General features: G+C 39.5%; 1 protein-coding gene across 3 annotated transcripts; it reads left to right on the top strand.

Annotated features, from left to right (window-relative positions):
* Positions 1-4,281: 4,281 nt before the first annotated feature.
* On the top strand, positions 4,282-60,714 carry AASS (aminoadipate-semialdehyde synthase). Of its 3 annotated transcripts, none has more exons than XM_029924319.1 (24): positions 4,282-4,354; positions 11,979-12,203; positions 15,585-15,761; positions 18,326-18,410; positions 21,419-21,486; positions 21,591-21,737; positions 22,653-22,731; positions 22,859-22,986; positions 24,371-24,519; positions 25,890-26,012; positions 26,392-26,503; positions 39,205-39,264; positions 39,439-39,506; positions 42,114-42,235; positions 42,420-42,546; positions 46,293-46,403; positions 46,496-46,604; positions 48,159-48,299; positions 52,031-52,198; positions 55,515-55,610; positions 57,647-57,762; positions 58,421-58,509; positions 59,033-59,209; positions 60,337-60,714. In XM_029924319.1, the coding sequence occupies exons 2-24, from the start codon at positions 11,994-11,996 to the stop codon at positions 60,453-60,455; spliced, it is 2,781 nt and encodes a 926-aa protein (XP_029780179.1). In that variant the 5' UTR covers positions 4,282-4,354; positions 11,979-11,993; the 3' UTR covers positions 60,456-60,714. The 3 variants fall into 3 exon arrangements, with proteins under 3 accessions (XP_029780179.1, XP_029780194.1, XP_029780186.1); XM_029924326.1 differs by having other exon boundaries at positions 4,337-4,354; positions 11,983-12,203; XM_029924334.1 differs by lacking the exons at positions 26,392-26,503; positions 39,439-39,506.
* Positions 60,715-63,087: the final 2,373 nt, after the last annotated feature.

Below are 63,087 nucleotides of genomic sequence, written 5' to 3' on the forward strand. Positions count from 1 at the left end.
TACTCCAAAATTTGCATTCTCCAAATTTGCTTATTATTATTACAGCACATAGTTCTCAACCAATTTATAAAATACAATGATATGTAACTGAAAATTTGTAGGTCCTAGTAGACTTCTAAACTGTTACTAAGCAGACAATGATGGGCAGCAAACCCAGTACCCAGGGAGGTACACTGATGCACATAATTCTCAAGGGATGCCCACACCCTTGAGGACTTGGTGGAACGTTAGAAACCAACAAAGTCTGACTCTGGAAATGCCAAGGAACTTGGAAGTGTCTTGCATTTTATTTTCTTCAGGGATCCTCTTTAAGGGCTGCTAATGGGAAAGGAGGCAAAGGAGGAATTAGTTTTCTCTGCTTTCTGATGAAAGGGTGGGAGGGGAACGGTCCTTCAGGACACCACTAACTCCACCTGAAACCTGTTTGCAGGAATGATTGATCTGTGGGCGGTTTCTGCTCTTGCTTTACCTGAGCCAAGTTTTAAGTTGCTTGAAGATAAAGAAGGTATGTTTCATTCCTAAGATAACTGCGGAGGCAACAGTAGTAATTGTCATTTAGAGACTTTCCCTTCCTAACTGATTTTTTATTTTGTACATTTGACTTTGTACTTTCTGCCTACAAGAAAATTGTCTTTATAATAGAATAATTTATTAGGGTGGACAGCTTATGAGTGATACAGTAAAAATTGCTGTTCATGTAAGGAACATAAAATCTTGAGAAATAAATAGAAGAAACTTAATAGTATGCTGGATTCCTTGCACCTCCTCCCTCCAAATGTCCACCTCTTTTCTCTTTATGGCAAAGTTCACTTAAGTTTGAGGGTGAATTCTGAACACAACAAGAAAGGAGGGAGGGGAAAATGAGATAGAATAAAATAGTAAGCACCAATAATAGCTCACATATATTGAGAACACACATCATTTAATCTTGTGAACTCTCTGATATTTCCCATTTTCCTGATGGGGAAAATGAAGAAACAAAATGGCTTCTTACTGGAAAAGGAGGGGTTATGTCTAGGTCCAGCTTACTGCAATGTTCCGATACCTGACTACTACCCTCATTGTCTCTCAGGAAGGACAAAACCAGAGTAAGGAGCAATTAGGGAAGGGAGGAAGTCAAGGAAGTGGGGAGAAACAGAGGCAGCTTGAGTGGCCCAAAATCAGCTTTCTAATTTGAGTGTTACCCGAGCACCCCACAAGGGTGGAAGGGGTCTCTCATATTGAAGATGTCTGAGGAATTGACTGTGGGGGATGACTTGTGGTGTATCCAAGATTTGTTCTAATCTCATCTGTTGCCCCTTTTCATTGTGAAGAAATTTCTGAGAACTGTCACACTTATCCAACAAATATCACCATCATGAAAAACATTTTAATTTTCCATTTTAAGGACTTGTATTTTTCAGGTGCATATTTAGCAAAATTCCTGCATACCATAAGCATTTGAACAGTAGTTTAGAATTCACAGAAGAGGGATTTGGGGCCAGGTTAATATTTCTTCAAGGTGAGGGCAGGTCAGAAGTGCATGAGATTTCAAATTAAAGCAAGAGAGAGGCTCACTGAGCATCATGGTCCAGGGCCCATTCCCAAACTTGTCCATTCAGGGAAACATAGTTTCGCCATGAGTGTTCAACCATTTGTAGAGTAACTCACAGTAACCAGTCATATGAGTCATTAATTTCAGCAAGCATTTGCTAGACACCTTTTGTGCTGAATATTATTCTTTTAATCTTCTAGAATTTCTGCCCCCTTTGGTACCTGCTCTGTCCCTGACAGACTAACATTTACGGGCTGCACCAACCATCTGCCTTTTTTTGTGTTCTGGAGAATGAAGGGGGCTTATTTATTACCTAGGCCGGAGGTCTATAAACTATGGTCCGCAGTCCATATCTGGCCTGTAATTTGTTCTTATAAGTAAACTTTTATTGGCACCCAGCCACACCCGTCTGTTTAAGTATTGTCTTTGGCTTCTTTTACCCTCTAAATGACAGATTGGGTAATCGTGGCAGAGATCTTATGGCTTGCAAAGCCTAAAGATTTTATTTTCTGGCCCTTTATAGAAAGAAGTTTGTTGACTCCTGCCTTAGGAGGAGTGGAGTTATTGGTTCCTTAGGTAACTTCCTACCTGCTAATAAAAGGCCACCACTGTCAAGTGGCACCTCTATAGCTTCAGCTACACCACAGCTAGGGCTCTCTCTGAGTTCTGGCAATAATCTCTTACCAAGGCCGCATTAAGTGGTTCTCGCTGTTGCTAGGCCAGCGTGTGGCAGCATCTTTTTTTTTCTTTTTTGTCTTCCCTTACTGCTGCACACACTTACTCCTTTCATGTCTCCTAATTTACCCAGTTGGATTGTGCCATCTCTTTCCTTCTGAGACTCTGAACTGTCATATGCATAGTATTGTGGTAAAAGCAATGGAGTAAAAATGAGCAAGGATATACACACACAAACATATACTTGCTTTTATTAAAGTTTTTATGAGCCGACGATGATGACAAGTGAGGGATGGAGATAAGATAGACAGAAGTGGCTATTGTATAAGGAAGACTGTGGTAAGCACAACAAGAGAGGCAGGCACAGAATAGAGAAGGGAGAGATCATATATGCTTGGTATTCAGGGACAGTTTCATTGATGAAGTAGCATTTGAGCTGAACCCTAAAGGATCTATTAGTTTCAGAGAGGTGAGTGATTTTGTAAATAAGAATTAGAGATAAGTGGACAGCGTGAGGCATTGTGGGGAGATAAAGAATAATTGTCAGTTTCTTTAGGCACCTGGAAGAGCACTTTGGTCATCATCTTATTTTATCGTCATAATGACCCCCATGAAGTAGTTCCTATTGTTAGTCTATCAACAGACAAGGGAACCTAGGCTTTTTGTTCAAAACAAAGTAACTTGCCCGTGATTTACAGCATAAGGTGGGAAAGTAAGGATTCTGATCCAGGCTCTTAATCCTTAAGGATATAGCAAAGCACAGATTGCATCTCAGTGTCTGTTAAATGCTGGTTCTTCTATGGAAATAAAGCTGAGATGGCTGATTTTGGCCATATCTTAAGAAACTCATATGTTGTGTGAAGAACTTTGCACAATGGTCTACAAATAGTGGATAGTCCCAGGGGCTTTTGCTCAGGCTAATGCAATGATTAGAGTTGTGTCCTTCAGGGAATATAATCTAGGTAGTACATAAAAGGGTTTGGGTAAGAGAGATAGTAGAGGGATTTTAAAGGACAGAGTCAACATCAGGGGTAAAGTTGACAGACTGGAGGAAGAATCAAAGCAGATTTGGTGTTTCAGGCCTGGGTCAATGGTGATTAGGAAGCTGGTGATATGAAGAATGGAACTGGGAGACATAGCATGAAGGGAAGGCTTTAGAGGAGTGATAAGGAATGTGATTTGGGGTATGTGAAGTTAAAGATACAGGGGACAGTCTCAGTCTGCAGAAAAGATTTTAACTTTCTCTGCACTTGAGTACAAGTGGAGTTAATAAGAATGTTCTAAGCTCTAGATTGTTGACATGAGAGTTTCATGGTTAAATGCATCTGTGGTAGGTATAGAAAAAGTCTAAGTGTTGGAGAAAGTTGTAAAAACAGGAGGGACAATTACTCTTTGGCCATTGGCCCCCAAGGAGGAATACAGATTATTATCTGGCATTTCTTCAGCGTCTAGTGCTGAGGCGAGTCGTTATGAAATGCATTTCCTCCTGTCCTTCTAGGGCCACTCAAGACTTTTTATATTAGAATAGTAGATTTCATCATATATACATAGATTTTTAATATTCGGTGGATGTGGATACACTACACTTAATTTCGTAGTTTCAGTTTGTTGGACTCTTCAACTGTTCTAAGAACTGTCATCTGGCTTCATAGGCTTATTATGAAGCTGCGAAAATGCTTTGAGAAGTATATACCGCTAAACAAACATAACACACGCGAGCTTGCAACTTTTTTCCGGCAGGCACACACTTCCGTTTCGTGTATCATGCCCGGGCTGTTTTCGTCCTTCAGTGTCTCCGCCTGTCCTTTGTTACGGACAGTTACAAAGTCCTGGGAGGACGTGATGCCCCCAGCTAAGGACGCGCGCAGGTCAGAGATCTAGAAGGCAGAAGGATTTTCGGGGAGGAGCAGGGGCAGGGCATGACCTAGCACCTGGCAGCACCGCCGATTGGCGGAGCAGAAGGTTGTTCCCTCAGAGCGGCCTCTGATTGGCTGAGGGACGAAGAGGCGTGACGTCCTCAGAAGTTGAGCAAACACCTCCTCCTCCCGGCTCCCACCCAATTTCTGCTGGGAGTTCGGAGCCTACCCAGTCCGGAGCTCGGAGCTCGGAGGCGGCGGGACCGGTCGGCCCACCACAGAGGACAAGGTGAGGAGAACCGCCCGGAAGGGGCTGAGCCGATGGGCGGTGGGCTCAGCCAGAGAGATGCCCTCGGAGGTCGCCGGCGAGGTTCCGATTGTCTACCGAGAGGGGTCAGCGAGCTCTGCCCGCCCCCCCCCTCCCTGCGCCACCGGCGACCTGGCGACTCCGCGGAACTCCGCAGTTGCCCGGACCGGCGAGGGAGAGGGTGGTGAGCGTTTGGGCCTCCCCTCCGAGCGTTTCCCTTGGAGCGAGGGAGGGCTGTGGGCGCCGTTCTGGAATTTCTGAATAGGAAAGGGAAGGGGTGACAATTAGAATTTCTTCTTTTTTTCTTTGTCTTTTCTGTTTTTCCTTTTCTTTCTTTCTTTCTTTCTTTCTTTCTTTCTTTCTTTCTTTCTTTCTTTCTTTCTTTCTTTCTTTTCTTTACTTTTTTGGAGGGAAAAGGGGGGGCGATTGCTGGGCGGTAAAGGATAGGTATTAAAGCTGTAGAACGAACACCCAGTTAGTTCTCCGACTCTACGCTTATTTACCAGGTTGACTGGTGCTAGGTGTGGCTGATGGAGGTTGTGGGGGGCAAGCCTCGCCCTTACCTACAGCTTTCTTTGTGCGCCGTTGCCGGTTGACCTTTCCATCTCTGGCCTGCTTAGCCAAACTTTGATTATAAACTTCTCACCCTGACCATCTTGGGCTGGTCATTCTCTTTGAGATAGGGACTCCCCCCCCCCCCCCCCCCCCCCCAGTAAATTGCTGTCCCCAGTCGACTCTCTCATGACCTAGAAGATATGAGAAAGTTAAACTCGGGAGACCTTGCGGGGTTCTGAGGCCAGGGTGAGCACTTATGCGAAGAAGGGTCGCAAGAAGACGACCATTTGTTACCTACTCTGCTTGACTGAGTTGGGCTAAATGCCCTGATCACTTCCAGAAAAGATGTGCTTTTCAGACACTGATTTTAGGGGAGTGGGGTAAGGTGTGGGAGAGGAAGGAAAGGGGAGAGCGAGTGTTCAGTAACCTGAACATAGGTGAATATTTTTTGATATTATGGGCCGTCAGTTATCAGAATGTGGGTAAAGTGTAGCTGTGATTGTGCCGATGTAGCTAATCATGGGACCGAAGTATTGGCCCAGGGGGTAGCGATCACATACTTCAGAGCAAAAAAAAAAAAAAAAAAAGAAAAGAAAAAGAAAAAAGAAAGAAAAGAAAAAGGAAAAAGAAAAAGAAAAAAGTCATCAATAGCACTTTGCAAGGATGCCTATATGTCTCTCTGTGTATTTCATCACTTGCACTGCCCTCTCCCTTTTTCTCCATAACAATTAGTGAATCTCGGGGTACATGACCTTCTACAAGTGTACACTTGAGGCAATTCTGTGAAGTGAGTTAGGAGGACAGAGATTTAGGGTAACCTTCCCTAGTGATGTTCCCGCTCTCCAGACAATCGTATTTATTGTCAGTCCCACTTCTTATTGGTGACAGCATCATCAGAACCTGATTTATTTGCAATGGAGTCACCCCTCCCACCCCCAATTAAGACTTTATTTAAGCCTGAACAGATGTTGGCTCAGGATTTTGGAAGTGATCTTTGGTATGTATGCAGTGCCCGTTTAACAAAAGTTTTCATTTTTCCAAACATTATCTTATTAATTATCTCATAGAAACAACATTGCAAACAGTGGCAAGTTTCCTTGGTGAGGTCACAAAAAAGTTATATGTAATTCATGGGATCACAGGAATGGTATATATTGCATGGGAAATAACATTATTACCCTTTTCATCTAATCTAAGATGCCATAGACTGTAGAATGAATTCCTCTTTTGGGGATGCTAAAATGTGAAAAAATATGAAAAATTTAATGAAGTAAAGTACAGTATTAAAATGTTATTTGTTTTGAACACCTATGCCTGAAGGGTGAAGAGACGGCTTACTGGGCTCCATTTTGTTTTCCTTGAAAAATGTAAAGAAGGGGTCAATGTGGAGTCCTCTTGAAGGCCTTATTACAGTGTGACAAAGATGAAGGAAAGGTAGTGTTTTCTGTGGGTGGTGTGGTTGTGCTCACCTGTGAGGAGGAAGCAGGCTTGGAACCTTTTTCTTTTCTTGACATTTATTGAGCGTTAACAGCATGTAAGACAGTACTCAGTATTTACATGTAGGAGCTCAGATAAACTTCACGACAGCCCCAAGAGGTAGATACTAATATGAATCCATTTTGCAGATGAGGCACAAATAGGTCAAGTTATGTGCCAAGGTCACAGAGTAAGCATTTACACTTTAGCAAAGAGACACAAGGATAAACATTTTGGATAAGAGTCCAATTGAAAATTAACTTTGCATTCCATCTCAATGATACTAAGTTTGTGGGATAAAGATCAGATGATCTTTAGATCTTTAGATGATTTTGAGAAGCTGCTTCATTCAAAACATGAATATTCTTAGACCAGATTAAAGAATATTAGACTCTCCATGCCCCAGATCTACTGTTTTTTGTTTGCTTGTTTGTTTGTTAACATTTGGTTAACAGTTTTATAAAAAGTTTTGTGTGGAAGCATGAAAAGAGTGTACCTATGCAAGAGGAAGTGAAAGTACGGAGGATAGTGTTGCTGCATGCCCAAGCCTAGTTCTAGCAAGTCTTGGGGTTGGGAGGTATTTGGATTAGTTTTAGGCCATTACCAGATGTTTATTAATTTGGGACTCTTCTGGGCCTCTCCAGGATTAGTATGGTCTGGATACCACATATCCAGCATGGGCTGAGACTCTTGGCCATGGAGCTGTGGCTCTCTGTCCTGGTAGCCAGCTTTTCCTCAGATGCAGTCTTCTATGGATACATCGCACAAAATCTCTTTTGGTTCCTTCATGTGATTTATGATGATAATCTACCCAGTGATCATGGTTTATTTCATAGTAACTAAAAGAAAATGGTGAGATATGTATGAAATGCCAGGCTTGCCCTGTCTATCTATCCATCCATCCTATCATATAATGACCATTTTCCTTTTTACTTCTCTTGAAAAGGATAGAAAATACTAAGAAGATTTAAGTGTGTCCTTTCTCTGCCCCATTCTAATGTGTACATTGCAAAGACGGATAATTTAGAAGTTAAAAGAGGTTCTTAAGACTTCCCCCCATTGGAAGATGGGAAGAGAAGTAAGGGGGTATCAGGGAGGATGTTCTGTCGCTAAGTCCAGCTGCTCGACTTCCTCCTTTCGCAGTACATGTCTGTGTCATTCACTGTAATACTTCCATAACTTTTCAGAGTCATTTCACATTCCTGATGCATCCTAGGTAAGTAAACATGTGTACCTTAGAGCTGATCTTGTTTTATAAAAACATAGAGAAGACTCTTTTAAATTTCATGTTTACGCTATGTGGAATATTGGTCTTTGCTGTGTTGAAGGAAAGACTGTTTAGAAATTGTCAGGGGAAAGGTCTTATTTCCCTCCACCAACTATGTGACACTTCTCTTTCTACCCCTCATTCCTTTCTTCCTGTTTTTCCTCCTTATTCTCTCTGACTCTTCCTTTGCCTTCTCCTTTCATTTTCTTGCTTTCCCACACTCTCCTTGCTCATGCTACAGGCTCTCATTAGCACCTGACCCTGTCAGATTAACTCACTAGAGCCAGTAGGTAAGCCAGTGGGCTTCCTGCTTTGTTTCATTGAAAGATTGCCAGAAATATACCTCACGTTTACTTCCTGGTATTGTTGGAAAAGCCCACAAAATTTAGGACAAGGATTTCCAAAACAGCCCGTCTGGGCATTTCCCTGAAAGACCAGATACGGCAGTGCCCTCCTTGAGAGCAATTAAGAAAGCCTCACTGCTACAGATCGCTGGATGAGCTTGTGATGAAATGAATAGTGGGCCTGGAAACTTCCACATTGAGACCCAATTTCAATGTTCAAGCAGTTACTAACATGGTAATACCTTCTATAGTTGAATCTTTTTTCCTAAGCACCCAGAAACATAGAATTTACCTTGGGAGTGACTCAGGAGGGGTTTTGGGTGGCATAGGGGAGAGGGATCCACAGATGCACCCCATCCCAGAGGGGAGAATTGATCATTTACTCTAGTAAAGTCGATGCCATATGGATCTGAGTTATTTCTGAAATGAGCTGGAAGCAGTAGCATGCATCAGACCTACATGGTGTGGATCTGCAGGCTTTGGCAAAGAGAAAATCCCGAGTATTAAACATTAACCCAGTACTCCTGCTTCTGCTTAAAAGCAATGACTCTAGTCAGACTCCAGTTCTGGTTTTTCATCTGTAAAATGGAGATAATGACAGTTATCTACTCATTAAGATTTTTGCAAGGAGGAAATGAAATAATGTCAATAAAGTGCTCAGCATACTGCTTGGTATATAATGCTTAATCATTGGTAACTGTTGTTGCATTTATTTACAAGCAAAGCTACACGAATTACAAGTTGAGAATTCCCGACAAGAAGTGAAAGTGAAAGCAGCTTCCCAAATAAACTTCAGAGTGTAGCTCCCTGCTCCTTTCCTTTTCTAGTTTGCATGGAAAGTCTGCCTTTGCCGATAATATGAGTGTGTGTGTCTGTGTCTCCTCCTTCACTGTGTCCCCCAGCCCAGACAAGGGAGGTGGGGACGAAGAGGTGCGATGGTCCCTGAGTGAGGGAAGGCTGTGATTATAAATCAAGTTTGGGATGAGGAGAGAGGCTAACTTGCCTGAATGTGTTCCTTCATACTGGCTGCAAGAATTGCTACTAACAATAGTGGATGCAGGGTCACTTGGTCACCTACGGTATGTGAAATAGAGCCCCTGCTCGGAAGATGGGACTTTTTCTGAGCTCATCTGTGTGTTCAACAAACCTCACTTGTCTTTGGAATTGGTTTTATTTTAGAACATAGAGATTTCAGTTCTATCGATGGGATGTTGCAGTTTCCCTATTGGTTTGGGGGAGACGAAGTGCTGTGGGCTTTGGCTTGGGTTTGGACCTAGTGTAATCTCTTTTTAAAAACAAAACTATGAATAAACCAAAAAGTAGCTAGAGTATGTGGCAGGCTTGCTCATCAGTATTTTGGCCCAAGCAAAAGTCAGCTTGAGCTCTGGCATCAAGGAGTCGCTTGCTGTATGCATCGTTTTTCTTCCTGCCCCTCTTCCTTCTAAAGCTTCTCAGCTGACCTCCTTGCTGTTTGCTTTGTTCTTTTAGTCCGTTGCGTTGTGAGTTGACCTACAATTTTTCTCTCTCACATGGCAAGTAGTTGCCCCCAGGAAATGCACTTGTGTGCCCCACTGTTCTGACAAAATGTCCCATCTGTAAAGTGAGTCTGATTTAGAGATTGCAGTCTGATGTGATAGAAATGTGTTCCATAAGAATTTTGGTCTATGTGAGCAGTGATTGGTGAGAAATTTCTAGAAGGTGTGACATCATTTAGTCCCCACATTTTCCTGCCTTCCTTAAACATAAAAAACATTGAAATGATCCAGCAAATTATCCTTGACATGACATTTGACTGCCAAGCGTATGTAACCATTTGAAGAGGAACAATAGTTTGATATTTATGCTTTTATATAAAACTCTCTAATACATAGTAAGCCTCCTGTAAACATTTCTTGATTGAATAAATGAGTGGAATTACGCAATCTGGAATAGCAGTTAGAAAGCTGGTCAAGATAGGTCGGGGTTTAATATAAAAGCGGGAGGAAGTGGTATGGGGAGGAAACCCTGAAAAGGAGAAGAGTATGTTTATAGCAACAAAAGGGTCAGGGAAGGTTAAGACGGTGCTTCTTAAACTTTTAACAGCTGTGGTAAAGAAATATATTAGTTTTGTTTTCTTAAATTTCCAATCTGCCAGGACCAATACTTTCATAAAATTCAGTAACAATGAATTACTGCAAAAATGATTGTGTGGTATAAAGATTTACAAGTGTCTACTTTCTATTTCTGTACATAGCTCATACAGGACCTGTAAAAAGCAGTTCACTGACCTACAGGCTTCAAACACACTTTGAGTAGCTCTAGCGTAGGGAATGGTGAGAGATAAAACTCAAAAGAGGTTGGAACTGGATTGTCAAAAATCTTGTACTTGATTATAGGTTTCCAACCTTTATGCCATCAAAAGGGACACAAATTATCTTCTTGTATTTGCATTGTAGGTTAGCATGCTTAAGACTTTTGTGCTGAATATATGGCTGATGAAACATATACAGTAAAACCTTGGTTGGCACACACAATTTGTTTCAGAAACATGCTTGTAATCCAAAGCACTTGTATGTCAAAGCAAATTTCCCCATAAAAAATAATGGAGCCTCAGATGATTCGTTCCACAACACAAAAATACTCATAAAAATGGTTACAGTACTGTAATATAATATAAAATAATAAGGAAAATACAAAATATAAAGAAAAATAAACAAATTAACTTGTACTTACCTCTGAAAACCTTCCTTGCTGGTGTGAGGGAAACGAGAGAGGAGGGTTATTGTGTAGGACTTTCACTACAGGAATCAGCTACCTATTGGCCCAATGGAATCTTTTCCCTTTTCATGCAAATTGAACAAGGAACCTATCCAATGACACTTGCTTTTGTCTCCTTTTGAGGATTTCCTGGAAATGGGACACTGTATTGTTAAACAGGTTTATCGCTGGCCCTGCTACAGCCTTCTGGGGGTGGTGCTCTCCTACAAAGTTTTGAACTGTTTCCCACATCTTACACACCTCCCTAATCTTATTTGAAGTGAGGGATTTCTCTGCCTTTTTCTCTTCCTCCCCTGCAGACGAGATGCAGATGTAGACTTCTTATAAAATCTTGCAGTTTCAGCCGCTTGCATACCTCGTTCACACGTCTCAATGATTTCCTTCCAAACTTCCACAGTAATGGTTTCCTTCTTACTGTCTTTCTTTTCAACCTTTTTCTGCATGGGGGCCATTGTATAAGTTCACACGGATGTTGACTATAGTACAGGATTAATAAACTCTTGCCATATACTGTATTTAATGCAACTGGCAATAAAGCAACAGAGGAAAGGATCTCTGTTTGCAGGCAGCCTGACCTAGAATGAAGTGAAGTATTCCCAAGCTTACTTTTAGGTTCTTTGAAGTGACAAAAAAAATACATTAGTGCCAGGTGTGGACACGTTCCAATGTTCTGAAAAATCAGATTTCTGCCAAACACTGTAGCCTGAGACTGAGCATCTGAGCATGGAAGACAATTACCCATAAACCCACAGTGGGGCCGGGGGGGGGGGGGGGGGGGGGAACCATTGGCTTAGTTGTGATCACGTGACGTTTAGCATCACATACTACTCCTATTGCAAGACATCGCTCATTTATCAAGTTAAAATATGTTAGAAATGTTTGCTCATCTTGTCGAACACTCGCAGAACAAGTTACTCGCAATCCAAGGCCTTACTGTATATAAAAAACTGTTTGGCTTAACAGATCTTGGTTAGTGTCTTATAATTTGTTCAGTACTTTTTTATTTTGGAAGTAAACTCACTTGTGGAAATTTGGGTTTGTTGGGTAAAGGAGCACTTTTTATCACCTAGGGTTTCCCTCCTCTTTTCTCTACCCTGTATTGGTTACATCTGAGCTGGCTGGATTTTACAGCAGATTTCTCAGGAGACCAGAACTGATCTGTGAGCCCTCCTGCCTTTTGTCTTGTTGTCTTATGATGTCTCTGCAGTCAGCAGGTTTCAAGATGCTACAAGTACAAAGGACCAAACTGGGTCCGCTGGGGCTCAGCTTGTCCCGGGGGCTTCACCACAAAGCCGTGATGGCGCTGAGGCGGGAGGATGTCAACGCCTGGGAGCGCAGGGCCCCCCTGGCTCCCCGGCACATCAAAGGGATCACCAACCTGGGGTACAAAGTCTTAATACAGCCTTCCAATCGGCGGGCCATTCATGACAAGGTAAACATTTCTGGTTTTTTAAATATGTGGGGATAAAATGACTTGTATATGACAATGAAAGAGCATCGGGGTAAAAATAAAATGTTTGTTAGTGTCACGTAAATGCCACATGACAGTATTTCTTTCCTTTGATTATAATGAGATTTCTAGTTAGAATTTTCACTTGAGTCCGGTATTCAGTCAGTCAGTATTATTTTCCCCATTCCATGCTTTCTCCAGCTGAGGGGTGGAGGGCTTGCCTTTAGGAAGAGGTGGTGTCCTACCGTCATTGTCTCCAGGCGTGACCCTAGTTTTGGGACTGGGGAAACAAAGGCCAATAAAATACTGCATTTCCTAGGAATAAATCACTTTCCTACATAACCATCATACCTAAGAAATTAATAATCCCATAATCATTTCACATAGCCCATCTCAAATTCCCCATTGTCTCAAAGGTCTTTGTGATTTTTTAAATTTTAATTGAGGCTTAATTAAAGTTTGTTGCATTCATTGTTATGTCTCTTTAGTTCTTTTAATCTAGAACAGCACATCTTTTGATTTGTGGCATGCATTCTTTTTGAAGAATCCACACTAGTTGACTTGTAGAATAATCTGCTTCTGGGTGTGATTAGTCTGGTTTTTGTCCTTGTGATTAGCTTCAGGTTAAACACTTTTGATATAAATATTATATAAGTGATCTATGTTCTTCCTATTGTATCACATCAGAGACACAAAATATCAGAATGTCCCAAGGTTAGAAATTCGTGGTCACTTGGCGGAGGTGGTTACCACCAGATCTCTCCATTGTATAAGTACCTTTTTCCCTTTGTAATTACTGAGTCATCTGTGGGATGATATTAAAAAAATACTTTTAATATAGTTTATTTATTTTTGAGACAGAGAGAGACAGAGCATGAGTGGGGGAGGGGCAGAGAGAGAGGGAGACCCAGAATCTAAACAGGCTCCAGATGCGGGGCTCAGATCCACGAACTGCGAGATCATGACTTGAGCTAAAGCCAGACACTTAACTGACTGAGCCACCCAGGCGCCCCTGTGGAATGATATTTTGAGACCTGGGAAATCTCCTGTTTGTGTCTCAACCACCTTTTGCTAAAGATGTTAGCATCCATTGATAATCTTTGCCTGAATTATTTTTTTCCCTTGGAAGCTTGCATAATGATGATTTTCTAATTTCATCACTCTTCTAAGTTTATTTGCTGATATTCTTCTGTAGAAAAGAGATTTCCTTTAGTTTCTCTTTTCTCTTTTGCTCTTTTGCGTATCATTATGGATGCATGAGCCTTTTCCATTTATGATAATCTATTAACCATCTTTTTAAATGTCCTAATTACTCCACATTTGAGATAGAGGGTCTTTTAAGGGTGCTTCTACAGCCTTTGGACATGAATCCATTTATTTTTGAACTTTCTTGGTTCCTGCAACAACAAATGGTTTTACCCTTACCTTGTGCTTTATTATTTTTTTAATCCACATCTGGGATTAGCCGTTTCATCAGGAAATCCTGATTTCTTTTAGTATATGGAAACCAAGACCTGATATCTGGTGTTAGGTGTGCTTATTTTTATAGGGATATTGTTGCCCTTAGCCCTTTTAGTGGACAAAGCTAAAAAATACAGATTATACACACACATACACACACACATATATATAGATATACTATATATATACATATAATAGATACATATATATTATACATATACATATATATTATTTAATCATGAGTTAATACTGATATTTCCAATTGAAAGTTTTAACATTGCATGTGTTTCTTACTTTTAAAATTTTATATTTGTATCTGTTTTCTCCAGCAGCAAAATTTTAATTCTTTGTAATATTAATGCATGTTTTTTTGTCTATCCTATATTATACATAAAATAGTTTTGGAATCACAGTACTAATATTACAACTAACAATAAACCTATTACTGCTATGGGAGTAGATCTTAAAAGTTGTCATCACAAGAAAAAATTCTGTAACTATGCATAGTGATGGATGTTAACTAGACTTACTGTGATCATTTTGCATACATGCAAATATCGATTATTATGTTATTCACCTGAACCTAATATAATGTTGTATGTCAATTATACATCAATAAAAAAATAAACCCTTTAAGTGGAGTTTAATATCTTTTGACTTAAAAATTATTTTTTTGGTTTTAGAATACATCTCACAACACTCAGAGTGCAGTATTAAAGTTATTTGAATTATTCAGTGCGTAGTTACACTGTCAATGTGATATACAGTTGGATTTTTTATGTTTTTTCTATACATTTTAATGGTTGTCTTAATATCCTTTTGATTTAATTATATTTTTAAAATAAGTAAAGCATTTTATTTCATAAAGATCATATTCACCATGATAATACTTAGTTTACTTTTCCAAATTGATTTACCTACTATGCCCTTAACAGCTCCTTATATTCCTGCCTCCATATTGGTATATATTTCTTCATTACCTCTGACTGATATTACCACCTTGCATCTCCCTCCTTAATCTCTCCAAATCGTATCTTGTCTTTAAGATAACTTTAAATTTTCATATTTCCTTGATATTATCTCAATCTCCATTAAACTACTGTATCACTTAGATTCTGCTCTGCATAATTCTTTTCATTTTGGTCTCATTTACTGTGCTTCTGACTTCTTTTTACTTTATTTTGTTAGTTCCTTTATAGGGGGAATGTTGTCTGCCTTTTTTTGTGTGTCTTATCATCTCCTTCCTCTCTAGCACAGTCCACTGGACAGAGTACGACAGTAATAAATACTAACTGAACCAAAAGAAAAAAAGAAGAAAGAAACTTAAATATTTCAGATATATGTCTTTCTTTTAAAAATATCAGAGTAAGGGGCACCTGGGTGGCTCAGTTGGTTAAACGTTCAACCCTTCATTTTGGCTTAGGTCATGATCTTAGTCATGACATCCACACTCAGTATGGAGCCCACTTGAAATTCTCTGTCTCCCTCTGTTCCACCAACACTGCTCACACTGTCTCTTAAAAAAAAAAAAAAGAAAACAGAAAACCTGAGTAATAAATTACTGTTTTACATTTGGTGTTTCAGTGCATTGTTGATACAAACTGTACATTTGACAAGTATCTTTAAATCATGTGTACTAGTGGTTATGATTATATCAACTGTTCTTAAATAAGAGCAGGTGGTAAATTTTCTGATTTTTTTTTTGCTACAAAAGTCAAACCTTAAATTGATCTGTAGTGAGAAAGTAAAAATATCAGAAGCAGTTGTTCTGTTACTTGCTCTAATCCATACAGAGTCTATGCCTTCAAAAGATTGCACCTTTAATTGCTATACTTATTTATTAAAGAAAACTTGAATTCAAAAAATCAGGGAAATAACTTTTAACCAAAACTGCATTCCTAGGAATATGTTAAAGCTGGTGGCATTCTTCAGGAGGATATTTCTGAAGCCTGTCTAATCTTGGGAGTTAAAAGACCCCCGGAGGAAAAACTAATGTCTAAGAAGACTTACGCATTCTTCTCCCACACAATAAAGGCTCAGGAGGCCAATATGGGCTTGTTGGATGAGATTCTAAGAAAGGTAATTCGTGACCAGTAATCATAAATGTTAGCATAGAAACAATATTTCTTTTTACTTTTAAATGTCAAGTGGCGTTTTCGTTTTCTTTTGGCATCTAGGAAATACATCATGTTATTCACCTCCAGAGGGAAAGGTGATCTATGAGTCAGTGCCTGAATGGTTCTGCTGCTTTTAGGGCTCCTCTGTGGTGCAAGTTTGGAGTTTGTAATAAGAGAAACCAAACAAATTTCATTCTTTCTGTATTCTCAAATGGAAAGAATGATAGAAGTGTTCCCCCCAAACCATTAGCAATCTATAAGACCAATTGGTCAGATATTACCAAGTAGAATTTTGTTGCTTAAAAAGAGTCTCAGGAATCATACATATCCATCTCCCTCGTTTTTCAGATGGAGCCCAGAGGGGCAAAGTGCCTCAACTTGGGTTGCACAGCTCTGTAGTGCCAGACCTGGACTGGGGATTATTTTTATGTTTATTAACATTCATAAAGGAAAAAAATCATTTTTAAGATACAAATACTATGGAAAACTATCAGCTGTTTAAAATACAGAGTATTCTTTCAACAAATATTGGTGTCTGTAATGTGTCTGACACTGTTCACTGCAATGGCAATAAAGTAACTCTGTCTGCACAGAACTTACATTCTAATGCAAGGAAACACTTGATAAATCTATAAATAAGACATCCCATCTATCAACTGAAGATATGTGTTTTGGAGATAAATATGATACAGAAGGAGAAAAGGGGCTCTGGGCCCCACGGGTTGTGACAATAGTGTAAATAGGATGATCAGGGAATACCTCACTGATTTGGTCTTGAGCAAAAATTTGAAGGAGGTGAAGGATCAAGTCATATCCATTGGAGAAGTCTCACAAGCAGAAAGCAGAGTAGTGCTAGGTCCTGAGGGTCTGGCTGAGTTGGAGGTTAGACTAAATGATGTTCTAAAGTCTTTATTCAGCCTGCTGTGTGGATAATGTTGGAGGTGGGAGGAGAAAACCGATAAGCTTGCTAGCCTAGACTAATATGGATGCCAGTTTACAAATACAGTGGCTCATTCGAGGGTGCTGGCAGTGGAGGTGGTGATACACAGACCAAGATTTGGTTTATTTTAGGGATCAGGTCCTGCAGAGGTTACTGATGAAATGAATGTGGAATATGAGAGAAAGCAGAATTGGAGAGGAGCCCAAGGTTTTAGCCTGAGAATTTGAAGGAATTGCCACAGACTGAGATGCTGTTAGTGCAAGAGGGAGCCGGCTTAGGTGGGAGGATCAGGAGTCGACGTTAGGGCCTGTTGAGTTCAGTTTGTCCATTAGACATTTAAGGAGGTTTTAGATTTTAGACATTAGATTTTAAGAAGATACTGAGCCCTGACAGGCATTCTGTTGTCAGAGACTTGATGGCATCTAAGACCATGAGACTGGATGAGGGTAGGTAGTGAGTGTGGATAGAGAAGGCCAAGGTCCAAGTCCTGGGGTAAGGATGTTAGAGCATTAGCAACTAGACTGGAATCTGAGAATAGGCAGAGGACAGAAGACTTCACAAACAGTAACAGCAATGGAGGAAATGTGTTTTGTAAAGCCCTATAGCATACATTCCGACTAACCTCAAATCTGCTACACCTTGGCTAGTTAATTTCCAGTGGTTCTGAAGAACAAATTCAAAACATAATGAATGGAAATAATACTTTAAGAGGAAGGTTTCACGTAAGTAGATAAACTTAAAAAGTACTTTAGAAACATTCTGTTGCTATATGAACTTTTGTTTGGGCATGGCTTCTTTGGGGCAGCATTTTGTAACCAGTTACTTGGAGATGGATGAATAGTAAACATTCTGAAATTCAGGCACATGGTAAAAATCATATGATATTTAAGGAAATATAATGACTGTTTAAAACATTCTGTACTTACAGTGTGTCAGTAGCTTTTAAGCATGAATTAATAGGACATTTCTGAGAGGGAAGATTCCCAAAGATAGAGGAAGAATGTGGTTTTAGCGAAGCTGAGAAAGTGAAAAGCAGGCAGCATGTACTCCTACTCTGTGAATGAAGCTTTTTTGTAAAAGGATGTGTGTGTGGATTTGAGAGGAGGTGTTGTTATTTTTAAGGTAGGAAGAGGCAGTGTACAAAGGGATGATGCAGGAAAGAGAAAGTTCAAGAGTGTTCTGGGAGGACATGGGGAAAAGGTGGGATCCAGCTCATGGAAATTAGCCATAGGAAAGACTTGTTTTCTTTGAGACTAGAAGAAAGGATGTGGGGAGCAGTGGGGCTATAGATGGTGCTGGCCTCAAAGTTAGAGGAATTAATGCCTTTCCTACTTCATTAGCTACCGTCAAGAGCATTGAGCACCCTGCTAGGACCATTCTTTCATCTCAAGTCATAAACCTATTCTTGGTTTGTGACTCCACATTTTCTAAATATTTCATGGTGCACCTAATGGTAACTTATAAAGTCAAGTCAAGATGTATGTACTAAGAGAAGTAATATGAAAATTTACTTGCTCATATATGTGCTTTACCCATTGATGTTAAGCTTGATGGGTCTGAGTGAAAACCTTTTATTCTTTCCTCAGGAAATCCGACTTATTGATTATGAGAAAATGGTGGATCATAGAGGAGTACGGGTAGTGGCCTTTGGGCAGTGGGCAGGCGTAGCAGGTAGGTATGCCAGGCTTTTACATCACCCGCTTTCTGAATTTGCCAGGGGGGTAACTGTGTTTTCCTTTTATCTGTGGCAAGGGCTTGGAAGTGTTCATTTCTACCAATAAAAATAAACATGGGTGTGCCTAAGGGTGACAAATATTAGGGAAATAAGATAAGAAGGTAAATCATTAAATACCTTTATTGTAAAAGTTAGAAAAGAAAATCAGGGAAAAGGAGAACAACAATGAATAGGGTCTGACTTTTTAGGTACTTCTCTCTGGAAAACTAGCAGAGGTCAGTTTGGTGATGAGAAATTGTGGAGAAGAAGAAAGGGGGAAAGAGAGAACAGATACAGGGATAGGAACCAAGAAAGGAGTAATTTACAAAGTATTAGAGCTGGAGTTCAGGGGAAACTACACTTAATTTTTGTCCCATTAGTACTTTGAACCTTCTTTAGTTGAGAAAACATCACCTTATGTTATAACTCTGCATCAGATTAGACTACTTGAAGGTCTGTGATTAAGACAAGCAGGCAGAAAAATTGTGGGGATATAGGACAGTAAGACACCATCAGCCACCCTGACCTAATTGACAGTTATTGAGTACTCATCCAGATGGCCCATATGCTGGGTCACAAAACAATCCTTAATAGACATAAAATGTTTGAAATCATAGAGTATGTGCTCTGACTATAATAAAGCTGATTTTGAAATAATAATACAAGGATATCTAGAAAATTTCCAGATATTTAGAAGGTAGAAAATATATTTTTGAATAATTCATGAGTCAAGGAGGAATCACAGGAAAAATTAGAATATATTTCAAACTGAATGAAAATTTAAAACAGCATACTAAAATTTATGAGGCACAAATGAAGTGGTGCTTAGAAGGAAATGCTTTATTAGAAAAGAAGAAAGTCAAAATTAATGATCTAAACTTCCATCTTAAATTTTTAAAAATTTTTTTATTTTTGAGAGACAGAGAGAGCCAGTGTGAGCAGGGGAGGGTCAGAGAGAGAGAGGGAGACACAGAATCCGAAGCAGGCTCCAGGCTCTGAGCTAGCTGTCAGCACAGAGCCCGACGCGGGGCTCGAACCCACGAACCGTGAGATCATGACCCGAGCCGAAGCCGGATGCTTAACTGACTGAGCCACCCAGGTGCCCCTAAATTTCCATCTTACAAAACAAGAAAATGATGAAGTAATTAAAGCCAAAGAAAAAACATGGAAAGGAATAATAAAGATAAGAGGGGGAAATCAGTGAAATCTAAAGCAAGTTATTTTTAAACAAATCAATAAAATTGATAGGCCTCCAGTTAGGCTGATTAAAAAAATAGAGAGAGAGAGGGAAAGAGAGAAGCCACAATTTACCAATATTAGGAATGCAAGAGGCGTCATCACTATACATCCTATAGACATTAAAGGGATAAGAAAATATTATGGATAGGCCAATAAATTTAACAATGTTAACCAAATAAACAAATGCCAACACGAAAATTACCAATACCAACAAAAGAAGAAATAAAAAACTTGAATATCAATATACAAAAGAAATTCTAATCATAGTCATTTATCAAGAGAAATGAACTATTTTTTGTAAATACTTATTTCTAGTAACTTCATTCCTAATGTCCTTGAAAGAATCCAAATGTTGATCAACAGAGGAATAGGTAAATAAATTGTCATATATCGATAAAATAGAAAACTCTTTCATCAATAGAAACAAGTAAACTAATACACTCAATTATGTATGTATCTCAAAAACATTATGTTGAGTCAAAGCAGACACACAAAAAAGAGTATATACTTATAATTTCATTTATATGAAACTGTAGAAGTAACTACTCTACATGGAGAAATAAGATCAGTATTTTCCTGGGCCAAAGGGTTGGGGAGGGTTGAATGAGGTGATGGAAATATTCTATATCTTGATTATGTTGGTGATAATATGAGTGTATACATAAGTTCACAGTTATCAAATGATACACTTTAAATTGGTGTTTTTTTATTGAATATAAATTACTCTTTTAAAAGTTGACTTGAGAAAAAAAGATCAAAGAACATTTGGGAAGGGATAAAGAGAGGGAAAGTTATGTTCCTAAAAAGAAGAAGGGAAGAATGGATGATGAGGTCTTTGCTATGGTATGCTGAGTTTTCATTGATTGAGTTCAAATAGGAAAACCTCAGAGGTAGTTGATTAGTTCTTGAATTGAAATATCTGTGTTAGAGATATAGACTTGGGGTCAGCAGCATACAGAGTACTTGAAATTTAGGACTGGATGAGATTAGCTAAGGAAAAAAAATGTAGAGATTGAAGAGAATAGGGCCCTGGACAGTATCCTGAGGCTGATTAAGGTATAAGGAAAGGGCAGGGGACACTAATTTAAAAGAAATGGGCACAGGAGGAGGCACCTACAGAAATATGGGAGGAAATTTGCAAGTCAGAGATGCTGAAGGAAAGGAGGGTTCCAATAAAGAGGGATTCTCTATGTTGCCAAATATCTCTGACAAGTAAGTCAAGATCTGACAATTGTCCACTGGGTTTAGCTATTTAGGTCACTAAAATTGCTAACAGCAGTCATAGGTAGAGTCAGTCGTGACCTTGTTTTTGCTCATTAGTTTTGGTTCAAGAGGAATCTAAGTATCTTTAAATGTTGATAAGAGTGAACTAATGGGGGGGATAGTGAATGAAATAATAATTCAAGAGAGGATTCCTTAGAGAAGGAATGGGAAGAGATGGGATCTGGAGCAAAGGTGGAGACATTAATCTTAGAGAAGAAGAGGGATGCTCTTTCCATTTTGGCAGATTGAAAGTGGAAGTGATAGGTAGAGATGCAGCTGAGTTAGTACTTTTGATGGCCACAAGTTCAGGGGATGGATAAGGTGACCATTGCGGCCCCCTCCAAATCTGAGATGCTGTGGTCTGTGCTTCCTCAGAGCACCGAGCAGTTTGGAGAATGGTTAGAGAAAATAGCTTTGACTCCTCCTGACTAATGGTTTTTCTGTTGGTCTGATTCTGCAATAGGGATGATCAACATTTTACATGGAATGGGGTTAAGGCTCCTTGCTTTGGGACATCACACACCTTTTATGGTGAGATGTGTATTTTGTTTATTTTTTCAAAAATATGTATCACACTTTAAGAACAGGAAAAGGTCTGAGGATGTAGACTAACCTGAATTCGTGTTTGATTTCAGCACATTGGCATGGCTCATAACTACAGGAACAGCAGTCAGGCTGTGCAAGCCGTCCGCGATGCTGGCTATGAAATATCTCTGGGTTTGATGCCAAAATCGATAGGGCCCTTGACATTTGTGTTCACAGGGACTGGTAATGTATCTAAGGTAACTTCTTAGATACTTCTAAGAATGTCTGCTTTCTGTAAAGCAGTCAAAATTCTGAAACTAACCCAAAGGATGTGAGCATTCTGTGGGTACTGCTTTTGGAATGAGTGGGCATTCTGTGTTTGGTACTTTTCTTACCTATGTTCTTTTACCACAGTAAAGAGCAGTAATGATCCAAACCTATTTTCTTTGCTTTTAGTTGACTCCAAGCTGTCAGGGACTTTGAACGCTTTTTCTTTTTAAAGGGATAAATCAGTGTTAACGGTATAAAGGTCTGCTCTTAGGGACAGCTGTTTTACCTTCTTTGGTTGTCCAAAGGTTTGGAAGTGACCACAGGTGTAAACTTTTTTAAATGACTTGGAGTTTTGCCAGTAAGATTTTAGGAAGCCTAATTCAGGATTGGAATAAATACTTTCTTCCTTTGGGGGTGGTGTTGAGAAGACATTTGTGATCCCCTAGAGAAACTTGTAATTTGTAAAAGAGATCTTTCAATGAAAATATTTTACAAACAGGACGTCATTATTTGTATTATACTGTGAGATAGTCATCTAACTTTTTTTTTCATAGGAAATAGAATATCCTCACTTAAAATAATTCTGCAGTGGAGCAAACATAAATAGAAATATGTTGTTGTGCTTTCATTTCTAAACACCCTTGTGTCTATTCTGAGTAACTTAAATAAAAAGAAAAGTGAAAGTAAAGCCTCTTCCAATTCATGCTGCTCCTGCTGGAATGAAAGCCAGTTTGTAGGCTCTGTGCAGGAAGCCTCCCTGTCTTCTGGGTTGCAGTCCTCGCTGCAGGGCAGGGCAAGTGGAGCGATATAATTGTGGGGAGAGCGGATTGGAATCCTCGTGGGAACCCATGTTGGCTTTTTTCCTATTGATTTTCAGACTTGTGTTCATGCATTATTTACAGGGAGCCCAAGAAATCTTCAATGAGTTACCCTGTGAATACGTGGAGCCACATGAATTAAAAGAAGTTTCCCAAAATGGAGGTAAGGGGGAGGAGGATGACTGCATGTATCTTTTACTGTTTTTAACAGTTTCTGTGTTGTAGTATTTTATCACCATAAACCTTTATCATTTGTCACCTACTTTACTAATTTCTTTCTCTTCTGCAAGACCTGAGAAAAGTCTATGGGACGGTGTTAAGTCGCCATCATCATCTTGTCAGGAAAACAGATGGTGTGTACGATCCTGTAGAGTATGACAAATATCCTGAGCGCTACATAAGTCGTTTTAATACTGATGTGAGTATCACATTCAGCTTCTGAGTTGGTTGCTCATAATACACTATTGTTAGGCTGTTTTCAAGGAGAGGAAATATGAGTCTATATATTGTTCCTCAGTTCCCCATATTGACATCTGAATCCTTTGCGTTGGCCTTAGGAGCTGTTGGCTTCCATTGATGTTTGGAGTGGCCTTTGCTTAGTGGTTTTGCTGGATATGTCCTTTGCTTTGCTGTCTCTGTTTCTACTTCGGTCTGCACGTGCCCAATAACTCTAAAGCATTTCCTGTGCGGTACTGTTTTCCATATTAACTTGGACTAATTAGTACTGTTGGCAAAGCACAACGTCCATGAGGTCTCATCTCAACCAAGGTTTATCCCGCCTCTGGGCACAAATTGCACTCAGAACCTCAGCCAGCTATCCTGAGGCACAGCCTTGGTTACAGGGGACTAGAGTGGGTTAGCTACATCAGCACAGACCTGTCCTCACTGTACAAAGGTTACATACCGCTCAAAACCTTCTGATGGGTCTCATCTTTTAAGAACAACGTATTTGTGTGTCCTGTACTCCTTAGTCAAAGTTATCCTCAAAATAAACCAGCAAACCCAAAAAATAAACAAAACAAAAAGTGCATGAATTTATTGTGACAAGGAATGTCTTAAATAACTTTAAGGATGTTTGAATAAGAAGATTCTAGATTCTGGTATGAAATTTAGCTGTTCTAGCATGTAGAGCATGTCGTAGAGACAGGACTCTTACCTGTTGTTTAAGAATGCTTGTGATGCTTGAGAAACAAAAATTATGAAACTAGTTTCAGACTGAAAAATTAAAAATCTGGCAAATTTACATCCCTCCACTTTTCCCCAATCACAGAAGTACTGGTGATTGGATGCATCCTAAAACTTATAGGGACCTAGTTACCATGTATGCATGTATGTAGCACATTTGTCATGGAGCTTACAGATGTTGTCTGATTTAATCTTTACAGCATTCCTTTGAGGAATGGGGTACGTATTATCCCCATCTGACAGGTAAGGAAAATAGAACGCAGAGAAGTTGAGGTAGCATGATGTAGATCACACTACTGATGGTGGAGCTGGAAATAAGAGTGCTAGGTCGCTTAATTTTGCCCTTTCCTTTTTCTTGGTCATGCAGTATGTTAGAGAACAGAAATACCAATATGTTTATGTTCACATATTTACTATCATGGAATAATTCTACACTGAAATATGGGTGGGTATTTATTGTCTTCACCTCACAAAACGACCAACGACATGGCAAATAACGAAGTCAGTTAGAAGTAACATTAAATTATATCTCATGAACTTACTGATAGTTCTCTTTCAGCCTGCTTCACTGAAATTCGCTATTGCCTATCTTGTTGAACTTGGCATTTGCTTTACAGATTGCACCCTATACAACTTGTTTAATTAATGGAATCTATTGGGAACAAAACACCCCTCGATTACTAACTCGCCAAGATGTCCAGAGCCTCTTGGTTCCGGGCAAGTCCTCGGTTGCCGGTGTGGAAGGCTGCCCTGCATTACCACACAAGTAAGGACTTTTCTTCAGTAAAGAAGGCAGTTTTTACCAGCAGGGCCAACTATTTAGGGTATCATCTATAGGAGATTCACATAGCACAGGACTTGGCTAGTAGTGACTAGTTGTCTGCTTTATCCTACTTGACCTCTTGGCAGCATTTAACAGTTAACATTCCTCTTTCTTGAAATTCTCTTCTCTTAACTCCACACGAAGCTCAAAAGTAACCTCAGAAAGATCTGTGTCCCCATACCCTCCTCTCTCTAGTCTGTTACTTTTTTTCTCTGCAGTTCGTGATCATTATTTTCCTATTTATGATTTTTCTTCCTCCCATTAAAATTTGATCTCCTTATGGAAAGCAGCCCTATTTATCTTGGCTTCAAGTACCCAGTACATTGCCTGACATAATTTGCATTCAAGTAATTATTAACTGTTGAATTATATAATTAATCAATAAATATTTATGAACACCTCATCTGCCTGGCACTCTGCTAAGCTGAAGGATAGAGAAAATATATGATTGCTACCCTCAGGCATATAACTGGCAAGAAGTAAATGCCAAGAGAATGCTAGGAACAATAAATAGCACAAGAATTTAGAAGAAACTGGGAACACTGGGCTCAGCAACCTGAGGGGAAAGAGATTTTAAGTGATAGGCTTGGTGCTTGATAAGTACAGAGCCACCAAAGCACAATTTAAGACACAGCGAGCATAACAGTCTAGCTCTAGTGCAGGGCTTATAAAGGCGAATGGGAGCTGGAGACTGGGCAAGAAGTTTTTGGTTAACCAAAACTGGGCTGAGATTTTCTTCTTAATTCTAGAGATTTCCCTGTACTAACATGGAAATTATGTAGTAACTCTATACGCACAGACTCATCCCCACTGTACAAAAAGTTACCTGCAATTCCAAACCTTCTGAGGGGCCACCCTGACCTCACCTCATATGAAGAACAATGTGTCTGTGTGCTCTGTAATCACTGGTCATGCAAAGTCCTCCTCAGAACAGACCTTATGCCACTAGGCAGACTGCAGGTGGTGTAATCAGGTATTCATGAGTTATCTAGAGTTGGCTAAATAGGTTAACTTTAAGTAGGCTGTTTCTGGTGATTTCTCTAGGGAAGGGGTTTTCCACTTTGATTTTTTTCTCCTCCTCCACTGTTTCTTCTTATTTTTGTGTTTGGAGACTAAACCTCATCTTGGGAAGATGGTTTGTGTGCCAGAAGAACACAGTGTCCTGAGCAGTGAACTGTAGGGAAAAGAGCTGAGGAACCCAGGAAATGTTTGGCATCCACACTGAAAGTTGTTCCAAGCACCTTTCATTTTTATTCATTTTAACCTTGTTGAGAAGTTCCACACTTTCATCTGAGTGTTGATGTTATTTTCAGGCTTGTGGCAATATGTGACATTTCAGCTGACACAGGAGGGTCTATAGAGTTTATGACTGAATGTACGACAATAGAGCATCCCTTCTGCATGTATGATGCAGACCAGCATATCATCCATGACAGGTATGTTTGCCGAGGCTGTAGATGATAAGAGATTCACTATAGTACGTCACTTACTTACCTTGGGAAGTAAAGTATGCAGTAGTTTACATTTTTATGAAGGCTATGCAAGTACCAGAGATATGCTCAAACATATTTTAAAAATTGGAAAAAGAACTACATGCAAATGCAAACACTTAAATACACACATATTATATTTAAATGGGAGATGGGTGGCTGAAGAAGGGAAGTATTGTTTGAAAAGTCTTGTTTATTTTCTTGTGTACTTTGGCACACAACTGTAAATTATTATGAAACAAATGTAATGGGGAAGACATCTGGAAAACTCAGAGCTTACAGATTCCATTGTATACATCTGAGTAAAGCGTACTGCTTCTCCTAGTGTGGAAGGCTCTGGGATTCTGATGTGTTCCATTGACAATCTGCCAGCACAGCTTCCAATTGAAGCTACAGAGTACTTTGGAGACATGCTCTACCCGTATGTTGAAGAAATGGTAAGCTGACTGCTAGCATCCACAACGATTCTGTGGCTTTAAATAGAACTGCGGAGTGATCCTAGGAATGTTCTGGTCTTCTGTATCTAAGAAATCTGTTGTAAAACAAAATGCCAGCCCTCCCTCAAAAGTATTTATAGACACTCATTTTATATATTCTGCTAACTTGTCTCATGGGGAATGGAATTACATAACTGCCTTCATAATGAATTATGATAGCATTTATCTTCCATTATTCATATTTTATTAAGAATGTTCATGACACGCGAGATAAGATTTTCCTTTTGTTCACTCTTCCTGCTGTCTAGGTCAATTCATGTGAGAACATTCTTACTGTGCTGTGATTAATAGATTTGAAAAATCAGGAATACAGAAACTTATTGGATGTTAGCCACTAATGCTTAGTTAAGTGACAGCTTTTGTTGTGGTCATTTATTTTTCACTGTAACCAGTGATTGACTACTGAAATACTGTATTATTATCTAAATTCCGTTTTATTTGCCAAAGATAAGTACTCTTATTTCAGTGTTTATTTTATTTATTTATTTTTTAAAGAGAGAGAGGGAGAGTATGCACACGAGCGGAAGAGAGAGGCAGCAGGAGAGAGAGCTCTTCAGAGGCTCCATGCTCAGCATAGAGCCTGAGGTGGGGCTTGATTCCACCACCCTGGGATCATGGCCTGAGCCCAAATCAAGAGCCAGATACTCAACTGACTGATCCACCCAGGCACCCCCAGTTTTTATTTTAAGTGTCCATGCTCTCTTCCTCTGCTGGGAATTTCTATCTTTTCATACCTTATGAGTGTACTGTTCTTTATCACATAGTCAGTTAGAAAATCCACTTTATATTCTTCACATCATGTTTCCAAAATTCTGGGTCAGCTTTGGGTTGAACTCTATTGATTGTCTTTTCCCTTGAAAATGGGTCAGGTCATAGATTTCTGGTTTTCTGCAGCCGAATAATTTTGGAGTGTGTCCTGGGTAATGTGGAGATTCTAGATTGTTATATTTCTCTGCAAAGTGTTGATGAATTTTTGTGTGTGTTTTTTAGCAGACATTTGATTTGATTAGGGTTTTAAAAAATTTTTTATTTTTTAAATGTTTTATTTATTTTTGAGAGCAGAGCGTAAGAGGGAGACACAGAATCTGAAGCAGCTTCCAGGCTCAAGCCATCCGCACAGAACTGAATGCAGGGCTCAAACCCATGAACTGTGAGATCATGACTTGAGCCAAAGTTGGAAGCTTAACCGAGTGAGCCACCCAGAAGCCTCTGGAAAGACAACCTTTAAGAGAAAAGTGAATTCCATATTAGGTTTAAATTGAAAACTCTGTTTCACCTGAGGTGGGGAGTAGCTCAAATAAAAATTCAGCTCTTTGCTTTACGTGGGCTGCTTGACCTGCACATACTCAATTTGGGGGTTATCCTGAGACTTGGAACCGGGTTCACATAAAAGTTGGACTTCACTTTTCCTAAATCTGTGCCTTCTAACATTCCCCACTCATATTCTGGAGGCTGTGGTTGCTCTGAGTTCCATTCCTGTTTCCTTAGATCAGAAAGTAGTGAGCTGGCTGCATATTTCTACCTCTTCGCACCATGTCACCCATCCTTGGCAGTGCCAAAGGCTGAGGAAAGGAAACTACCCTGATGATGATTTCTTCCATGTTTTGACACTTTTCCCAAAACTGCCTGCTATTTTTCATTCTCTGAAGCCCTAAAGTAGTTGGTTTTGTTTGTATTTTGTCCAGAGTTTGTAGTTGTTATCTGCAGGTGAATGGTCTGTTAGAGCTACCCACATACCTAAAATGGAGTGCGTCAGTCATAATACATTGAATCAACTGGACTCTAGTAGCCTTTGGAGTAGATAGAAAGAAGAGCTGTGAGCCTTTGGCTTTAATTCATCTTTCTGAATGCTTAATTTATGTATATTCAGTGCAACTCTTACTTTATTGGGCCAGGTTATGGAAAATGTTGAATACTGGTTTGTTTTATGGATGAATTTGACTATTAATTTCTTGAAATGTCTTTTTGTTTGGCTGCTGTGATATCAATTACCACTTTAAAAAGTTGTTATAAGCTATTTTTAACTCATAAATTATTACGTTTCAAAATTTCAGTTCTAAGTATATTTCTATTGGACCCTACAACAGTTTTTCATTCTTATTTGTCTTAAATCAAAATTACCATTCACTGGGGAGGCTGGGTGGTTCAGTCAGTTGAGCATCTGACTCTTGATTTCAGCTCAGGTCATAATCTCATGATCTTGTAGGTTCAAGCCCCACATTGGGCTCTGTGCTGACAGTATGCAGCCTGCTTGGAATCCTCTTTCTCCTTTCTCTCCCTATCCCTTGCTCTTTCCTTCTCTTTCTCTTGCTCTCTCTTTCAAAATAAATAAATAAACATTAAAAGTAAATGCATTCATCCAGTACAGTTGATCTCATATAGATATTAGGAGATAAGCAAACCAGTTCAATGAATTCCCAGTAAAGTGTGATTGAGGGTTAGTCTATGTAATTGATGGGGGTTAAGTACATTTATTACATAAAATTTTTATTAAAGAAGAATGTTTATTTTTTATATTACATAATAGAATAAAAAATTAAAGTGTTACATATAAGTGATACGTAAGTATACAGCACGTTAAATTATCACAAAGACACCCATGTGAACACTCTAAAAAAATAAGCGATGTTAGCATTCCAGGAGCCCCCCTGTGCCTTTCCCTCTACTGTCCCAGCAGTCCTTTCAAAAGATACCTGCTATCTTGACTTTTACCTATGGATTAGTTTTGCCTTTTGGGGGGAAAATTTTATTTTTTGACAATATTCATCAAAGTTTAAACTCACCCCTGATAATTCCATTAGACGTCTTGGGTTTATGTACTCTGGGTTTTTTTTTCTTAGTTTTCAGTAAATTCTTATCACTTAATATGCATTTTTAATTTTTATTTTTTAATCTTTTTATTTACTTTGAGAAAGAGTGAGAGGTGATGCACGAGTGGGGGCGGTGCAGAGAAAGAGAAAGAGGGAGAGAGAATCCCAAGCAGGCTCTATGTTGTCCGAGCAGAGTCTGATGTGGCTTGATCCCATGAATCATGAGATCGTGACCTGAGCCGAAACCAAGAGTCAGAAGCTTAACCAACTGAGGCACCCTGGTGTCCCTGCATGCTTCTTTTTAATTGAATGCTGGATATTTGTATGTAAAATTTAGAGATGATTTGAGGCTGTGGGTGTTGTGTAATTTTCTCCAGAGAAGACTTCCTTTGTTACTGTCTTGGTTTGGCAGGTAGATTTCCTTTGTTTCTGTCAGGGAGAAAAATCACCTCGATTCAGTGACAGAAGGGTAAAGCCTGACTTTAGATGTTTGGAAACCTGATGTCTTTCAATTTATCATTTATTTTAGAATGCAGTCTTTCAGGATTTCAAGTGAAAATCTGGCATCGTTTGGGGTCCCCTTCAGCAGAACTGAAACTCCAATTTTTATTACACTGTTATTTAAAGTTGGCCATCAGCTCTTCTCAGTTTCTCTGTATCCCAGCTACCATTTCCACATTGACAAGTGTCCCCATGAGAAAGGGGGGACAAATGCCAGACTCATCTCTTTGGGCTTCCTTCCCCAGGATTATGGTGCAACAAGTCTTATCTGTCTTAAAATTTTTTTTCAATTTTAATTCCAGTATAGTTAACATATTAGTATTATAGTAGTTTCATGTGTACAATGTAGTGATTCAACAGTTCTAAACATTACTCAGTGCTCATTTTGCTAAGTGTACCCTTAACTCTATTGACATATCTCATACATCGCTCCACCACCCATCCCCTCTGGGAAGCATCTGTTTGTTCCTTATAGTTAAGAGTCTGTTTTTTGGTTTGTCTCCTTTTATTCCCTTTGTTTCTTTCTTTTGCTTAATTCCACATATGAGGAAAATCGTATGGTGTTTGTCTTTCTCTGACTGACTTATTTTGCTTAGTACTATATTCTCTAATTCCATCCATGTTGTTGTAAATGGCAGGATTTCATTCCGTTTTTGTAAAAAATTTATTTATTATTTTTGAGAGAGAGAGAAAGAGAGCCCAAGCAGGGCGGGGCAGAGAGGGGGACAGAGGATCTGAAGCAGGCTCCGTGCTAACAGCAGCCAGGCAGATGCAGGGCTTGAACTCACCAACTGTGAGATTGTGACCTGAGCCTAAGTCAGATGCTCAACTGACTGAGGCACCCAGGCACTCCAAGATTTTATTCTTTTTTTTTTTTTTATGACCGGATAAAATTTCAGTGTTTTGTGTTTGTGTGTGTGTGTGTGTGTGTGTGTACACCACATCTTTTTTATCCATTCATTTATTGATGGACATTTAGGTTGCTTCCATAATTTGGCTGTTGTAAATAGTGGTGCAATAAACATAGGGATGCACATATCTTTTCTTTCTTTTTTAAAAAATAGTTTATTGTCAAATTGGTTTCCATACAACACCCAGTTCTCTTCCCCACAAGTGCCCTCCTCCATCACCACCACCTCTTTTACCCCCTCCCCCTTCCCCTTCAACTCTCAGTTCATTTTCAGGATTCAAGAGTCTCTCAAGTTTTGCGTCCCTCTCTCTCCCCGACTCTCTTTTCTTCTTCCCCTCCCCCTGGTCCTCCAGTAGGTTTCTCCTGTTTTCCTGTTAGACCTATGAGTGCAAACATATGGTATCTGTCCTTCTCCGCCTGACTTAATGTCCATCACCTGATGAGTGGATCAAGAAGATATGGTATATATATGCAATGGAATATTACATGGCAATGAGAAAGAATGAAATCTGGCCATTTGTAGGAAAGTAGATGGAACCTCGAGGGTGTCATGCTAAGTGAAATAGGTCATGCATATATCTTTTCAAATTAGTGTTGTCATATTCTTTGGGTAAGTACTCAGTAATGGGATTACTGGATCATATGGTAGTTCTATTTGTAATTTTTTGAGGAACCTCCATACTGTTTTGCACAGTGGCTGTACCAGTTTGCAATCCCATTAACAGTAACAGTGTATGAGGGTCCCTTTTTCTCCACACCCTCCCCAGCACTTGCATCTCTTGCATGTATGATTTTAGCCATTCTGACAGATGTAAGGTGATATCTCATTGCAGTCTTGATTGGCATTTCCGTGATGTTGAGCATCTTTTCATGTGTCATGTTAGTCTTCTGTATATCTTCTTTGGAGAAATATCTGTTCATGCCTTCTGCCCATTTTTAAATTATTATTATTTGAGGGTTTTTTAGTGTTGAGTTATATCAGTTCTTTATATATTTTGAATACTAACCGTTTATGAGATATGTCATTTGCAAATATCTTCTCCCAGTCAGTAGGTTGCCTGTTCTGTTGATTGTTTTCATTTGCTATGCAGAAATTTTTATCTTGCTGTAGTCCCACTAGTTTATTTTTGCTTTTGTTTCCCTTGCCTCCGGAGACTTATCTAGAAAAACGTTGCCATGGCTATTGTTAGAAAGATTACTACCTGTGCTGTCTTCTAGGATTTTTGAGGTTTAGGGTCTTACATGTACATCCTTAATGCATTTCGAAGATTTTTTTTTTGCATATGATGTAAGAAAGCGGTCCATTTTCATTCTTTTGCATATAGCTATTCAGTTTCCCAAAAACCATTTGCTGAAAGACTGTCTTTTTCCCATTTGATATTCTTTCCTGCTGTGTCAAAGATTAATTGACTATAAAGTTAAAAGTTTCCTTTTGGACTTTCTGTTTTGTTCTGTTGATCTGTATGTCTATTTTTGTGCCAATACCATACTGTTTTGATGACTACAGCTTTGTAGTATAACTTGAAACCTTTGGTTTTCTTTTTTAAGATTGCTTTGGCTATTTGGGTCTTCTATGGGTCCATAAAAATTTTAGTATTGTTTGTTCTACTTTTGTGAAAAATGCTATTGGTATTTTGATAGGGATTACATTAAACCTGTAGATTGCTTTGGGTAGTATGGACATATTAATATTTGTTCTTCCTGTCCATGAGCATGAAGTGTCTTTCCATTTGTTTATGTCATCTTCAGTTTCTTTCATCAATGTTTTATAGTTTTCAGAGTACAGGTCTTTTACCTCCTAGGTTAAGTTTATTGCTAGATATTTATTCCTTTTGGTACAAATATAAATGGGATTTCTTCATTTCTGTTTCTGCTTCATTATTAGTATATTGAAATGCAGTGGATTTGTGTACATTGATTTTGTATCCCATGACCTTACTGAATTCATGTGTCAGTTCTAGTAATTTCTTGGTGGAGTCTCTAGGGTTTTCTAGATCTAGTATCATGTCATCTGCAAACAGTGAAAGTTTTGCTTCTTCCTTATGAATTTACATGGCTTTTATCGCTTTTTCTTATCTTATTGCTGTGGCTTGGACTTCCAGTATGATGTTAAATAAAGATGGAGAAAGTGGACATCTTTGTCTTGCTCCCAACCTTAGGGAGTAGTTCTCATTCCCCCCCATTAAGTATGATGTTAGCTGTGGGTTTTTCATATAGAGCTTTTATTTTGTTGAGGTATGTTCTTTCTAAACTTATATTGTTGAGGGTTTTTATCCCTCATTATTCATTACTGGATATTATACTTTGTCAGATGCTTTTCCTGCATCTATTGAAATGATCATATGATTTTTATCTTTTCTTTTGTTGATGTGATTACACTGATTTGCAAATATTGAACCAAGCTTGCATCCCAGAAATGAATCCCACTTGATCATGGTGAATGATTTTTTAAAAAATATATTGTTGGATTTTTTTTGCTAATATTTTGTTGAGGATTTTTGCTCTGATATTTTCATCAGAGATATTGGCCTATGCCTATAGTTCTCTTTTATTGGTAGTGTCTTTATCTGGTTTTAGTATCAGGGTAATGCTGACTTCATAGAATCAACTTAGAAGCTATACTTCCCCTTTTATTTTTTGAAATAGTTTGAGAAGAATAGGTATTAATACTTCTATAAATGTTTGTAGAATTCCCCTGTGAAGCCATCTTGTCCTGGACTTATCTTTGTTGGGAGTTTTTTGATTACTTATCCAACTTCATTGCTGGTAATTGGTCTATTCAAATTTTCTGTTGCTTCCTGATTCAGTTTTGGAAGGTTGTATGTTCCTAAGAATTTATCCATTTTTCCTAGGTTGTTCAATTTGTTGGCATATAATTTTTCATAATATTCTCTTACAGTCATTTGTATTTTTATGGTGGTGTTTGTTATTTCTCGTCTTTTGTTTCTGATTTTGTTTATCTGAGTTCTCTCTCTCTCTCTCTCTTTTTTTTTTTTTTGGATGAGTTTGGTTTAAGCTTATCAATTTTGTTGATGTTTTCAAAGAACTATTTCCTGATTTCATTGCTCTGTTCTACTGTGTGTGGGGTTTTTTTTCCATTTCTATTTTGTTCATTTATGCTCTAGTATTTATTATTTCCTTCTTCTACTGGTTCTGGCTCTTGTTTATTGTTCTTTTTCTAGCTTCTTTAGATGCTTATTTGAGATTTTTCTTCTAGGTATAGGTCTGTATTGTTATAAACTTTCCTCTTAGAGGAGCTTTTGTTGCATCTCAAAGATTTTGGACTATTGTGTTTGCATTTTCATTTGTCTCCATGTATTTTTTTTTCTAAGAGAGAGACAGAGACAGAGAATAAGCAGAGGAGAGGCAGAGAAAGACACTCACAGAATCCAAAGCAGTCTCTCTCAGCACAGAGCCCAATGCAGGGCTTGAACTCTCAAACTGGGAGATCATGACCTGAGCCGAAGTCATATGCTCAATGGACTCAGCCACCCAGGCACCTCTCTTTCCATGTATTTTTTATTGTTTCTTTGAGCCATTCATTGCTTCATTATGTAATGCTTGTTATATAATGTTTATGTATTTGTGGTCTTTCCAGATTTTTACTTGTGGTTGATTTCTATTTTCTATGTTGTGATCAGAAAAGATGCACAGTATGAATTTGATCTTTTTGAATTTGTTGAGACTTGTTTTGTGGCCTAAAATGTGATTTATTCTGGAGAATGTTCCATGTGCATTTGAAAAGAATGTGTACTCTGCTATTTTAGGATCGAATGGTCTGAACATATCTGCTAGGTACATCTGACCCCATGTGCCATTCTAACACTGTTTCCTGTTGATTTTCTGTTTGGATGATCTCTTCATTGGTGTAAGGGGTGTGTGTTGAAGTCCCTTACTATTATTGTATTACTATCAAGTACTTCCCTTATGTTTGCTATTCACTGCTCTGTGTATTTGGTTATTCCTATGTTGGGTACATACATATTTATCATTGTTATATTTTTTTGTTGCATAGTTTTCTGAATGATTTTATAGTGTCTTTTGTCTCTTGTTACAATCTTTGTTTTAAAGTCTATGTTGTTTGTTATACATATTGCTATCTCAGATTACTTTTCACATCTGTTTGCATGATAGATTCTCCCTTTCTTCACTTTCAGTCTGCATGTGTCTTTAGGTCTGAAGTGAGTCTCTTGTGGGATCTTGCTTTTTTATCCATTCTGTCACCCTATGTTTTTTGATTAGAGCAAGTAATCCACTTACATTTAAAGTAATTATGATAGGTATGTACAAATGCCATTTTGTTACTTGTTTTATGGTTGTTTTGTGGATCTTCTCTAGTTTTTTCTTCTCTTGCTCTTGTCTTTCATGATTAGTTGACTTTTTCTGGTGATGTATTTGGATTCTTTATCTTATTTATTTGCATATCTATTACTGGTTTTTGATTTGTGGTTTCTACTTAGTTTGTATATAGCATCTTCTGTATGTATCCATCTATATTTAGATGATGGCTACTTAAGTTTGAACCCATTTTTTACCCCTGTCTCTCCCACATTTTAGGTATATGGTGTCATGCTTTACATCCTTTTATTTTGTGATTCCCTTGACTGATTTTTTATAGATATACTTAATTTTTCTGCTTTTGTGCTTTCTACTTTTCTTACTCCTACATATTTCCTTATTTTCCACTCAAGAGTCTCCTTTAATATTTCCTGTAGGGATGGCTTGGTGACCATGAATTTCTTCACCTTTATTTATTTTAGAATGCTTATTTATTTTGAGAGGGAGAGCATGAGGGGGAAGGAACAAAGAGAGGTAGAGAGAGAATCCCAAGCAGGCTCCATGCTCAATACAGAGTCTGATTCAGAGTTCAATTTCACAATGGTGAGATTGTGACCTGAGCTGAAATCCGAATTATAGACTTGCTGGACAGAGAATTCTTGGCAGTAGATATTTTTCTTTCAGCACTTTGATTGTATCATGCCACTGTCTTCTGGCCTACAAAGTTTCTTTTTCTTTTTTTTAAATTGTTTTATTTTTTAAGTGTTTATTTATTTTTGAGAGAGAGAGACAGAGAGATAGAGTATGTGCAGGGAAGGAGCAGAAAGAGAAGGCAACACAGAATCTGGAGCAGGCTCCAGGCTCTGAGTTGTCAGCAGAGAGCCTAACACTGGGCTTGAACCCATGAGTCATGAGATTATGACCTGAGCTGAAGTCAGACACTTAACTAACTGAGCCACCCAGGTGCCCCTGGCCTACAAAGTTTTTGCTGAAAAATCTGCTGATAGCTTTATGAGGTTTCCATTGTATGTAACTGTTTTCTTTTCTCTTGCTGCTTGTAAAATTCTCTCTTTGGCGCTACTTTTTGCCATTTTAATTATATGTGGTTTTGTGTGGATCTCCTTGGGTTGATTTTGCTGGAGGCTTTCTGTGCCTCTTGGATCTAGATTTCTGTTTTCTTCCCCCAATTAGAGAAGTTTTCAGCTATTCTTCAAATAAGCTTTCTTCCCCCTTTTCTCTCTTTTCTTCTGGGATCCATATAATGCAAATGCATTGCACTTGATTGTGTAGCTGAATTCCTTAAGACTATTTTTATTTTGTATTATTTTTTTCTTCCTCTCATCTGCTCAGCTTGATTGTTTTCCATCACTCTGTCCTCCAGTTCTGTGATCTTTTCTTCTACTTTCTCTAGACCACTATTTATTCCATTTAGTGTATTTTTTAAATGCTTATTTATTTTTGAGACAGAGGGAGCTAGAGCATGAGCAGGTGAGAAACAGAGAGATGGGTGGGGGGGAGACACAGAATCTGAAGCAGGCTCCAGGCTCTGAGCTGTCAGCACAGAGCCCGACGCAGGGCTGGAACTTACAGACTGTAAGATCATGACCTGAGCTGAAGTCGGACGCTCAACTGACTGAGCCACCCAGGCGGCCCTCCATCTAGTGTATTTTAAATTTCAGTTATTGAGTTTTTCATCTCTGATTCGTTCTGTTTTATGTTTTCTATTTTGTGGTCAAGGGTCTCACCAAAGCCCTCCACTCTTTTCTCAAATCCAGTGAGTATCTTTATGGCCATTACTCTAAATTCTCCTTAGGCATATTACTTCTGTTTCACTTAGGTATCTTGTGAAAGATGTTTTGTCCTGTTCTTTCATCTGGGACATATTCCTCTATCTCCTCATTTTGTCTAGCTCTCTGTGTCTGTTTCTATGTGTTAGGAAAGTCAGCTACATCTGTTTTTGAAACCAATGGCCTTATGAAGAAGATATTCTGTAGTACCCTGTAGTGCAATGCCCCCTGGCCCCCAGAACCTGGTGCTCCAGGGATGTCTCCTGTGTGCACTGCATACACTCTGCTGTTGTGGCTCAGCTGCCTTTTTCTTCAATCCAGTTGTCTGCTATGGCTCTCTTTGCCTGTTGTGGGCAAGGTTTGGTCACTGTGATGTTAGTACGTTGGTCTGGGGCTGCCTTAGGCTGAAGTCAGGTCAGATCCAACTCCATAAGTCTAACTCCATTGCCAAAGATGCAGTAGCACTGAAGTGCAGTTTGCTTACCCTGCTTTTTCCCCTGGGAAGCTTTTATAGGTGGGCGGGTCCTGCAGCAGATCAGCTATCTGCGCCCAACCCACTGCTAGGGTTACAGTCTGGCTGGTATGTGTGGTTCTCTTTTCTTCTCCCTGGGGTAGGCATCACTTTGGAGTGGTACTGGTCTGTCAGGGCTGCTTGCACACTGCCAGACTTGTGGCACTGCTTTGGATAGGCTCAGATCAAGAGTGTATTAGAAGGGGAGGATCTGCAGAAGCCTGTGCTTTCAGATATGAGATGTTAGCAAGGCTTGCACAGGTCTTCTGTGTGAGGAGACCTCCAGCTGAGGGGGTGTGTCTGCAGGGAACACTTGGGTGGGGCACACTATCAGCAAGTTAGGTAAGGGTGTAGGTGCTATGCTGCTTTCAGGTGGTGGGAAAGCTGATGTAGATAAGCAGCTCCACACTGCTAATAGGACTTGAGTTTCGAATATGAGACAAAAGGGAGAACTGGGGTTGGAGAAGCAGACTATAGTGAGTCTATAGTCTCAGAGGGAGCAGGAGACTATCTTGAGGATATTGGAAAGCTACTGATTGATTTTAAATAGACACAGAAGAAATAATCAAATTTGTGTTGTAGCGTGAAGGTAAATGGAGGGAGAGAGGTGGGAGGTACTTCCCATGGTCTCAGTAAGGCCTAAGTAAGGCTGTAGAATTAGAGACAAACAGTAGAGAAAATGAAGATACACAGGAGTTCAGTGGTTTAGCCATATTCCAAGTCAAATTCAAATCTCATGCTATTTACTAATGGCTCCTGGCCTGCAGGCAGGTCTGGTAGGTGGAGCAGTCAGCTTGAGGAGGGAATACCCCATAGGTGTCTGGGCAGAAGAAGCAGTGGGAGGACTGCAGGTGTGCCAATTCCTTGGGCTTCCCCAAAGATGCCCTGCCTTCTAGATGTATATCTTTTTTTAATGCCTATATTCCAGGAATAGATAACCTAAGTGTCATATGTTTTAGATACATGAAAGTAGTTTTGATATTTATTTTGACAGTAAATAAATACTCTTCTGTCAGTATGTGGTAGGTACATTTTGTGTTTTCTCAGCTGGGTGAGTGCTCTAAACTTTAACCTAGAAGGATAAGCAGGGAATGGTTGTCTCACTGACCCTACGACCATCAGAAGCAATAATACTAACTTATATGACCTCTACCCTTTGGCAGTCTATTCAGATTGTATACCTTGGAAGAAAGGAGGAGGATTAGAAGGATGAAGGGGTGTTAACATTGGAGACATGGCTTTTGTTGTTGGCTGCCTGACTCATTCTTGTGAGATTAATGAGAAGACTGGATGATTTTTGAGGTCTACTTGGTCAAGCCATTTTCCCTGAAACTTTTGAAATTTGGATGTGCCTATACTTAGCACTAACCTGACCTGGAGGTGATGCCCCATTGCAGGGTTGGTGGCTTTTTATCTGGAAGACCCGTCCTCTCTTCTGATAGAACAACGTTTTATTTATCCTTTTCCTTTGGGAAAGGATAGAGGACTTCTGAGTGGGGACACTGGCTGTACAGCTTGTCATGATGCTTGTAGCATGTTCCATATGACACATCTAACAGGAGGGGAAGGATGAACTACTTTGTGTTTTCCACAAGCAAAGCTGATTGCAATCGAATTTTAGTTTTAAAATCGGAATTTGTGCTGAAATATCATGTCTTGGGAGACATAATCCATTGCATATAGACTTCTATTACCAATTATTTATATTAAAAATATTCAAAATTTCAAAAAATAACTTTTCTAAGTTATTTTTTCCTTTGACTAATATTTTAATATGTAAACAAACACCAAGAATCCTTCTTTGCACTGTCATTTATCTCTTACCAATCTCATTTTTCTTTCAGATATTATCAGATGCAACACAGCCTCTTGAAAGTCAGAATTTTTCTCCTGTGGTGCGGGACGTAAGTTATGAAAATAATTTTTTCCATGAATGTGTTTTTTCCACTACCTTCCCCTCTCTCTTCCTCCCTTTCTCTCTCCATCTTTGTTCTCTCTCTTCTCTGTCAGTCATGAGCCCATGTTTGTGGGTCTAAAATATGGACACTAAAGAAATGTCTTGTGTCATACACATTTAGGCAGTGATTACATCCAACGGTACATTGCCTGATAAGTATAAATATATCCAGAAACTCCGAGAGAGCAGGTAAGCATTATTCTTATCTTGGATTTGTTGAATATTTTTAAATGTTTCTATGTGAGTTCACAATATTAGGTTTATACAATTTGGAAATGTCTTTAAACATAGAAAATCCAAACTATGTGACTGGCTGAAACCAGTGGGAATTATTTTTCTCTGAACATCATTTTGGTTTTCTAATCTTCTGTATTGACTTGTGTGTAAGCAAGTGAAGTCCAAAAAGTTGTCCTTTGGGTAGCACCTTATTCTTTCACCAGCATTTTGCACAGTGTTATGTCTCAGGTATTTTCTCAAAGAACATAAGCAAACTAACCTCTTCTGTGGTGCTTTCAGTCTGGTATCTAGTTGAGGGTTTGGACTTTGTTTTGTTCAGTATAATGTTTAGACAAGTGGGCTCTTATTTAAAAATTAAGAGAAGTAGTGAAGAAAGAAAATGGTGAGAGGTCAGTTTTCCCTGGGGAGTCTTAGGAGGAAGATGCCAAACAGTAATGTGGTAAATCTATCCAAGAGAATAGTCCTCTTAGAAAAGTACTTAGCTAAGGCCCTTGCTTCTTTAATTGATTTTACTATTCAGAGTTTGAAAACATTGACATTTCTTTGGAATGCTCTGGTCCTCTTCAGCTGATTGCACTTGATTTGTGTTTATATCTGCTCCACTGGTCTATCCACATCTAACAAAATAGCCCATGCACTGAATTCTCAGGAGAGACCAGAATGGAAAAATTAAAAAGAAACAAACTGCCTTATCTTTTTTCTCAGTTCTTCTATCTATAACAAGTAAATAAAGAGGTTTGCTAGGATCAAGTATACTAGTGCTGTGCTTGTCCATCCGTGTTAGTTTTCTTATAGTTTGTTTTTATGTGTCAATGAAATATTCTGGCATAAGATACCAAGAGTGATGTCTTTTTTAAGTGGCTAGCACTAGAGCCCATGGGAGAGTTTCTCAGAGGGGAAACTTCACATGTTGTTGTTTTTCATAAATCTCTGTATCTTTTGATTCTTATCATCTGATAATCTCTTATATTACTAATCCTAATAACATGTCTAACATGACCGATCATGATGATGTTTTCACTCTTACACACCATATTTCCTGTAGCAGCAAGTCTGCTGGGACTCTTTCCTAATGGAATCTTCTGTCAAGAAACTGATAATGAAGATTGTATTTCAAAAGGAAGTTTAAGTTATCTTAAATATCTTCCCTATTTGAATGTTCTCTTCATCACTTAGCACCATGACTATTAACCTGGAGTGTTTGAGGTTGCTGATGGGGTGGACAGTATTAAAATGTAGGAGCAAGTTTTTAAAAATGCATTTTGAATATTTTATTTTTGGGCACCAAAAGTGTAATTTAATTACATGGACTATAGAAAGTGTTGTTAAAAAGGATATACAATAACCAAATAATAGTTCCTTCCTAGGGTTTGAAATGGATGGGGACAGAGGTTAAAGTAGATTCACCTCACCAACACCATGAGTGTTGGGGGTGAAGAGGGGAAGGGACATTTTGTATTTAAATTTATTTGTATCCATGGAGTGCCTGAGTGGCTCAGTTGGTTGAGTGTCTAACTCTTGATTTCAGCTCAGGTCATGATCTCACAGTTCGTGGGATCAAGCCGCATCAGGCTTTGCACTGACAGCACAGAGCCTACTTGGGATTCTCTCTCTCCTTCTCTCTCTTCCCCTCTCCTGAAACCCATCTGTGCAAACACATACACACACTCTCTCTCAAAATGAATAAATAAGCATTAAAATATACATTTATTTGCACTGACTTATAGTTAATGGAAAAGTTAAAGTTTGACAGACATCTTGATCTAAAAGATTCCAACAGCTGTGCCTTCTGCTTACATCCCTGGCACCAAGCCATATCCATGGTCTTACATTGATATCTGGGAATTTGATTCAACAGAGCTTTCATGAGTATCTTCCATATTTAGACAAGAGTTGTTGAGCATTAATGCATTTATAAAGATGAACAAGACAGTCACGGTCTTGGAGGTCATAATTTGTAAGAAAGAGAGTTAATTTGACAAGAAGGGACAAATTCCAACAGAATAAACTATTCAGGCCTTAAAATTCTGCCTAACTCATCTTAGGTTTTTACATTTAACCAATGGCATTTGTGGTTTTAAAACTATGGTTTTAATTGTTTTCAAGTGACCCTAATGATAAATGACAAGCAATGCCTAATGATGGCTAATAATAATCTCCTTTTCAGATTGTTGTCTCCTCAGATTGTCATGAGGAGGAAATAGGGTTTCTGATGTCAAGCCTCTTGCAGGACTTTAAATCATGTCCCCTGGAAGGATCAAGTGTGAAGCCAGTGACTTAGTTGTGAGTAAGCCAGGTGGAGGTACAGAATCCGCACCTTGGTAGTGGTCGGCAACTCCCTTCAGACAGGTCAGGGTCTGCTGTTCATTGTACAAAATCTACAATAATTAATGAAAAATGTTGGTATAAGGAACTCCTGTTGAGGTTCTTATTGTAAGAAATATGTGAAAACTTATCATTTGACTGTCTAAGACTTGGTTTGTTTTGGGGACAAAGATTTTGTTTTGTAAATTTCTTTTGTTGTTAAATTTTTCTCTTCATCCCTTCCTTTATTTACAGGGAACTTGCTCAATCACTTTCAATGGGCACCAAGAAAAAAGTCTTGGTTCTCGGATCTGGTTATGTATCTGAGCCTGTACTGGAATATCTGTTAAGAGATGACAGTATCCAAATAACAGTAGGTAAATAGCCCTACTTTTTAGAGAAGGAGGAGAACTAGTTTTAATACATGCTTACTCTGTGAGTTTCAGATGACTATCTTGTTTCTAAACGTTGAGAAATTATTTTTGCAGCTGTTAAAATGTGTTTTGCTCTCTGACTAGTAAAAGGAAATCTAAAAATTGGACTTTTGTATTCTTGTAATAGGCTCTGATATGAAGAACCAAACTGAACAGTTAGGCAAGAAATATAATATTAATCCTGTGAGCATGGACATTAGTAAACAAGAAGAGAAGTTGAGTTCCTTAGTGGCAAAACAGGACCTTGTCATCAGGTTAGTATCTAGGTAGAAAAAATTGTCATATAGTTTGTGGTTATTTCTCTTTCCTTATTTTCTCTTCTCTGCTCTAAGGAAACTTTCAAATGAAGTGTGCACCCAGATGTGGCCAAATCATAAGTATATAGTTCAGTGAATTTTCACTGTGAACACACTTTGTAACCATTATTCACATCCAGAAACAGAATAACAATACCCTAGAAGCCACCCATGTGTCCCTTTCCATGATTAGCCCTGTCCCCCAAGGGTAAGCACTATCCTGGCTTCTCGCATATCTTAGTTCTCGCTAGCTTTCAGCTTTCTCCAGTTGGAACCCCTCAGTATGTCCTCATGCTTGGCTGCCTTCTTTCTTTAACACTGTGATTGTGAGAGTTGTTTGTGTTGTTACTTGTAATTATAGTTGGTTCATTCTCATTGCTATGTAACATTCCATTGTGTGAATATATCTTTATTATCCATTTGACTGTTGGTAAATGTTTAGATTGTTTCTGAAATTTGGCTACTATGAATTGTGTTGCTATGAACATTTTAGTATTTGTCTTTTGGTTGCCATATATGTACCTTGCTGTTGGAAATCTATCTAAAAGTGGAGCTGCTGGGTCAGAGGTCTTCATGTTTCATATATTTTGGTGCCTATTTTATCCTTTGAATTTATAAAGCTTAAATGAAAATAAGCAGGTTGTCTAGCCTTATGACCATTTTTAGTCTTATCATAGGAACAGATCTTGAAATGTAATGTTTATTACTGATAAAAATGCAGATCTAACTTCTTGGTACAGAGCTACATGAGATACACTCATGTAGATACACATTAAACCTGGTTTTGAAATACCAAAGTGATGAGATTAATCATTTATTCCTAGAATATGATTTTTTTAAGATGGAAGGAGGAAAATTACCTGCTCATCCATAATTAAGTCACTGTCATAGTTAGATTAGATTAAAATTATATCTTTGGAGGAATCTCTGTGAGGTCCTACTTTAAAGAAAAAAAAGGGGCTTCAAAAACACAAAGGTAATTCTGTGTGGCAAATTGTGCATTATCTCTTGATGTATTTAAATTATAGTCTCACTTTAGGCACTTAAAATATTATTCTACTTATACAAATTTAGTGTGTGATAATATTTATTCAGCAAATATTTACCAGTCAATGACCATGGACCTTGACTGTCAGTGATATGATTATGATTCATAATGGAATATTCTAACCTCTTGAATAAAACAAAGAAATTTGTTTTACCACACATAGATAACGAAATGAAACGTTTTTTTCTTAAAAAATAAAACATATAAGACACACCTGAAACCAAATCTGAAGCAAATTATGACAAGATAATCTATTAATGTGTTGCACATTTTAAAAATTAACAAACTGATGGCCTTGAATAAGATTTAGCATTAACAAAATCCGTTTTATATTTAGTGTTTCTGAGTTGGTTGAGTTTCTATGCTGAATAATGTTAATGTTGTTGAACATTTTTATCCTGTACCATTCTTTAAATAATTTAAAATTTCTTTAGTTGGAAAAGGAGTGTTTTGGTGAAAATACAGTAATAGCGACCACCAATATAAAATGAACAAAGAATATGTTTCATAAAAAAAGTTATGAGTATGTCAAATCCACATGGTTTTAATTTTGCAATTCTAGTTTTTAATGATTTAATACAAAGTAGATATGAAGTTTCATAAATGACTTTGAAAACTCCATTTGTATGTTGTGTATGTTTTAATAAATGGCATTTCCAACTATTTGGATTAACTGGGTTGGAGTCAACTCAAATAATTGAAGAGTTATGTCCCTCTGAGTAGGTACTATATTACATACGTGGTGAGTTATGAATGCAAATCCTTTTGTCTAAAACAGGCACCATTAATCAAAGTCCTGGCGTTCTAGTTCTCAGCATATTATTAGGTTAGTGCAGATTATGCCAGAGTTTTAAAACGTTATTAGATCTTGATACAATTTTTTATCAAGAAAGGTTTTATTTTTTTTAATTTTTTAATGCTTTTTATTTATTTTTGAGAGACAGAGAGAGACAGGGCGATCAGGGGAGGGTCAGAGAGAGGGACACACAGAATCTGAAGCAGGCTCCAGGCTCTGAGGCAGCAGTCAGCACAGAGCCCGACACAGGGCTCGAACCCACAAACCATGAGATCATGACCTGAGCCGAAGCCAGATGCTTAACCAGCTGAGCCACCCAGGTGCCCCAAGAAAGGTTTTAATGTGGGGGAGTGGGGGTATCCCTACTTAATCTTTAAGAAGATGCCATTGTATGTTTTCTATGAATACTTTTCCAACAAAATCTTGTAAGTTTTGTTCATTCGCTTTTAGGGACTACCATGTTTAGTAATAATTATTTTAGATTAAAAACGCCAAAAAACAGGGGTGACTGGGTGAGTCAGTTGACTAAGTGTCCTACTCTTGATTTCTGCTCTGGTCATAACGCCATGGTTTGTGAGATCGAGCCTCACATCCAGCTCTGTGATGACAGTGCGGAGCCTGCTTGGGATAATCTCTCCCTCTCTAAATAAATAAATAAATAAATAGCCCTCAAAAACAGAGATTAAGAGTTTTCCTATTAATACTGGCAAAATAGGTACACAGTTTTGATTTATATGATAATAAATTTAGGTAGCAATACTCTATTAGCTTGAGGAGCCATAAGTACCTCAGAGGTTTTATTGTTTTTTTTAAATATAAAATAGAGAAAATCTGAAGTTTGCAGGATGAATTTGTGAAGTACAATGATATAGTGTGTTAATATTTATAAGTTTGTACTTCTATTTTCATTGTACTATGTAAATTGCTTCACCAAATAGGTAGTAAGCTAGTCGAACTTGAATATTGTTATGCAGTTGACAGAATGTTTTATTATTCCTTGGATTGAATATGAATACATTCATTTGTGTTTACTATTTTGTGTTTGTATAGTCCCAGTGCCAAATTAAAACACCAAAGCCAATTTTTTTAAAAAAAACAATAGTTGAGTTTTAAGCACAGTTTCATTTTTTGCCTAGCATATAGACTTCTAGCCATTTTGATAGTGTTTATACCAATCAGTACCATTAAAGTTTATTTCCTCCTTTGGACCTTCCCAGATAATATTCTGTAATGTAACATGGGTGACTTTGACTTAGTTTAACCCAACCTGATAGCCATTTGGGCAATATGGAGGAAAAAGAAAAGCAACTTTATCTCTCAGTAGGAGATCCAGGACAGAAAATCATAGAAATATAAAGATGAGTGGAATAAATCCCATTAAATGTTATGAAAATTAATAGCTGAGAATGCAGAAGAAGGAGATCTGGCTCTGGGAGAATCTGGGAGAGCTTTTTGGAGGATATACCTTTTCAGACATTTCTTTAAGGAGGGTATGGCCTGGATAGAGGGGAGTGGGTGGACATAATATTCCAAGTAGAAGGCATAGTAAGCATAAAGTTTCAGGGCTAGAAAAGTACAGACTGTGAGTGGAGAATTAGAATAACTTCTTTGATTACCATACATAGTTACCGTATTTAGTTTATGATGAAAATTGAGGGAGAATTATGGAAAGGTTAGGTGAAGGTCAAATTGTGGAGGGTTTTTAATGTGATAATAGGATGAATTCGCTCTGTAGTTCTTGAGGAGTCATTGGTCACCTTGGAGAGAATAAGTTAATCAGACTGATGGCTTCAGTGCAGTTCAAGGCATTTTGGAAGGCAGACTTGGGAAAGTTTCTGATTGTTTCTCTCTGTTTTTCAGCTTGTTGCCTTATGCATTGCATCCTCTTGTGGCCAAGGCATGCATCAAGAGCAAGGTTAACATGATCACTGCAAGCTACATCACACCGGAACTGAAAGAATTAGAAAAGAGGTAAGTTCTAGTCATTTTCAGCAAAGTAGTTCCATGGCATTATTTTTAGTTCATGTCCATCTTCTTCTTCCTCTTCTTGCTGCTTCTTGTAGTGTGGGAGACGCTGGCATCACCGTTATTGGCGAACTGGGACTGGACCCTGGTCTTGATCATATGCTGGCAATGGAAACCATAGATAAGGCCAAGGAAGTGGGGGCCACGGTGAGCACAGTTTATACCCAAAGGTCCATTTAGGAAAATATGAAAAGGTCCAGATGTTTGTGTACAGAAATAATGTTTTTGTAATATTGGTTAAGGAAGGTGCTATATTCTAACTCACACTTTGACTAGAAATTTCAAGTAAAATCCTATAACTGCAGAAATATCTGTCTGATATAACAATGTCCAAGGCTTAAGCAATTGATTTTTAGAGAAATAAATGATATTACAATATTGTGGTTTTATGAAAGGTTTTAGACTACTTTGGAGATTCTATAATAATGTTTGACTTTTAAAAGTAGGAAATAGGGTGCCTGGGTGGCTCAGTTGGCTAAGCGTCTGGCTTCGGCTCAGGTCATGATCTCATGGTTCGTGGGTTTGAGCCCCGTGTCAGGCTCTGTGCTGACAGCTCAGAGCCTGGAGTCTGCTTCGGATTCCATGTCTCCCTCTCTGACCCTTCCCTGATCGCACTGTCTCTGTCTCTCAAAAATAAATAAAAAACATAAAAAAAATTTTTCTAAGTAGGAAAAATTCTTTGGAATATTGTCAAACTTTTGGTTTATGAAGTATCTTTTATACCTGAGAAGGAACTATTGGATATGAAAATGTGATGAATCAGATTAGATGCTTTAGGTTATATATAATTAATATGTATATAGTCATATATAAATTTTTTAATGTTTATTTATTTTTGAGAGAGAGACAGGCAGAGTGCAAGTGAGGGAGGAGCAGAGAGTGAGGGAGACACAGAAACCCAAGCAGGCTCCAGGTTCTGAATTGTCAGCACAAAGCCTGATGTGGGGCTTGAACCCACGAGCCCTGAGATCATGACCTGAGCTGAAGTCTGGCACTTAACCAACTGAGCCACCCAAGTGCCCCTGTATTTAGTCAAATATAGAATCAAATTATAACTATCTATTATATAAAGATTAATTATATTTTATACTTATCATATAATACTAATTAATTATACTTATAGATTATAAAATATATAATCAAGTTATAATCAAATATGTCATTTGAACACAAAAGTCAGGAGGAACTGACCAAGCAGAATTGAACGAATAGTTGGATTCTTAACTAGCAAAATGTTGGTCACAATCTCCAGTGGATTTTAAAAATAAATACATACGGGGCACCTGGGTGGCTCAGTTGGTTGAGTGTCGGACTTCAGCTCAGGTCATGATCTCATGGTTTGTGAGTTTGAGCCCCACATTGGGCTGTATGCTGATAGCCCAGAGCCTGGAGCCTGCTTCAGATTCTGTGTCTCCCTCTCTCTCTGCCCTTCCCCGCAACTCGTGCTGTCTGTCTGTCTCTGTCGCTCAAAAATAAATAAGTTTCGAAAAAAATAAAAATACATAAAATGTAACTAACTTGATCAGTGTTTGGCTCTAAGGACGTACTTTGGAAAGCCTTTATAACTTTAACAAAAAGCAAAACAGCAAATTTACCTCATTTGCCCAGATTTTGTCATTGTTGTCATTTAATTACTTAGATACATCAATCTCCCTAACTTCATATTAATCCTCCTCAATTTACTGATCCCTTACTTTGCAGATTGAATCTTACACTTCCTACTGTGGCGGGCTTCCAGCGCCGGAACACTCGGACAACCCTCTGAGATACAGATTCAGCTGGAGTCCAGTGGGAGTTTTGATGAACATAATGCAGCCTGCCACCTACCTGCTCAACGGAAAGGTGAAGGATTATCAGCAAAGCTGTAGAGAGATGAACCCACAGTGACCGTCTCTGAGTCCACACTCTTTCTCCCTGGCACAGGGCCTTTGATCGTGGCTGTGCCGGGCATCCTCCATCCCCTCCTCCACCAGTGTTTCCCAGTGGGTATTTTCTGTCCCACTCAGTGTGGTCTGCTCGCTGTTCCCTGCAAAGCCTGCACTCATTCTTCCCTCTCCACCTTCTTTCCAGGTGTTTCTGCAATTTGAAAACTCACTTCTCAACTTCTCTGCATGTATAAATACAGCTCACGTTGTGATTCCTTTCAGCAGGAGTCCTAAATATGCGCTGAGTCCCTACTATGTGCAAGGCACCGAAGGGTGTCACACTGAGTGAAGTTCCTGACCTGGGAGTGCTCACAGCTAGACTGGGGTCCTGGTGGGTCAGGGAAGGAAACAGACTTCCATTCCCAGCTGTTGGGCGTCCAAATGCAGGAGCTCTCTGAGTTCAGTGTCACTGTCATCATTATACAGTAAGGAGACTGTGGCTCAAAGACAATGTTCAAGATCGTTCAGCTGGGATTCAAGCCCATATCTACCTAGTCCCAAAGCGTTTTCCTTTCCCTTTTACCAGATTGCCTGGTAAGTCAGACAGCAGGATAGGTGGCTAAGACCCAGTGGGGGAAATTCTAGGGTGCATAAGAAATGGCAGCTGATTTGTCCTTGGTGAGGATGGGGGAGAAGCAAGCTAGCAGAGGAGAGAAGACGGGCTCGGCCTTGCGGGGTGAGCGAGTGCGGGGCAAGGATGCCGCCAGCCGGGCAGGGACTCCACCATCCGAACTGTGCTGAGCGCCGACCTCACTTGATTCTTATGACCATCCTAGTCGGTGGCATAAAAAGCGAAGCTAACTCGGCCACAGTCCAAGAGACCTCAAGCCGCCTAGCCGGTGTCCTTATCGCACCTGTCTGCCTTCATAGTGCCCTTAACCGTAAGGAATGAGTCCTGCAAGGAGCACATGTGACTGGACAGAGGGCTCCTCTTATATTTTGTGCCCTGGGCACCTCCCTGTCGCTAGCCCCTGCTGCAGGGAGGGTGAATTATGTCACCAGCTGTGTGTCTTACAAAGATTCTTCAAGCAGCAGCTTTCTAAATCTCCAGTGTATCTGATATAAACTTATTTTGTGTACAAAGGAACGAATTGAAGAAGTTTCTCAAGACACAAAGTGATTGTTATCAGCCGTTGTCCTCTGCGCTTGTGATGTACAGTGAGGCCTTATGTGCGCATTGGAATCAACAAGGTGGTTTGGAAAATAGTGGTGCCTGGGTGCATCCCCAGAGATGCTGGTCGGCCTGGTTTGGGGACCTTCAGAGACTCCCCACGTGATCCTAACATGCAGCTGAATTTGAGAAGAGCCAGTTTGGTGACCGGAGGACCAGAGACAGCTGCACTGAAGACGCTCCCAAACAAACAGGACACTTCGATGCTGGAAAGATACGTGCATGGGTTTCAGGATATGAGACAGGACCCCTGAGTTCTGGCCCAAGTGCTGATGTCCTCACAGTGCCACCACAGTCCAGGCAGTTGTCACGGTCCACCGGGCATCAGCCTCCTGCTGGTAATGTGGCTACTGATGTCTCATCCAGTGCTCCAGTTCTGAGAATCACGAAGGTCTGGGCTCGAAACAGTCTGCTGTTCTGCCGGGCACTTCCTTGTATGCCACCGCCTGCCTCTGTCGCATCATAGCTCCTCCCACCTCCTGCTGTCCTGGAAAAGAGACCAGCCCATGTGTGGTTAACGCTAACATGTGGATGCAGGGAAAATTCTTGCCTCCATTGGGCAAATGGTTATTTTCAGGAGGCCATATAACTGAAAAGAGGATGACCATGGATGGGGGAGCAGAGCCTGTGTGAGAGCGAGAGCCCAGGCTTTGATGGAGTGGGCCTGGCTCTGTGCCCTAGCTCTGCCCCCTGCCAGCTGGTGGCACTAGAACCGTCCCCGAATCTCTCCGAGCCCTGGGCTCCTTGTCTGAAGATAAGCAGAATCATACCAGCCGTGCAGGGTACTCGCAGTAGGGCTCACTGAGGTCAAAGCAACGGCAGTCTGCCTAACGCAGGCTCCCAGGCAAGGCTAAGGCCCCCGCAGACGTTAGCTACAAAAAGAAATTGATGGTGGTGAGCACGCAGGAGATGCGAGAGGTTATTTTCAGGCAGCAGGAGTCGTACATATTGAATCTGAAGTCTTCCCTTTTCATCCTCAATTCCTTTTGTAAAAAATGGAATGCTTTTTGCATCTCCCTGACGCTGTGGAGGAAACCAATAGAAAACATGAGGGTTTTCTTTTCTTTGCTAAAATGATACTTTTTTCAAGGTCCTGCTCAAGTTTCCTCATGTGGAGGCAGCTTTCCCTGACCACTCCAGCCCCCATTCACTCTTCTTTTGTCCAGACTCCCACACTTTGTCTGTGTAAGAATTTTCCGGATGCTGTATTATTCACTCAGCAATTCAAGTGTGTCTGTCTGTCTCCTAACCCAGACTGTGAAACTTCTTAAAGCCTCTCTTGTGTTCTTGTCCCTCCCTCCCCTCCGCCACTCTCACCCCGCCACGGAGCAGGTCTTATGTAGTTCAGGGAATCACGATGGCAGGCCAGGTGACCTCTCTGGCTTCTGCTTAAAAGTTGAACCCTTAAACTTCTCCAGCAACGCAGGCACTGGCCTGTGAAATAGGACGTAATTCGTTGTCCTACAGTACTGACCCACAAATAGGCACAACGAAGGGGACAGTGTGGTGAGCAGAAAGAACACAGACACTGGATAGACCTGGGCTCCAGTCTGCCTCTGGGTGACTCAGTCCAGTTTCTGCCTGTGAACAACGGGTCATTGCATGAGTTCACGGAATAAGGCACCTAGCACAACGCAGGTCCTGAATCGATGAACCGTCGGTGTAGTTCCTTGTTTGAGTGTCTTGTCAGTGTAGCAGTCAAGCTAATTGTCGGCCGGCGGTCGGAGACGTGTGTGTGCGGTTGTGGATGCGGGTGTGGGAAGAGCTGGGTTTAGGGCCGTCTGCGGCAGCCGAGGGTAAAGAGCCACTGTTTCTGTTGGCAGTGGGTGTTGGTGTGAGCATTATCGAGTCAGAAAAAAATGCACATTCTCTGCCAAATAGATAAATATGTCCTTCTTTATCCCAGCCATTAATAAAATATTAAACAGGATAGGGCTTATTAATGAACCCCATGATATGCCATTAGACACACGACCATAAGAATAGCACAGGACACATGATTACCGCCTAATTTTTTGGGTTGTTGTTTGGGCAGTCTTCAGTCTCTAAATGAATCATTATTATTCAGCTGATATTTCCCTATTTTATTCTAAGGATCTCCTGATAAGCTTATGAACCAGCAGACTGATTTCTGACTAGTAAAGTGCTGTCAGCACAGAAGCCCAACTTGGGGCTCGAACTCACCAACCCTAAGATCATGGCCTGAGCCGATGTCTGATGCTCAACTGACTGAGCCACCCAGGTGCCCCTTAAGTTGGATTTTAAAGCTTCGGAGAATAATGGCCTTGTGAATTATATTAGTAAAATAGCTTGAGTATGAGATGTAGATATGGTAATTTCATTAAAAATATTTCTTTTGCAAATCCTCTACTGCTTTCTTTTAATATTTTGATTTCATTTTTAAAGAAAATAATGCCGATAAGTCCACAGGGAGTGCAGTATTGTCACCCCATCCGTGCCTTTTCAATGTTCTTCAGGTTGTGAATGTCGCAGGGGGCACCTCCTTTCTTGATGCTGTGACCCCCATGGATTATTTCCCCGGATTAAATTTGGAAGGCTATCCTAACAGAGACAGCACAAAATATGCGGAGATTTACGGCATCCCGTCTGCTCACACCCTGCTGCGGGGGACCCTGAGGTACAAGGTAAGCAGCTGTGTTGGAGAGAAAACATGTTGCCTGTTTATTTATTTTTAATTTTTTTATGTTTACTTATAATTGATACAGAGAGAAACAGAGCATGGGGGGGAGGGGCAGAGAGAGAGGGAGACACAGAATCGAAAGCAGGCTCCAGGCTCTGAGCTGTCAGCACAGAGCCCGATACAGGGCTCGATCCCCAAAACCATGAGATCATGACCTGAGCCGAAGGTGGACGCTCAACTGACTGAGCCACCCAGGCACCCTGCTATGTTACCTGTTTTTGCTATAAGTGAAGTGTACACTCAATCTTTCTTAGTCATCAAAATAAGACCATAAGCCAGGAATGGAGTCTGTTCTCTCAGGATTCTTTTGACTGAATGTATTAGCAGACAACTCAAGATGGCCTGAGCTGAGGGAATTTTTGATTCATGAGGAGTTTGGCAGGGGGAGGGGGGCAGGTGAAGGGTCACCTTCAGGTGTAGTGAGATTTGAGGCCAAGTGACTTCACCTCATGGGGACGTGGTTTCTCCTCACCTCTCAGCTCTTCCTTCACGTGCTGGCTGAGGTTCTGGGTTCTGCATGGTGGCAGGTGCTGGCAGGATCCCCAACCTTTTTGGTTCAAATCCAGTAAGAATTAAAAAGCATATCTTCATAGCTAAAAATAGCATTTTTGGGGGCACCTGGGTGGCTCAGTAAGTTAGGCCTCCGACTTCGGCTCAGGTCAGATCTCACGTTCGTGGGTTCGAGCCCCGCGTCGGGCTCTGTGCTGACAGCTATCTCAGAGCCTGGAGCCTGCTTCAGATTCTGTGTCTCCCTCTCTCTGACCCTCCCCCTCTCATGCTCTGTCTCTTCTGTATCAAAAATAAATAAAGCATTAAAAAAAAAAAAGAAACTACTTAGTATATTTAAAAAAAAATAGCATTTTTGTCTCAGTCCCTAAGGTCAGTGGGATAAAATACGCCCGTCAGCCTTTGCCTTTGCTTCACGTCTCTAAAGCTGAAGATGTGGTCAGTGTCACTTTCTACAAAGCAAATCTGAATGTTTTTACCAAAAAATGGGGTGTAGATTCTAGGAGCATAAATATAAACATCCACACACACTTCTCTATTAATCACAAGAGTAGTGGCATGTATGACTGGATTAAGACAATCTGTAATAGTTTTCTAGGGCTGTTTTAACAAGTGACTACAAGTCAGGCAGCTTATAACAACAGAAATTTATTCTCTCACATTTCTTGAGGTCAGAAGCCTGAAATGAAAGTGTGGGCAGGATTGGTACCTTCTGGAGGTTTTGAGGGAGAAACTGTCCCATGGCTCTCTTCTCTCTTCACAATTGCAGGTGGCTGCCTGAAATTCTTGGTGTTCTTTAACTTGACACATTGGCCCAGTCTCTACCTCTGTCTCCATGTCACCTTTTATTTGTGTCATTGTGTTCTCTCCTTATCTTGTAAGGACACCAGTCATTGGATTTAGGATCCACCTTAAATATAGATTGGTTTCATCTCAAGATCTTTAACTAACTATATCTACAAATATCCCAAAACAGTCATACTCTGAGGTTCCAGGTGGATGTGACTGGTGAGGGAGATGCTATCCAGCCCGCTCCAACCAGCACCCCTAACATACATACCTCTCTAAAAACCAGGAATCTGACTTCAGGTCTCAGTGCCCTGTGAGATTTCCTGGTGAGGGCAGAGACGAGATTTTTCTTGTGCATTATCCACCATTCACTGATCTTTTCTCTGGAAGATGCAAGGCCCATCAGTGATCACCCCTCCACTCTTGTGCACACTTTCTCCTGGCTCTTACCTTTCACTGGCTGTTTCTTTTGCCCAGAACCTTTTCTCCACACTCTCCTTTAGCTCCTTCAGGACTTCGGTCTTGGTGATGCTTTCTATACCAGGTTATTAAAGATTACTGCTCTCTCATCCAGAACTTTGCCTGCCTGCCGTCCCCACATCAGGAATCAGTGGACACTGGTGGTGTTACTTTTGTGTGGACAAAATTAAAGCAAGAGCAGAGGTTATTTACACACTGTTGCCAAATGAAGTCTGGCTTCTGATTTGCCTCATTTCGCCATGTCTAACTCCTGTTTATTCTTAAAGAGAGACAACACTGCATTTCTTACTCATCAGAACCTTTATTACATTTGTTGGCACCGAGCACTTATATCTCAACAGTTGTCTCCTGAAATAGGAGGGCAGCTACCTGTCCTCTTCAGAATGTGATGTCCTCTCCGACCAGAAATCAGATCAAATCACCAGGGTGATAGCAACCTATGATCTAGGAACCGTGTGTGTTCATTCCACAAGCCTGTAGGCACAGCAGAAACTCTAGTCTGAATTGAAGCCCTAACACCCTCAGTACTGGCAGATTTCTTGACTCTGTTTTCTTCATTTTGTTCCAAGAATATAAGTAGTCACATTTTGAGGGGAAGGGGTCCAGGAATTAGGATTTTCTGATAATTTTACATACATTCTCTTGCCAAGCATGAAGCCCCAGGAGCAGAGAATTCTAAGAGGGTTAATAATGAATAAAGCTCTCAAAGATGTGTATGGATGACAGCTCTTCCCCTGGAACCGCAGAAGATGGAAGATGTTGCAGTGGTCACATTGTGAGGGCCACCATTCAGAGAGTGCCAGCAACCCTCAGTGGCCCGAGTATTCTTCCTGGTATTGGATATGAGACCCTGTCCTCTGAGTGTGACAGGGAGGCTGTGGCCACTCTCCTGCACCTGCCTGTCACCTGCTGTCCTCCCAGCTTCTATCACCTTCCCGCGGGATCCTTCTCAACTCCTTCTGGACTCCCCTCCCCCACATTCGTGTGACGTCGGAAGCAGCTCTCTGATCCTACCTCCCTTCCTGCTACCTATATGCATTAGGACAGTGGCTCTTCATCAGTAGAATGGATTATCTGCTTTTGGGTGTTAATATTCTTACAAGCTCCTTCTTCCATTATAGGAATGGAATATTATTCTTTTTAGTATTCTATTAAATACTATTCTGCTGAACTGAAAGCACATAACCCAGGGGGAAATTTGCCCTTCTGCTGCCAGAAAATACCCCTCCCTTGTTACCTAGAAACAGAAGTAAAGACCAAAGTCTTTCAAGGTCGGTTATGTAAACCAGCAGAATGCTGAGACACTCATGATTCCGGTCTCAACCTGAAGGTGTTTGCATCCATATACCAGCAATTTAGATGACTGCTTTCAGCTTGTTTTCTAAATGAATTACAGAGACAGATCCCTCTTTTCAAAAAAGCTTTTTAATTTTTTTTCTTTGAAAGGAAAAATTTCATTTACTACCTAACAATTCTTGTTATAGGGATATGCCAAAGCTTTGAATGGATTTGTAAAACTGGGTCTCATAAACAGAGATCCATTTCCTGCCCTTCGACCTGAGGCCAACCCTGTCACCTGGGTGAGTGACTCCAGAATTGTATGTTGTTTGCTGCTCTTCAGAAATGGTCAGATCTGAACTTTGGTTTAAACCAGCAAAATTACCTCTTCTGTGGCTTATATGTGGGGAAGATAAACCATGACCCCAGACCCTCTTTTCTTCCTGTTATGGAAGAATGGAGAGATCATGGGTCTGCCCTACTGGGCTTAGTTCTTGCAACGACTTGTACTACTTGATTGTTCCTTTGGCTCTAAGAAGAGATAGATTTGGCCCTGGGCTCTATCACTGTCTAATTGGTGACCCAGTGACAGGAGTTAAACTTGGGCCTCCTAGAACTGATAAACTGGGAGAGGGAGCCCAAATCCCATCAGTTCTATCATTTGGTCATTTTTAACCATGAGTAATTTGAATTCTCAATTACTGAATTTATGCCCAAATCCGTGTTCATTAATATCTCACAGTCTCATGGTTGGAAGGGACTTTGAAGGCTTGGGATTACATGTAAAGTAGAGCTTCCACTAACTGCCAAGTGTTAGTAGTCAGTCATCCAACTTGAACAAATGTGCCCATATTCTAGTAGAAATGCCAGAAATGTATCACAAGGAGAAAAAGTTCAGTATTGCTAACTTTGGGATTCTTGTTAGCCATTGCTTTAGATTCAGTTTTCTACATTATCTGAAAGCCTTCCAAATCTAAGTTTTACCTTTCATAAATGTGGGTGTTGGACAGGAGTGAGCAAACATCTATAGAGTGAATTCCAAGATTGAGGCCGCTGGATTGAGAGGGTTGGTACTTGTGAGAAATAAGTTCACTGACCCAATCAAAGGGGGGATGCAGAGACATGGAGCACAGTGAAGAGAGGGTTTGATCAACGTTCTTGCCAAGACTGGGTGTCTGATGAGCAGGCACACTTGGGGCAAGTCACAGTAGGCAATTTATCTAAGTCCCTCCCCTGGTCCCTCATTAGCTGAGCACTACAGAGGTTATATCCTCTCCCAGAATTCACTTATGACCATGTAAGGCAAAAAGTACATTCCTTGAGGTGATGCAGAGACTTCAGTTCTTTGGCGAGTGCTCATTGCAAAGCCCAGGAAAATAAGTCTGCAAAATGGAGTGGAGAAGAAGAACCAGGGAGTGAAGTGTCTAAGGGTTTGAGAGTCCATTTTGGGGAGGTGGTTCATACATATTTTCAGTAGCTTGTAAACCTACTGTTACTAGACAGCACTGCTTTTATTTGGTATTTATGAAAATGAATTATCACACTTACTTCTCACAGTACTGGCATTCTTAGGGGGTAGGTCAGTATTTTGGTGGCAACAATTTGGTGGCAATCAGTAGTTTGGTGGCTAGTGAACTTTTTTTTTTTAAAGGACCAGTTTGTAAATATATTAGGCATTTTGGGCCATACATACTCAATTCTATCATATACAAATACATATAGACAAATGAACATGACTATCTTCCAATAAAAATCTTTCTTTACAAAACTAGGTGGTGAGCCAGATTTGGTCTGTGAACCAGTTTGTTGATTCTTAATAAAAATTATAACTTTCTTCCTGGGGATCCTGGAAAAAAGTCTTGTTTAGAAAGTAGAAAAAGCTATGACCACTGCTTAAGTGTTCTTGCTTTGAAGTTTTAGTATCTTGCAAGGTCTTTTTCATCTCTTGAACCTACAGAAGAACTCTGGTTGCTATTGGAAATGAACCCATTCCACTTGATCCTGGACAAAATGAGCTACTAGAGGGTGAGGGAAAATGGGTGAAAAAGTAATGGAGAGGATACACAAAGGCGAGAATGTGATGGTAAACATGGTACCATCTATTTAGTATTGGTTTGATGTTATAACTTATTTTTATTGCTGAAATATTATTTGAGAATATTCATTATTCATGTGTGGGGGTGCATACGTGTGTATGCATATGTACATGGTATAGTTTACTACTTCTGGTCCTTTCTAATTTAAAATTTGAGGTACATCTGTGGCTAGATGTCTTAGATAATTTCTCAAGTGATTTTTTATTAGGAACTTAGAATTTTATCTTTATTTTTATAATCAGAAAGAACTCCTCTGTGAACTAGTTGGGATCTCACCATCCTCCACGCATGATGTGCTTAAGGAAGCCGTCTTTAAGAAATTAGGAAGAGACCAGACCCAGCTGGAGGCTGCTGAACGGTAGGCGCCAGCAACCAACTTAGAGAGCGAAGTACTGGATTCTCTCAATATCAATGATTACTTAGCCCTTTCTAGTCAAAGAGACATCAAGATAAAACCAGGCATTTTATATTGTCTTTGATTAATTTGCTGCTCTAATGTTGGCCTGTTGTAGAGAGATTACCATGTACTATGTTCATGTGGGGATAAAAAGAGATATTCAATGGCAATTATAACTTGGGAAATACTTATTTTGGGACATGACTACTCAGTGCCCAAGAAAGCTGGTTATTTTATTTCTCTCCAGTAGGAGATTCTCCTAGTCTTCTGGAACGCACTTTAAAACACTCATTCAAGCTGCTGTCGCATATTATGCTGGTCTCTTTAATGTGGGAAACTAACCTATAAATTAATCTCATATAAAGCTTTGCAACAGCATGGACTTATAATGTGTCAGCTCTGCTCCAGGGAGTGCTGCCCTGGGGAGTGTGGGAATGATTCTAAAGATTAAAACATTACTATAGTTACTGTTATTTACAATTCAGGAGAACCCTATAACTTGGATCGTCGTCTTGTGATTCTTCCCTTTTCAAGATAAAATCCAAAGAGCTTCCTCTGCCTCCCAAGTGAGATTATATGTAGGACTTGTCCTAACACAGCTGCCTCTTGTGTTTCTCAGGTTGGGCTTACTTGGGGATGAACAAGTCCCTCAAGCAGAGTCTGTGGTGGATGCACTCTCCAAGCATTTGGCCAGGAAACTCTCCTATGGTAGGTGGTCCTTGGGGTGTTGGCTACACATCCCGGAAGCAGCAGCATCAGATGCAGTCAGTACCACTAGTGGGTGTGATGGGAGCTGGAGCCGAGCAGTAGTGGGAGGAAGTATGCGAGGAGGGAAAGGGCACTTGGGCTATTTTCCCAGAGGGAAGAATCAGAGAGCTATCAAACAGGAATGAACTTGGGGAATATGGGAAAGGGACAGATTATCAGCTTCACTTGTTTGGCATTAGGGAAATGCTAAAGGAGTTATTTCTGAGGGAAGAGTGGGTATACTATCCCAGTGCCCTCATGTCTGTAGCCAGGCTACCAGCCTGTCCAGAGGAACGTGGCCAGAGTTATCATTTCTTGAGTTTTCCACTTGGTCTTTGGACTAAAAATCAGCAAATAGATAATTGTCTAAAGACCACATGTGATGGGAGGAGAAACTTGTGAGAGCAAAAGGGCAGGAGCAGATGAAATGCATTATTGGAGTTGTAATAATGACATTTAATAATGTCTGTCTATTTATCTTAAGGCCCTGGAGAGAAAGATATGATTGTGATGAGAGACAGTTTTGGAATCAGACATCCTTCTGGACATTTAGAAAATAAAACTATTGACCTTGTGGTTTATGGGGACATCAATGGCTTTTCAGCCATGGCTAAAACTGTGGGGTTACCCACTGCCATGGCAGCCAAGATGTTGCTTGATGGTAAGTTCTTTCGTTGGAGAACTGAGTCTGTCTCCATATCATCTCTGAGTCATTTGGTGCCTGGCTTTCAAATAATTACTCTTGAGTAGAACACTAGAGTTCGCTAAAAGTGAGCCATCTCAGAAGTTCTAAGTGCTGACTGACGGGGGGATCACGTTGTGGTGAGTAAAAGCCGTGGGTTTTGGAGTTATCACCCATTTCTGTCCAGATTCAATCACAGGATGGCAGAGTGATGAGGTGTGGGTTACTCAGCTCTCTGAGCTAGAGCTCCCTCATCTTTAAAGTGGGGCTTGTCTTCTTAACTCAGAAGCTTTTTCCTGTTGCTGAAGTGAAATAATAAAGCTCCTACCACATATGTGACCCCCTAGGCAATGTTAATTCCTCCTTCCTTTATTTGCATATTTTACAGCTCGCTAACACTGAAATAGCAGAGGGTATTCACTTTCAGATCCTCAAAAATAGAGACCATGTTTTATTAATCTTCATATCACAGTATATTATCAGTACTCAATAAACATTTTGGACTGAGAGAATTCAAATTTCAGCTGTCCTCTGTCCCCTTAAGATCATCTCTACATTCAGTCGTTAAGCACTGCCTCTCAGTAGCATCCCCCAGTTGGCCCTTGTGAGTGTGTGAAGGGAATAACAAACATCAAGCACATAAATGTGAAATACTGAGGAAATGTATCTACAATGGAATATCAGCTAATATCAAATTAAACTGCCTACTTAGTTCTTGAGGAACCAGAGTTGAAGAAGTGATGAGGAATAAGGTCATCATGGATGTTAAGGAAAGTACTCAGTCTGGCTGTTTAAGTCTTCCTCACAGAAACCTGTGCCCAAATCATCAGACTGGTTTTCATTCATTCTATTGGTGTTATGCTTTAAAAACAAAAATCAACAAATAAAGCAGACAAGTTTACTTTCCTTTCATACTACTCATTCTCTGATCATTTTGGCAATACTTAACGCAGTTAGATGTGTACCTTCTGACTCTGCCCCTAATTCCACCTGTGCTTTCAGTCTACAGGTAACCCCTTTCCCTGTTAATGGTTTGGAGATTTTTGAAGTAGAAATTACTCTTCATAACACCTTTAAAATGGTAACTAGAAATTTATTTCTTCTAGGTGAAATTAAAGCTAAAGGCCTGATGGGGCCCTTTTCAAAGGAGATCTATGGACCGATATTGGAGGGAATTCAAGCAGAAGGCATTATATACTCAGCACAGAGCACAATCACACTGTAACTGAGAATTATATCTCGTTATCTTCCCACATAGCATCATTTTGAACATTTGTGCAACAAACGTGTTTGCTAATATGCTACTTTGAAATATAAAGCATGATATTTTTTTGAGTCAGCCAATATAAATGACATTTTTAAAATATAAGTCTCTGATATGAAAACATTTGGAACAGGAGATGCCAGTAATTACCAGAGAAGTTTATAATTCTACATGTATTTTTTCATGTGTACGTAAAAGTGATGATTGTGTTTTATGTTAATTTATTGTGCAACTTTTTTCTTATAAGAATATATTTTCCTATGATCAGGCAGATAAACTTTTATCTTTTTGGTAAGGAAAAAAATTTTTCCACAGCTATATTTTTGTATTTTCAAATGATTCAGTTAGATGCTTTTAGATTATCTATCTATAAACCTTTGCAATGGTTCTATTTTGTGGCTTTTGGGTAAAACTATGATTTATCTAGTAAATGACATTTCTTCTAGTTTTCTTTTGAGCATTTGGAAAAGGAAATAGGTAAGATTAGATGAAAGTCCACATGATCACCCGACTAGAGACAGAACAAGCATTTAACAAAATTTAACACCCTTTCATAGCAAAAGACTCAACAAACTAGGAACTGACTTTTTCAACCTGATAAAGAACATCCATGAACAACCCATAGCCAGCATCATATTTAATGATGAAAGGCTGAAGGGTTTCCCCTGGAAATCAGAAACAAGGCAGTAACATCTGCTCTTGGCACTTCTACTCAACTTGTACTGGAGGGTCTAGCCAGGCGATTAGGCAAAATGAAATTAAACACATCCATATTTGAAAACTATCTGTATGTGGAGATGGTATGTTCTTATACATAGAAAATCCAAAAGAAAACTTTAAGAAAATATTAGAACTAATGCTTGAGTTCAGCAGAGTTGCAGGACACAAGATCAATATATGAAAATTGATTGCATTTCTATGTAATTATCAATAAATGAAACAAAAATGATACTGAAAAAATAATTGCATTTACAGTAGTATGAAAAATAAAATAGGAATCGATTGAGAGTACAGAAATAATCCTCATATTTATGGTCAACTGATTTTTGAAAAGGGTGCTAAGACAATTCAATAGGGGAAAATTATCTTTTCATCAAATGGTGCTGGAACAATTGGATATCCACATGCAAAAGAATGACAGCATATGCAAAAATTAACTCAAAATGGACCAAAGGCCTAAATGTAAGAGCAAACACTATAAAACTTTTAGAAGAAATCATAGATATTAAGTCTTCATTCCCTTGGATTAAGCAATGGTTTCTTAAATAATTGAAGCCAAAGGCACAAGGAACAAAAAGAAAAAAATGGATAAATTGGGCATCATCAGAATTTAAAACTTTTGTGCTTCCAAGGATGCCATCAAGAAAACAAAAAGACAACCCATCCAATGAAAGAAAATTTTTGCAAATCATATGTCAGGTAAGGGTGTAACCTGTATTTAGAATATACAAAGAACTACTAAAACGCAGTTAGTGGACAAAGAGCCCAATTTAAAAAGTGGACTAAGGGTATGAATTGACAGTTCTTGAAGAAGACATACAAAACCAATAAGCACACAAAAGGATGTTCAACACCATTAGCTACCACAGAAATGCAAATTAAATGTACAATGAGGTACCACTTCGTACTTACTAGGATAGTTATAATGAAAAAGGTAACAGCAAGTGTTTGTGGGGGTATGGAGAAATTGGAACCCTCATAAACTGCTGGTGGAAATGTAAATTTGTGCAGCCACTTGGAAAGACAGTTTGGCACCTTCTCAAAAGGTTAGGCATCACGTTACCATAGGAGTCAGCAATTTCACTCTTAGGTACATACCTGAGAGAACTGAAAATATATGTCCACACAAAAACTTGTAAACAGATGTAATGGCAGCATTATTCACAATAGCAAAAAACCAAAGCAAGCCAAATGTTCATCTAATAAATGGATAAACAAAATGTGATATATCCATACAATGGAATATTATTTGGTAGGATAGAAGAAATGAAGTTCTGATACATGCTACATCATGGTTGACCCTTGAAAACATTATGCTAAGTGAAAGAAACCAGACACAAAAGTCCACATTATGATATGGTCTCATTTATATGAAATTGTCCAGAATAGTAGATTAGTGGCTGCCCAGGGCTGGGGGTTTGAGGGAATGCAGGAGTGACTGCTAATGACTTTGGGGTTTCTTTTTAGTGCAATGAAATGTTGCAGAGTTGATTGTGGTAATGCTGCCACAACTCTCTGAATATACTAAAAATCACTGAATTGTATACTTTGTGTGAATTACATAGGTTGTTACTTATATCTCAAGTTGTTATAAAATGATTAAATTATAAATAAAATCTTTTTTGCTCCTTGGGGAAAAACATTTCCACTTAGAAATATAAAGTAAACAAACCATTGTTTGAATTTCCCCGACTATATTCATATCCTAGCATATGGAATAAATTCTGCTCTTGAAATAAGGAGGCGTTATGTATGGGGTATATGCAGAAGGTGAGAAAACATCTGTACTATTTGAAATGGATCAAAGCTGACTAAGGCCTAGTCCCACCTGTCAAAAATAATATGTGGAGATAAATATTAATAAAGATATTTC

Source organism: Suricata suricatta, chromosome 2 (genome assembly GCF_006229205.1).
Source record: "Suricata suricatta isolate VVHF042 chromosome 2, meerkat_22Aug2017_6uvM2_HiC, whole genome shotgun sequence".
NCBI lineage: Eukaryota > Metazoa > Chordata > Mammalia > Carnivora > Herpestidae > Suricata > Suricata suricatta.

Coding starts and splice junctions, on each gene's coding strand:
- AASS (XM_029924319.1), top strand. CDS start 11,994: ATGCTACAAGTACAAAGGACCAAACTGGGTCCGCTGGGGCTCAGCTTG. Junction 21,738..22,652: donor GGACTGGTAATGTATCTAAG/GTAACTTCTTAG, acceptor CATTATTTACAG/GGAGCCCAAGAAATCTTCAA. Junction 46,605..48,158: donor CCAAGGAAGTGGGGGCCACG/GTGAGCACAGTT, acceptor CTTACTTTGCAG/ATTGAATCTTACACTTCCTA.